Below are 72,089 nucleotides of genomic sequence, written 5' to 3'. Positions count from 1 at the left end.
AAGGAGGTAGAATGCAAAGATGCCAGAAAGGAAGATGTCAGGAGGCAAAACCTATCTTCTCAGGGTTTGTGGCCCAAAAGGGCCTGATAATTCAACTGACACGAGAGGAAAAGGGCACAGATTTATCTTATTTAAGTTTCTTGGGACACAGGAATTCCTTCTGAGAAAACCAAAGACTCAGAGTATACATGACAGAAACATGAGCTTGAGGAGTTGTGATTGATAGCATTTACCTTTGGAATTTGGGTGCCCCAAAACCAGCTTCTCTTTTCCCCTAAAATAGAATCTCTCTTAGTTGGTAATATTACTATTCAGCTAATCACCCAAAACAGACCCCTCAACAGCTGCTCTTTCTCCCTTCCTACTACAAATATGATAGATTTTGCCTCCTGCCAATATTTATGAAAATTTTCCCTACCCTCTATCCCTCTATGCCAGCTTGCACAGCTAAAATGAAAACCCTCATCACTCTTTGCAATACTTCCTGGAGATTTAGACAGGAAGGACCCTTCCTTTGGGTACTGTGCTATAGGGGACATGCTTCTCACAAACACAAAAACTTGTTGAAGGACACAGTGACTGTCATACAGGATGTGGTGTTCAGCATTGGCAAAAGTCAACCGGCAATGCCAAACATCCACTCACATGACTAACACTGTTCAAGCCCCAGGGAAACACTGCTCTTTATCTCCTCTCCACATCTCTTTTGCCAAAACAAAAGGCAGTATCTGAATGTCACTAAACATGACAGTTGTGTCATCACCTATCTAAGAGAAAAACACAGCTTCTTTCACATTGCTGAGGAATTTATGTGAGAAGGTACTTAGGTGAAAGGGTAGACGGATAAGTAGCTGTTGTGGGCTGAAATGTGTCCCCTTCTAAAATTTATATGGTGAACAGCTCGCCCCTGGTGCCTAGAATTTGCTATATTTTGAGATAAAGTCTTTAAAGGCATAATTAAATTAAAATGGGGTTATGGGTGGGCCCCAATCCAATACAACTGTTGTCCTTATAAGAAGAGGAAATTTGGACACACACACACACACACACACACACACACACACACACACATGCGTGATCATGTGAAGACACAGGTAGAAAATAGCCACCTAAAAGCGAACTAGAGTGGCCTTAGAAGAAACTAACAGTGACTATACCTTAATCTTGGATTTCTATCCTCCAAAACTATAAGAAAATAATTTCTGTTCTTTTAGCTACGCAGGCTGTGGTACTTTATTATGGCAATTCTAGCAAGCCAAAATACTTACCATGGTTCTTCCTCTCAGAAGCATAACAACATAATGGTTCCCAGTAGTGCCATTTTCTTGCTTCTTCTTGTATTGATTTATGTTCTAATCTATGGTTCCTATAGCCCCTTTAGGTTCTGGCCCTGGACCTATATTTTAAAGGGCTCTGTCTTTGTCTTCCCTTGCCTGTGCCCTTCCTCACAGACCTCATAGTATAGATGGCTTAAACTTGCCTACCTGAAACCTGTACATCCTTCCACCTCAAAATTCCCTGTTGTCCAAATAGCTCTGAGCCCATTAGCAGGGACTGAGCTGGCCTCCTTCCTGAATCCTTCCTCACAAACATGGATGGAGTCACAGTTATGCACACTCCTAAGCCCGAAAGATGGCCCAGAGCACTGCCTGTGGTGACATGACCAGGGCTATAGATATAGACTATAGATATATTACCAGGGCTATAGGTATGCCTATGTGTGAATGTGCCAGGCCCATGTGGTCCAGGAGGGAGCTGGGAGGTAGTAAGAGAAGTGGGGGAAGTGTGGGGTTGGAGGCTGCAGCTGAGGCCAGCCTTATTTGGTTCTCTGCTTGGTTCTCTGAGAAGCCCAGGAGTTCTTAAACTTGCTCTTCCAGGTCCTTAAGAGGATACACTAATCAAGATCAGGTTGCGTTTCATTTTATGGTTTGTTAATATGATTGATAGCCTTTATATATTTAGATCTATGATGCATAGGTCTTCATATCTTGCTTCAAACCCCACAAATATTAGGAGTGACTTGGTGGCTCTGGAGGGACTCACAGATTAGAGCAATATTTGCCACTGTTGCACACAAAGACGGAAAACATATTTTTTACTACTCTTAAATTAGTCTCTCTATATATGTAGCAAACCACTATACTTGTCATACAGGATGTGGTGCACAGCATTGATGATAGTCAACCTGCACTCCCCAATGTGGTAGCCACTGGACATAAATAGCTATTGAGGACTTAAAATGTGGCTAGTCTGATTTAAGATACATTCTAAGTATAAAACATACTGTATTTTAAGAATTTAGCATAAAAAGAGAATGTAAACTACCTCAATAAGTTTTATATATTAACCACATTTTGAAATAATAATATTTTCGATATATTAGGCTAAATGAAGTATATTGCTAAAATTAAATTTACCTGGTTCTCTTTACTTTTGTAAATTTATTTTTCAATCTCAGTGGCATAGAGTGTTATATTAATCTCAAATGTAGAACATAATGATTACACATTTTTATAACTTATGATGTGATTCACCCATAAGTCTAGTACCTACCTGACACCATACATACCCTGTTTCCCTGAAAATAAGACAGTGTCTTATATTAATTTTTTCTCCCAAAGTTGAGCTAGGTCTTATTTTCAGGGGATGTCTTATTTATCCATGCGCTAGGTCTTATTTTTGAAGGATGTCTTATTTTCAGGGAAACACAGTAGTTATTACAATGCTAGAGGTCTGGTGCACAGATTCATGCGCATTGAAAGGAAATTAATTAGAAGGTGGATGGCAGGGTGGAACAGGAGCCAATCTTCCACAGTCCCTCCTCGGCCAGCTGCACCTGGGGTGGCGCTGAGACTCGAGAGTGTCTGCAAAATGAGTGGTGGTCCTTCCAGCAGGTGGGGGTCTCTTGGCCTGCGAGAATCAGGCCAAAACCATCAGTCCAACATCACCCAAGGGGTCCCACAGTGTGAGAGAGCACTCTGCAAAGTTGCTGCTGCTTAGCAGCTCTTGTGTTGAGCATTTGCCCCCTGGTGGTCAGTGTGTGTCATATCTACTGGCAGGTTGGCCGGTCAACCAGTTGCTTAGCCTTTTATATATATATAGATTATTGACTCTATTGCCAATGCTATGCTTTGTATCCCTGTGATTATTTTGTAACTGCCAATTTGTACTTCTTTAATCCTTCAACTTTTTCTCAAATCCTCCATCCACCTCCTTCCGGGTGACCATCAATTTGTTCTTTGTATCTATAAGCTTGTTTCGGTTTTATTTGTTCATGTTGTTTTTTACATTTCTCAGGTAAGTGAGATTATATGATATTTGTCTTTCTTGGTCTAACTTAGTTTAATTAGCATAATACCTTCTAGGTTAATCCATGCTGTCACAAATGGTAAAATTTCATTATTTTATGGCTAAATAATATCATGTTGTATTAAAACTTATTTATCCATTCATCTATCAATGGACACTTAGGTTGCTTCCATATCTTGTCTGTTGTAAGTATTATAATACTCCAATGAACATAAGGTTGCATCTATTCTTTTAAATCAATGTTTTGGATTTCTTCAGATAAATTCCTAACAAGTGGAACTTCTGGGTCATATAGTTCTATGTTTAGTTTTTTGAAAAACCTCCATATTGTTTTTCCATAGGGCTATATTTGGATCTCTTCTGGATTTTATTAGATAGGAAGACCACATGTCCACATTAAATTATTGTCTTTTCCTGGACCCTTCGATTTATGTAAGACAAGATAAATTAAAAGTACATACAAGTATCTGAAGAATAAAAAATAGACCTCCCCCCACTCCATTGGCCAAGTGCCATACTACATGCACTGGGAGATATAAGAATCCCTGTTTCTCAAGACTTTACAATTTAGTGTCAGGGCCAGAACTTCTACATTTATGTAAAGATAAATGTAGAAGAAAGAATGGGTGCTCTATAGCCTCGTAACACATCCGCTTTTTAATGAGATGACTTAGGTGATGTGAAGGCTAACTCTCCTGCACCTTTCTCATGTCCATTTGTTTATAGTTCCAGTAAAGACACATAAGATACCACTGTGATATCTATGTAACTATAACTGGGAAAAGCAGAGCCTGACCCAAGAAGAAGAAAAAAAGCAGTTTCATCATCTTTAGGACTGAACTTCTTAACACTTCTGCAACTTATTCCTGCTAATAATGAAAAATCCAGTCTGAGGATGGCTGAAGGCAGGAAGTACGGTGATCTTAGTGGACAGAGTGGCGGGACATGAGGTGGAGTTTAGATTCTTATGCCAGGAAGAGTCTGGCCCATCCTGAAAGTGAAGGAGAAACATAAATCTCGGAGCAGGAAAGACACAAAATATACTTCTGAATCTTGAGAGTGGCAGCTGTAGGAGGTGTGGAGAACAACTCATTAGCTCTATAACAATTCAACTATTATCTTAAATGAGCTGTTGTGGCCTGGCCTGGCTTGGGGATCTGCACTATTTGCAACATCGTTGCAGTGTATGGGGTCATGAACCTCTGGGTTCTTGTTAAAAAATACAGAAACCTCCCAAGTATTGAGAAGGACAAACAAAGCAACATTGCCTTGTTTCTGAAGAGAACAAAAGGTCAATCAGAAGTCTTGCCCTAAAGTCAGGGTTATCTAGGTTCATTTTCATGTGCTATCCTCCAATGGTGAAACTAGCATGGGACAGTCATTCATTCTGGAGCTGTGCCGCCTGCAACATGTATTGACTGAAGGCTATGTGCCAGGCCTTATGCTAAGTTCTTTATTCATGTTATTTGATTTATCCTTTACGATCCTCTAAAGTAGGTATTACCACCCCTACCCCCACCTCATTTTCAGATGTGGAAATTGAAGCTCAGAGGGTTAGCTGATTTTATCAGAAACACACAGCACGTAAGAAGAACCAGAGGTAGAACACAGATCTGGCTGAGCCCAAAGCCAGGGCATTCGACCACTGCCCTGTGTGCTCTATGGATAAATCCATCCTTAACCCATTTTTATTTGGTCTCCACTTTTAGAAACAAGTCCTATTTAATTCAATGACTGGCTCAGATAATACTGTATTTAATCTGTGCTATTTATTCAAATAGCTCCCGCCCCTTCCATGAGAATCATGTTCAAACACTCAAATAGGACATTTTCTGCATGCTTTTCAAATATATCATTTTCCATATTCAAAATCTCACAATAGCTCTCGGCAGTAAGTTCTAGAAAGAAGATGAGTAACAGACGGGTTCTGGATGCAGCAGAGGTGAGAGGGGCATCAGCAAAACTGATAACTTGATAGACTGATGGGTACACAGGAAGAACTCGCCCACCTGCAGCACAGCCAGGACTTTGAGACCTAAAAGTGATTTCTTGACTAATGAATTTGATTCCTTTCCCTCTCTCTCTCTAGGGAATCACAAACATAAAAAAGTTGCATTTGCGAGTCCTCAGAGATTTATAATCTCTTCCTGGGTGTCTTTAAGTGACAAATATCAGAATCATCAGCAACATGTTTTCTAGGTCAGAACAACACCCCATATCCAATTAGTCTCAATTAAGGAATTCCATTCAGTCCAGTTTAGGCTCCATCAAGGCAAGTAAGGGACCTGGCAGAGGAAATGAATGGGGAAGGAGGATAGAACAATCACTGCATATTTCCTTTGATCCCTTTTTTGAGGTGTGGCCCTTTTAGCCAATCTGCATAAAGGCATGAGGCTGTGGGAGCTCCAAATAGAGATGTTTTCACAATATCCCAGCATTACAACATGTCAGTAAAAGGCAAAAAGAAACAACCAATATTCTATTGAACCATGAATGTATAGATAGAAGTGTCCCCAGATGCCTTGTTTTATCACATTTTTCATCCTGTTGAACTGTGATTTCTAACATGCATTAGAAAAACAAAACACATATTGTTCTTGTGCAGCATTCCCTAGGTGGTTCCAAGTTGATGTTTGATTACATGTTTATATACATATGTAAATATGATGCATATAAACACACACAGCACATTTACCATTTGTCAGATGCTGTCCTAAGTGCTAGAAACACATTACTCCAATGAAAGCTTAAAACCACATTCTAGCATATAAGTGGTGCCCCTACACATGAGACAACTGAGGCAGAGGCCAGTGTCAAGGGCAGTTGGGATGTAGGGAGGTAGGGTTCAAGGGTGACTCACTCTTAACCATCACACTGTACTGATGACAGCTCTTGTGGGGGGAAAAAAAAAAAAAAAAAAAAAAGACCAACTCTTTGATAAAATCTCTGCTGCAAAGAAGTTTGGCTGTCTGATTTCATCTTTTTTACTGACCAAATGAGATTACTTCTTTAACCCAAGTGATCTTGCATAGGTGACCACATAGAAAGTAGGCAAGAGGATGAATGATTCCAGAAAAACATCCTTGCCCAAATTATCTTCAATATATATCTTGGGCTGATGGCCAAAATTCCACTGTTGTAACCTCAGTTCTGTGTAGTAATACTTTTCATCCCCTTCTTTTTCTATTTTTTTTCTTTTTCTTTTTTATAAGAATACAAAAGAACAAGTGCTGCCCATTCGGCATGGCTCCTTGGTTGAGCATCAACCTATGACCCAGGAGATCACAGTTCAATTTCTTCTTAGGGCACATGCAGAAATCGGGTTATGAGCTCCATCCCGAATGTGGAGTGTGCAGGAGGCAGCCAATTAATGATTCTCTCTCATCTGTGGTGTTTTTATCTCTTTCTCCCTCTCTCTTCTCTCTAAGTCAATAAAAACATATATTTTAAAAAGAACAAATGCTATAAATGATCCCCAATCAAGAACTAAAGAATTGCCGCATGAAAAAATCAAACTACTTATGTTGATGATAAATTGCATCTGATTAATACCCAGGGGAAAGTTGCCACTCTGGTGGGAATAGCACTTCCTATAGTACTTGCTTTCCACTTTTGGATATTTCTCTTTCCTCCCTTTCCTCCCACAGATTCCACAACCAGTTGGAATTTCTAACTCCCCCTTTGCTATTTCTTCCTTTCTTTTCCCCATCATCCAGAGTCCATGTGCCCATAGATTCACAGGCCTCAGAGAGAAGCTTATTATACTGCAGTCCTCTGTATGCTCAAAGATCCAGTGGTATAGATCTTTTTGGTGTGGACAGAATCTAAGCAAAAGAGAGAAGTGACTAAGAGAGAAGCTTTTAAAATGCCTTTTCTATCACCCTAAAGTGGCAGATAATCATTTAGAGGAGTTCAAATTTCAACTCTATATTTTACCAACTCTGTGCCTTTAAATTATCTCAGCTCTGTGTTACATTTTCAAAATGAAAACAATAATTCCTAGCTCTTCAAATGAGAGTCAATGAGATAATCATGTCAGTGCTTAATACATGGTATTTCTAGGAACACCAACAGCTCCAAAGGATTGAATACTTGCTCAAAGGAGAGGCTTTGTTCATAGAGGCTATGCAAGAGTTTGCAGCTAGGGTCCCCTCTGCAGAGGACAAGAGAAGACAGCATACCCAGTCAGACACAGTAGGAAGGGAAGTTTACTGACAGGAAGTCCTAAGCTTCCCACTGTCTGGCTTAGTCTTTGAGAAGAGAATAACTGGCTTGAGGACATACTAATAAAAGAGAAACATGCAAATTGACCATACCTCTGCTATGCTCACAAGTCACGTCCACCAGGCAATCAGGAATGAATATGCAAATTAATCCAATGAAGATGGTGGCTAATTTGCATATCCAGGTGCAGAGCGAAGACTGAAGACAGTGTAGAAGGAAGCCATGTGCTGCAGAAGGGAGTGAAGTTATGGAAAAGCAAGCGGGACAGTGGAGAAGAGAGGGAAGCAGGCAGTAGAGAAGGCCTTTGGAAGCCCTATTCTTGCAGGAATAGGCCCAGGAGAAGCCCTATTCTTGCAGGAATCTTCCTGCAATGGGCCTGTAGTCATACATAAGATTTCATCTGGTGAGGAATCTGCTTTCCCTCCGAACTAGAAAGAGCAACCTAAAATTGGGTCAGATACCTATATTTCATAAATAAAGGACTATGTCCTGTGAATGCTTCCTTTCCCAGTGAGCTAGTGGCTGAGCCAAGACCAGCACTTATGTTTCTGATTCCATCGGGTCCCCAGTCTTCATCAAGACCCTGTGAAAGTGGGGGTTGGGTGAAAATGGAGTCATGACAAGCTGTATCCATCTGCTTTCCCTCGTCAGCAGCAACTTCCCCAGGCAACTTGCAAGGTGAAGCTAAAGGTTACATAGGCAGCATAACAGAAAATACAAGCTTTAGAAAGAAGGGAGAGAGTAGGTGGCAGCAGGTGCAGAGAAATTAAGGATACTGCAGAGCCCTGACACGTGATGATTATGTAGGTGTCTGCTTTCTCTCTGCTACGGAACACTATGAGAATTCATTAATAGATGGTGTGTGCAAATGGCAATGGAAAAGAGAACTATTTTTGCCTAACAGACTTAAGCGATTGAGAGGCAAGGGGCTTTTGCTTTCCAGTCTGAATTTAAAACATATATTAAGAGCAAATATGTTAGTACCTCTGTTCTTCATAAAGGGGGCGGGGGGAGCTCAAAGATGGTATCAGAGCAAATATCCCTAAGTACAGTTAGTTTCCAAGAATGATGTTCTTCATATTTAGCCCCACATTCCTCATCAACTTCAATCCTAGAAGATAAGTTTTATATTTTAAGACTAGAGATAGTTCATTCAAAGTCTCTTTATGTTTAGAATAATGGGTTTTTATTCTTAGATTATCTGACTTGGACTCAGGGGGACAGACAATATTAGATTCATTTTATCTAGGGTGTGTTTCTTTCAGTGTTTTGAATTTTGCTACCTTTATTTTAAACATGTTTTATTTAGTCCATTATTTTTTAACTATAGGCCTGGTGCACAAAATTCATGCATGGGAGGGGGGGGCCCTCAGCCCAGCCTGCACACTCTTGCAATCCGGCTCCTAACTGCTCACCTGCTTGCCTGTCTAGTTGCCCCTAACTGCTCTGCCCTGCCAGCCTAATCACCCTAATTGCTCTCCCTGAAAACCTGATCACCCTTAACTGCCTCTGCCTTGGCCCCACCACTATAGCTTTGTCCAGAAGGACATCCAGAAGATGTCCAGTCTAATTAATATATTACCCTTTTATTAGTATAGATGGTCAAAAATAAAAATTTATATTTCAGATCCTGGCTTTATAAGAGACATTAGATTGGGAAGTTTAGGGCACATACTCCTAAGTAGCAACGAATCAACTGCAGTCAAGAGTAGCTGCCTAACTCTGTAATTTGTGCCTGTGGAGGCAGCAATGGAAGCCAAAGGTGTGAGGAGAGAGAGATTCAGGCATTACTTTTGCAGCTTCCTCCCCACCAGGTTACTGTGGATTTGCCACTTCTCAAACGGAAACCCATAGCTCCTGTGGGGCAACCCAAGCAGCTCCCCTCTGTGGGTTCCCGCCCCGGGTCCCACTCTTTCTAGCACCAGAGTTTTACACCATCCTGTGTGGTTTCCTTGGGCTCTTGGCCATACTTAATTGAACTCTCCTGAAATACCCGGTGGGCTGCAGAGCCTCTTTTCCACCAGGATCCTGAATGATAGTTGTGTGAGCACCTGGTTCCATACTTAGAGGCTCAGCAGATGGGGATGATGTCCACAGACGCTGTGATCAGGGTCAGCTTTCGACAGTGCATTGGGTGGCCCTGTTTCCTGCTCTGCAGGGGAAATAACCTATAAAAAGGTGATTCTATATCACTACAAAGTGGCTTGGAAGTGAAATGCATGAATGAATTCAGTCAAAGACCCACTAAATAAAACCTACTTTCATCAGGCTCGACATGACCTCATAAGCTGAAACAGAACCTGGAAAAATCAGCAGCCCTGGTACCATGGATCAGGTTGGCTTCCTGGGGATAGAATCAGCCCAGGCTTCTGGGGGAGAAACTTGTCTTCTAACAATCGTTTACTGCCCTTATGGTGGTTCTCAATGTGCTGGTCTCAGCATTGCCTGGGAACAAGTAAGAAATGCAGGCTCCCTGCCCCCCACCTCAGGCCTGCAGAACCAGGAAATCGGAGTTGGAGCCCAGCAATCTGTATTTTAGGAGGGCCTCCAAGAGATTCTGATGCACACTGAAGTTTCAGAACCACTGGACCTGGGTAGTTACTAAGAGTAAACAAAACCAACAGGCAGGAGTCTAGGTAAGCTGGTGGCCCAGCCAGCAGTAAAGAATTGAAGAGCAGGTGAATTCAAAAACAAGGAGGCTTGCTTGGGGAACTCTGTCAATAGGGAATGGAATCAGTTCAGAGCAGGATCCATCTCCCACATGCAATCCAAGAACCATAGAGGCGGCACCCCGGTATCACAGGGGTTGAGGGCACAGTGAGTTAGAAAGCAGAATCCTGGACTGAAAATAAATGCAAGGCCCTTGTGAGAAGCGGGGCTCTCGGCAGCCTGGTTCTGCCTTCAGCCTGAAATAGCCCGAAGCCCCATTATCCACACTGGACTCAAGATCAGGACTAGGGAAGTGTGGGGAGTGACTCAATGCCTTGGATTTGAGTGCCTGCCCAAAGCTTTCTAGATCCCTCTTGCCTCAGAGCCACAGTGCAGCTGTTTTGTGTGTGTGTGTGTGTGTGGTTGTTTTTTTTGTTTGTGTGTGTGTGTTTTTTCTGGTGACAACAGGAAGTTTTGGCTGTGGGAAGGGGATGAGTGCAGTGATCTCCAGGCAGGACCGGACCGCCACCCCTCCATGCCAGCCACATGCTGGCCAGCAGGCTTTCTGACTCAGAGCATCACTTTCACACTAACCGATGCATGTATTGCTGTGGTTTTCAGGCCTCAGCGTGTGGCAGGATACTTTGTTAAGGTATTATTCTGTGTTCTCTGCATGTTCTCCGTGCTTTCTTCCTAGTAGTTAGCCTGGCATGGCCTCATTGTTGCAGGGCTGAGAACAAAAGCAACGTCGGTCTGACATCTGGGAAAGCTGACGGGCAGGGGGAGAGAGAGCAGAGAAGATGGGAAGTAGGCACAGTGGACATGGGCTGTGGCTTGGTAAGCAATGAGATGGGAGGAAGAGAATGTGGCAGAGTGAGGGAACCCACAGCAGTGCCTCATCTAGCAGAGCCAGGAGGTGGTAGGACCCTGAGGGGAAGGCCCAACATGCACAGAGTGACCACTGCACCTGCAGGCTTGGGGTTCTCTGCCTCTCGAGAGAGTTCTTTACCCCCCAAATATGGACAGGAAGCAAAGCTCTGGACCTGAAGGATGCTTTATTCCAGGGCTGTAGGAGACCCATAGAAACCAGAAGCTTCTCCTGGGCAGAAAAATCACCTGTTGAAAAGTACCCTTCTGAGTGAGTAGTAGCTGCGGGAGGAGCTCAGACATCCACACCATAATAGATACAGGACTCCACTCAGAAACATTGGAAAAGGTAAAGCAAAGTCCAGGAGGGTCTTTTCCTTGCAAATAAGCATAATAGAAATTTTGTTTAAAAAAATAGGCAATCCTAGTTTTTTTTTTTTTCATCTTTAAAGTCCAGCATCTCCTGTCCCTAGGAGCAGCCCTGAGAAAAATTTTTCTGTCACTCCCTGAACCCATGATTCCTCTCCTTGCCCTTTATGAAAAAAATTTATAGCTGGGGAAAATTAAAGCTGATCCATCAATTTCACATGGCATACAAACCATTAATCAATGACTCAATATCCAGGTGCATCATGCTGCTACCCTGTCCGCATTAGAAATGTTTCCTCAAAGTGAGTTTAGTGTGTACTCTTGCAAATGTAACTACTAAGTGGGGCAGTATTGGGGTGAGTCAGTTGTGAACGTGCCACTTTGCTTGCCAGATGTGAATCCATACCTCCCTCCCTCCGTGGACACTTCATATACAATGCAGTCACATCCGGCTTTGTGGTTGTAGCATCTTTATGTAATAGTATTTGTTTCCATAGAAGAGATCATAATAATACACTGTCACCCCAGAGGTTACCTCTAAGGCTTGTCAGGATCCACGAGCCTTCAGCCTAAATGGGAGAAACACTAACAATATCTAACAGTAGTTGGCACACTCGAGCCAGATGGTCAAATCTGGGCCACCACCTGCTTGTACACATTCAGGCTTTTTTGTTTTGTTTTATTTTTTGAGCCAAAAATGGCTTTTTACCTTTTTTTAAGTGTTGAGAAAATATTTTAAAGAAATATTTTGTAAACATTAAAATTATTTGAAAATAAAATGCCAGTGTCCATAAAAACTATTATTAGTACCTACCCACCTTCATTTGCTTCTGTGTTATTGTCTCTGGTAGTCTTCTCAGTATAACAGATCTGAGAAGTTGGGGCAGAGATCACAGGCTTGCACTAGTGAAACCAAAAATATTTACTCTATGGCTCTTTCCAAGAAATGTTTTTGTTTGTTTGCTGTTATTGTGTTTTGGGTGTTTGTTTTTTTGTTGTTGTTGTTGTTGTTGTTTTTACCAATTCCTGATCTACAAGTTTGGAGTTTTCATGTTTTAAAGTTTCTGAATGAGGACAACATAACAATGGGAAGTCTAACAAAGACCTTTGGAGAGTTTGACCTTTTATTTATAGGACGCACAGCAGGGTTTATGTGTCTGAGGTCAGTATGTAAATAGGTAAGAAAAAAAGAGATTCTTGTTTTTTGGAGTGTTAATATTTGGTGCGTTTCCAATAGTATAGTGGTTACCAAAGGGAAAAGGGAGTGGGGAGGTAGAAAGGGGTAAAGGGGGTCAAATATATGGTGATGGAAAGAGACTTGACTTTAGGTAGTGAACATACAATGCAAAGTATAGATGATATATCATAGAATTTTACATTTAAAACCTTTATATTCTTGTTAACCAATGTCACCCCCAATAGATTTAATAAAAATTTTTAAATATTTGGTGTGCTTTCTTTTTTTTTTTTTTTTTTAATATGTGACATATTTCTTACCTAACTGGTATCATAACATAACATACAGGTATTTATAGACTCCATAAGGAAAACCTTGTATTCTAGTAATTCAATTAAATGAATAGTTTTCATGTCAACAAATATCCCTTGAAAACATGTTTAAATGGCTGTATGTATGAGAAGAAGCATCTTAAGTTCTCTATTCAGTAAGACAATTTCTATAAAAGACTAACCAGGATAATTATTTTGTCCACTGAACATCTCTTCCTTGGAGTAGAAACCACAAATGGGCAGCTGCAGAGGTCAGGCAGGTAATGTAAATGCGAGAAGGAGGTCAGCTCAAAAAATAATGCACTCTCTCACATTCTCTTGGAATGTATAAGCTTCTCAGTACATATTTCATTTCTTTACTTTTTATGAAGATATATAAAAAATTCATGTTTCTCAGTTATAAGAAAAGCAACAGCACAAGAAAGATGATAAATGGCAACTGAAAATCAAACTCAGTAACAGTTAAGATAATAGGTAGTGATACAGATTGTGACATATTGATTCTATATTTCTCACCCTAAAGCATAGATGTCATGTGGCAATATCCAGCATTTCTAGATTATGCGGCATTATCAAGAGTATTATCAAAAGAGTTGGACATGTTCAGTTTTGTAATTTCTGTGTTTTAAATATAAATAGCAATATTAAGATATTTCCTCTAATTAATTCCCTTTTAATGTCCACAAATTTCATGCACTGGGCCACTAGTTTATTATAAATTGAGCTGAGTTATAATACTAAACAGTTAAAAAAAAGTTGGCTTCAGGGATTTCAAAAACTGGCAGTGTAGTGGGACAACTATCTATCTATCTATATATATATAAAAAGTCAGGGTCCCTAATATCTAAAACAACTGAAGGGACAACCGAACACCATGCTGCATGTGCAGCAGGCTTGGGTGCGTGGACCTGGTGAGCGGGCTGAACTGCTGACCTCTCAGAAAAAGAGAGGTGGGGCTGATCAGCAGCTGCCATGGCTGTTGGCAAGGCCTGAAGAGAAAAGCAGGGTCTGATCCCCAGGATAATATGCTAATTAGACCAGGTTGACAGCCTCTATGGCAGCTGTTGATCAGTCTTTGCCTCTCACTCTTTTCGGGTTTCACCAGCAGCTCTCTCTCTCTCTCTCTCTCTCTCTCTCTCTCTCTCTCTCTCTCTCTCTTTCCAAGAGGTTAGCAGTTCAGCTGGCTTGCCAGCAGCCTGGGGGGGGGGGGGCTGCTGCTGATCAGCCCCATCTCTCTGATCAGGCCCAGAGATAGGCCTGGAGACCCTGACTAACATGGAAACTGACCAATCAGAACCAAATCTGGGTGAACTGTGAGGTACCAATGGCTGCCTAGAAGGCGAAGCTTTTGATGCTGACTGGCATAGAAACTAACCAATCAGAACCGAATCTGGGTGAACTGAGAAGGCAGTACCTAAGGTGGGGGCTCAGAAGGTGTTTTAAGAACAACAGCTGATTGCCATAAGGTATAAGAAAGTGGTTCAATTTTTTAATGACCAGTTTGGCAGTATAGTGCATATGACTGGTTATCAGTCCAGATATAGGGATTATGTATTTTTGTCTGCCAAGAGCATTTTCTCCTGCTGAAAAAGGTTTTCCCCACCCCCATTTAAGCAATCCTATCCTATATAATCTATATTAATAAAAGGGTTATATGCTAATTAGACGAGGTTGATAGGACATCTTCCGAACATCTGACTTCCTTCTGGACAAAGTCATGGTGGTGGGGGCCAAGGTAGAGGTAGTTAAGGGTTGATCAGGCTGGTATGGGAGGACAGTTGGGGGCAAGATCCAGGCCGGCAAGGGAGGGCAGTTGGTGGTGAGATCAGGCTGACAGGGGAGGGCAGTTGGGAGTGAGATCAGGCCAGTAGGGAGGGCAGTTGGGGGTGAGATCAGGCCAGTAGAGAGGGCAGTTATGGGTGATTAGGCAGGCAGGCAGAGGGATTAGGGGCAATCAGGCAGGCAGGCAGAAGTAATTAGGGATGATCAGCCAGGCAGGCAGGTGAGAGATTAGGAGCCAGGTGTCCCAGATTTCGAGAGGGATGTCAGACTGCCTGTGGAATTGGACCTGAACTGACAATTGAACATCCCCCAAGGGATCCCTGATTGGAGAGGGTATAGGCTGGGCTGAGGGACCTCCCCCAACCCCGTGCATGAATTTCATGTACTGGGCCACCAGTATGCAATAAGAATACTGACTACTAACTATATTGAATTGCCCATTTTAAGCACTCTTTAAGCCTTTAAATTTATTAAGATTAGGGAAATGGATAGCACTACAATTCTTCTGAATTTCTCTAGAGTCCATGGAAAGAGATTGGATAAAAAAAAATAATAATAAAGGGAGGGTTCAAAACAGCTCAAAATAATAAAACTTAGATTATTGGGTCATCAATGTTAATTTCACATTTTCTATTTTTTCTGTCTAAGGATTACTGGTTTGATGTTCCTCTTCCCTCATACATTGTAAACTCCATGAGAACAGGAGCTATGCTTTTTAGTCAACACTTTTTGTGTGATACCTAGCATACTATGGCTTATAATAGGTGCACAATAAAATTGTGTGACTATTTAAAGAGGTAAAGGCAGGTAATGAACATTTCAAGGTAGGATGTGTATCTATTTGGTATTATTAATAGTTACTGTTTATCAAGCAACTCCTAAGAGAATTTCATTTTACACATTAAAAAAAAATTTATGTCTCAAATAAATGAAGTAAGAGTTGTAGATAAGGATTATGCTTTTATTTAAATTGTGATTTCAAAGCTCATGGTGAGGTTTCTATTATTCCTCACATGTTCAATTTTAGGGACTCAGAGTCTTTTAAGGGAGCTGTGAATCTCCTCATAGTGACTCAATCACAGAGGAAAGCCAGAGTGCCTACAACATCTTCTTGAGTCCATTGGAAATCCTTGTAAGAAGATCCCTAGCATTTGGATCCATCTATGTATGAAGACACCTTTTCTTGTAGGGAGTTTCTCCTTTCCAGTCATAGGGTCATACCTGGAAGTAGGGAGACCTATCCACACGTGTCCTACTAGAGACTAAGGGCAAGCTGCCTTTACCTCAGAAGGCCTTAGTGGTTCAGCCAACCAAACTCTGAGGACATCAACGCTAATTTTCTCTGTAGGAATTCTTACTGAGAGAACTTATTCTGCCCAAGGATTATTTCTGTAATAGCCATAGTGACCTTGAGAGTGTTTTTGGATTCAACTTCAAAAAAAAACCTTTAAAAGTCAATGTGACACAGAAGGAACTTGGTTAGTTCTGTCACACTTTATTATGTATTCATATATTCATGCATTCATTCAACAAACAGGTGTATAGCCTTGACTACCTGTAAGACACTGTGTCAGGAGCTCCATTTCTATATAATAATTTTATCTCTCCAATCACTATAATAAATCTAGGAAGGTTGAAACATGCCACTTTGCAGTAAACACTCAGGTTGTTTTCATCTTTGGAAACCTTGAATTCTGCTTGACTGTAAGAAGCAGTTTCTTTCTTGTAGAAACATTTGGACAAAGCTTAGTCATACACACACTTATACCTTAAACTTGAATGTGACTCATCACTATCCAAATTTATCTGTATCATATGAAGTCACACTAGTTCAAAAACATCCTCACGATATCCAAAATACAATCTAGTATTTGAAATGTAATATATTGTCTCTGCTTTCTGGGGTTTCTTAGATCCTTACTTCTCATTACATTAAAATGTTGCTTCTCTCTTGCCCTGCTCATCAGAATGCAGGCACTGATACAAAGAAAAGAAAATGCCAACCTCCAGCAGATTTTAAATGAGGTATTTTTACTGGAGCCACTTTAAACAAAAACCAATTTCCCTTGACCTTTTGCCCAGCTGTCCTCCTGAGAGGGCAACTTGGACTCCAGCTGATGATTCATTACAGATTCAAGTCCAGGTGTAGAACACACTCAAGCAAGGGATCAAAGCTCATTATAGTTATACCTGCAAAGGAAAGTTACTGCAGTGCAAGGTCTATTAGAAAGTTTATGATTTGCCCATAAAAATTAGCTTTGGGCTAAAATATGGCATTTGAGTTTCTAGAAAACTCAGTTAGGTACTCCTAAATTAAATGACTGTTAATTGGCAGAGAATTGAATTTTGATGTTTTAAAACTTCTTGCCAAAAGCTTAAGAGACATGTGAATGTTTGAAAATATAGTGTGGTAATTAAAGTAAGAAATCTGAAAGTCAAAAATTCATATCTGGCTTCTTGCCATCACTCCCCTCCCGCCTCCCTAACTTTGGGAGACGCTTCTTAAATACCTCTTTCTGCCCTAATGTTTCTCTAACAGAAAAACAGCAATATTTACCTTTTCCTAGAAAGTGTCAGGGAGCCAAATGAATAACTCCAATCCTCTTTCCACGTTCAATAATGCACTCTTCTAAGGAAGGAGGCCAGCACAGCCTCCCATCTCCCAGGTCCTCACCGGTCACTGAGCACAGGCACACCCAACCCTTGGGGAAACAGGAAGCCGCCATGCTACTCCCAGTCTGTCTGGAGAGAGAGGATGTTTTCCTTTTGCGAATTCCCAGCAAAGAGGGGTTTGGGCCACCAAGGGAATAAAGAATTTAAGGGCTTTACCAACCCAAGTGTGGAATTTAACTCCCCCTTTCTAGATGCGTGGACTGTTTTCTGGCTTGTGAAGCCAGGATTGCTGTTTGTGAGGAATGAACAAGCTAGCAGATGTGAGGTGCACAGGGCAAGCAGGCAGTCAATGGCAGGTGCCACAGGGAGCACCCAGTGAAGAGTCCATGTCAGTAACAGTCCACTTGCCAGACTTGCAGGTCATCCTCGCCCTTGGGGAGGCCTCCCAACGCAAGAAAATCAAGTTCATGCAGGCCGTGGACTTTCCCCTTATGCAGAGAAGCAAAAGGAGTGGCTTGGTTTGGGGAAATATACTCAGACATAGCTTTGGGGAAGATGCACCAGGAATGAAGGATATTTTTCATATCCTGGGAAGATAATATCAAGATTTCTCAACCAGCAGCATGACTTTCCTTTTCCTAAATTATTTGTTTTAATAGTGATTTCTAACACAATTTTGTTTACTTAATGGGCATACAATCTGCAATTCTTGGTTTCTTATTAATACTCTAAGGAACAATAATAGTCAAAGTTTAGAAAGCTTATTAAGACTTATACTCAAATGAGGTTGCATGCATTAAAGAGCCTTAGTAAAGACTATGCAGCATCGATCCCATTCATCATCTTGGCTTTTGCAGAGGGTCCATTAGGGCACAGCTTGTTGTCAATGCAAATTAGTCCCCAATGTGCAGCTCTCTTCCATCTTAAAACGAGATGGCAGGAAACTGAAGCTGAAATAGTCTAGAAATTGCTGAATAATTATAGCCTTTTTTCTTCTTTCCATGTTTTATATTATTTACTTACTTAAGAGTTTTAATATTTAGTGTCATGTGTGCAAACAGCACTTTTCCAAATTGGTTAAAGGATATAATGAAAACATTTTTTCCATATAGCTCAAAATATTACTTTATTTTCTTTCCTAGAGGCCCAATGAAGATAAATAATAGACCCCAGGACAAGTTAGATATAAATCAAGTTTACTTTACTAATGAATCCTCATGGTCCAACGTGTTGTTAATCAAGAAAACTTCTAGACTACTCATGAACCCATTTTCTCATTAATTAATTATAATTTTATTCACTAATGAGCAACCAATCAAAATATTATTAAGCATTTTCTGCTATAGAGCACTAAATAAGGTTTGTTTTTCTTTCTCAGTAGATATTTTAAATTGAAGTGCAATCTATGGAATACAAAATTAGCCATTGTAAAGTGCACAATTCAGTGGCATTTAGTATATTCACTCGTTATCACCTCTACCTAATTCTAAAACATTCTCATTTCCCCTAAAGAAAACCCCTGTACATATTAAACAGTTATGCCCTATCCCTTGACCACCAAAATTTTAGTGTTTTAAGGCTACTTTTGGCCAATTAAAAGAAGAATGTTCTGTGTCTTTATCATAGAAACAATAGTAGTGACCTGGAGCATCTAGTAAATATGGAGATTCCTGAGATATATCCAATGCAGTCATTCTGGACACTCATTCCTGACTTTCAGCCTGGAGACCATTTCTCCAGACCTCTCAGCATTCTAGGAAGTTTTTCTGCCCCTAATACCTACCTTCAGCCTAATATGGTGATAGAGATATAAAGAGAAAGCCCCTTTAAGAAGTTTTCTTTCATCACTCCTGTGCTCAAAAACACATGGACCAGGGTTCCTAGAATGGGGAAAGTATGGTGGAGATAAGGCCAACTTGAGAAGAGCAGTGAACTGTCATTAAGGAACATTGTTAGCACAACTTGACCTCATAGGGAGGGAGCCAGCTTTATTCCCTTCTCTCTTCTCAGTTTCCCTCAGGGGCTCCCCATTAACTAGATCCAGGCAGAAGCCAACAGATGAGGAAACATATTCATGTAATTTATGCTGTGGACCTCGTGGGGCACAGAGTAGATACAAAAGGGTAGAGGGTGGGTCTGAAGGAATAACTGATGACATTCAACACTCTGTCCTCTATGACAAGCTACAAGAGAAGGCAGCCTAAGATTGGAGCTATCACCATAGAAGTCAGAAGACAAAGTACCGAAGTGACATGATAAGCAACCATGGAGTCTGCCCTATCACAGGACTTTCTGCTCTGTGAGACAAGTTTCCATATAGGGCAAGCCAGTGTAATTCATAGTGTAACATTGAGAAATTGTAACCCAGCCCTCCATTCCATTGACATTGTTTCCATAAATATACTGACTCTGACTAATATGAAGCTTGTAGACAAATGGCATGTTTGTATAAGAATCTTAGGAACTAACTTCAGAAGATACAGACTCTGACCTTCAGTCATCTCAGTTTTGGGAGATTTGCTAAACTTCAAATGTGTAACCAGGATGACACAGAACCAGGATACCAAAGACCAGAATGATGCACAATAGACCATCACTTGACCAGTTTTGAGGTCCTTATCAGAGTGGGCTGTGCTGGTCTGCATGTGGAGAACTTTTCAACCCCTTCCCCTTTATTTCTTTGTTCAGCTTTCCCTCCACCTCCTTATAAAAATGTCTGCTTGCACTGAGATGCTGAGAAGGACTTTGTGGAAAGAGTCCCCCATCTTCTTAGGTGTCTGGCACTTTAATAAGCCACTTTCCTTTTTCACCAGCATTTGTCTCATGAGTTTGGCTCTCATGGAAGCAGGGAGCCAAACTTTGGTTCCAGTTCCAATAGGAGCTGTAACCTGCAGCAGAAACTATCTTGACTCACTTCTTTTTCAAACTACAAGTGATAACATATTAGTTGGTTGTGAAACCAGTTTAGTAGGTTAAAACCAACACATTAAAAATAAATGGAAAAAAATCACAGAAATTAGAATAGAACATATGAGAGCATCATAGAATAAAAAAAAATAAGTATCTTTTATGAAACTTTTAATCATGTGTGTACACCTACACAAGTACACTTATACAAGACATGTTCATTTATTTCTGTGAGTCATAGTGAAGAAAAAAAATGAAAGTCACTGTGCTAACTAACAAAGAATGCTCCCCCTCAGAAACTTCTTTACTGGGGGCTATTATGCATTCAGGGAATCTTCCTAGTATTGAAGGCCTGCAGGACATCTCAATAGTACAACAGTCTTCATGGTCACAGTTTCTACAGTTCTCTATCTGTGGAAAAAAAGGCCACATGATTCAAGAGACTATAGTTCTCTCTATAATAATAAAATCTTTCTCAATTATTTTTATTCTTTAATATCCAATGTATTTTCAAAGTTGTGCCCCTTTCTATGCAAACAAATGTCCCACTCCTAAAAGAGCAGATACTAAAGGATGCTTATTTCCAAGTTAACAGTAACTGATTTATCCTGTTTCTAAAATTCTAAGAGGACTTTTGAGTGTTATCATCAGGCATATCACAGGCCCTTGTAAAATTCCTTCTGCCATCCCAGTTTGCTGTATTAGCAGGAATTTACTCTGACAGTTCCAGCAAATACAAGCGGCCCCCTGATATCTGGCAGTAAACATGATAAGTAGAATTTTGAGCTCATTTTTGAAAGATTATATTTGAGGGGCTTTCCCACCTTTCTTCACCTTATTGTTAGTTAATAATACTTTCATCTGGTGACTTAAAGTCTTTAAAATTAAGGAGTTTAGAGAAGTTATATAAGTGTTAATGCCCTTAGGAATGCTTTCAACAGCAAATGAATTCAAGTTCTTTGGTCACAAACAAGGAAAAGAGATTCTGGTTAACCCAAGTAAAACTGAAACTTATTGGAAGGGTATGCAGAAGTTCACAGGATCAAGTCTAAACAATTGGATCATTGGAAGAATATGAAATTTAAAATTTAAAATGAATGAAGGCATTTAATTCCCTCAGCTAACAAATTGTCCTTAGGAAGGCAGTTGTGGTTCCATTTTGAGGGTGGTAGCTAAAAGTGACCTCTAGAATTCAGGCTCTTTTTATATTTCAACTCTGCCATCTTTAGTACAACATGTTTTTATTCAATTATCCTGTGACTTTGTGGTTACAGATAGGTGATGTAGATACAAGCAAGTTGTCCTCACTTAGTGACTTTCAAGAAAAGAAGAAAAAAGTTTAGCCCTACCGGTATGGCTCAATTGAGTGTCAACCTATGAAGCAGGAGTTCACAATTTAATTCCTGGTCAGAGCTCACCCAGGTTGTGAGCTCAACACCCAGTGGGGGAAGGGGGAGGGAGGGGGCATGCAGGAGGCAGCTGATCAATGATTCTCTCTCATTACTAATGTTTCTATCTCTCCTCCCTTCCTCGCTGAAATCAATAAAAATATTTTTTTTAAGAAGAAGGAGGAGGAGGAGGAGGAAAAGGAGGAAAAAGAGGAAGAGGAGAAGAAGAAGAAAAAAGGTTTAAAATCAAGGGCCCTTCTCACAAATCTCTGTATTTTTAACCAGGATGAAAATCTGTTCTAGAATTCCTCCCACCACAACAGATTTCCTACATCTTTTCTGTTGAAAGTTGATTATATATCAGACATTAGACCAAATACTAGCAAATGGGGAAACAAATTACCATGACTGGCTAAGACTTAAGAGATATGATGCCCTGGAGATCACCACCTGCCTTGAGATTTAAAAAATCTACATGAAATCAGAATTCTGTTAGCTTGCAATGAGGAAATGGTTGTTGGACAAGTATCTTTCACAATACCTTTCTCCTCTCATTCTGCTGGCCAAACTGGACTGCCTCATCAGAGAGGGCTAAATTACTTTTGTAGTACTAGCTCATTCAGAAGGCTCTTGGGAAAACAGACCACCATGTGTTTTCTCCACACTGGGTAAAATTTTAAAAGCTGAGGAAGTAGAGACAAATGACCCGACACTCTTAAATGTTAGCTTCAAAAAAGAAGCTTTAGCTAGTATTTATGCCAAATGCCTATTAGAGTGAGACCGATACTGTACAAACCTCTAAGCCATCAGGCACATGAGTCAATTAGAACAAATAGCTGAGGACATCTCAGATTTTTAAAATTTTTCTGCACATCTATATTCTACAAAAGCTTAAAAACAATTTGAGAGCCTTTGTTGTGTGTCCATGTGTACATCCATGTTAAAAATATATGTATAATAAAAACTAAATTAATCATTTGCTTGGTTGCCATAAATCTAAAAATGTTATCCACTAGATTACTTCATAATTTAGAATGAAATACCATAAATTTCTGGGGAAATTCAAAACTTCTCATTTTAAAGTGAAAATCTTGTTTAAATGATCTTATTCAAACAAGCAAGTTCCTTTTTTTGGGGGGGAGGGAATTAAATCTAATTTTTTAACTGAATGCCAATATAATTAGTGTCCCACTAAAATGTTCAAATTACCAGTTTTTTAGTGTAAATACAACTATCCAGCAGTCATTCCTGCCAAAAACTCAGAGAAGTTGCTAAATGATAAACTATTAACATAATTCATTTAATGTTTGAATTTGCCTGGGACTAAGATGTTCAAATGTATAGACCCTAGAGTGGTAAGGACCAATAGAATTGATTGCTTACTTTAGGGGGCACTGTGCAAGACATCTTCTAGACACGTTCTCAATTTTCACAAATCCGGAAAGCAGGCATTACTTTCAAATTTTACATATAACTTCTTAAAAATATTAAGTAGTATTTCATAGTTCCCAACATAATATTTTTTAACTGTCAACTATTTTGAAGTCATTATTATAAAGGTATTAGGTTTAACCACACATTTTACATTTGCTGAAGTTTGTGAAGGTTAGAGTTATGATTTGCTTTATTTAGAATATTCAAGTTCTTTGGTCACAAACAAGGAAAAGAGATTCTGGTTAACCCAAGTAAAACTGAAACTTATTGGAAGGGTATGCAGAAGTTCACAGGATCAAGTCTGAACAACTGGATCATTGGAAGAATATGAAATTTTAAAAAATTCCAAGCATCTAAGTAGCAGGAACTAATGGGCCAGTTTCTTCAGGAAAACAACCTAGAGATGATCAACTCTGGTCAGTTCCTGTTGGTATGGTTCACAGTTTGAATTTTTGTGAGACTGAATTTGTTTGGCCCATCTTGGATCACAAGCCTTCCTATTTTTAAGGGAAGGGCAGGGATTTTGATTATTAACACAAAATAGGGGAAGAGAAGTTCCTTAAGGGAAAAAGAAGGTGATATTTTCAGAAGATGGAGGAAAGGAGGCTGGGCTGGCAAAAAAACACAAAATGTCCACAATAATATATGACAGAGCTAGAGTTTAACCCTCAAACTACTCCAAATATTTTGTTTGTAACCATCTTCCTATATTTGTTTCAATCACTCATTAGTAAAATAATCTCAGTGGAGCAAAATGAGATAAATATATGATAATGATCACATAGGAGTTGGCACTGCTATGTACAATTTCAGTGGTAATACCAGCCCTCACGGCAAGGTCTTCAGGGATCCAATGGCAGGACTTGCTGATGGCTTTGGCATCTTGATCGTTGGTCTCCATTGTTCCATGGCCTACTTGTTAGGAAGCTCTGTTAGCAGCCAGACTGGTCTAGTTAAGCAACCTGGGATTCCTGAGTAGTTTCAGTTGTCAGTTCAATTACAGAAGTGTGTACTTCCTATTTCCAGCAGGCTGACCTCAGAAAGTTGCCATTATTGCTTCTCTTAATGTCATCCAGCAGTTTCATTGTGGTTTACTGTTTCAGTATCAGCTCTGGGAAACAAATGTCAACTTATAGTTTTTAAATTTTCAAGTTTTTTTCTAAAGAAAAGATTTATTTTTCCATAAAATTTCCATGGTTTTATGAATGCATAAAGAGACAGCTTAGGTTATAAAAATCTTGCTTTTTAAGTTAAAAGTGTGTTTCACATTATAAAGTAGCCACCTGAAAGTCCCTTTGATATGTTTAAATTCTCACCACTCAATATCTTTATTCTTTGAAGTTGTAATGCATATTGTTTTGAGATGCCTGCAGGCTTTATTGGCACTATGAAACTAGGCTTCTTCTCTTAAAATAGTATATGTGTTTTAGTCCAACTCGGTCCTGGTGAGTAAAATCAAGCAACTAAGTGTTAGTAAAACAACGGAAGGAAGGGAAGAAGGGAGGGAAGAAGAAAGGACAAAGACTTGAAAAAAAAAGAAAAAAAGTAAAGAAATAATGTAACAACAATTCTCACTACTACCCTTTTCTCTGAAAGTACAACCAGTAGTTTTAAAAATTGTTTTCTTTAAGTAGAAAAGATGAAATCAAATTTTGACAATCAAAATCAAAAGGAAAAAACAACAACAACTGGCCAGATCACAGAATAGTTTAAAAAAATCTGAAGTTCATTAGGAGTACTTGTAGGGAATGGCAAATAATGTGGGACTCAGATTCAAGTGTGTGTTTAGATATTAACTACAAAGCAATAACTGCGTGATCTTACGTAAGCAACTTAATGTCTATAACCTTTAAGCCTTCATTTATAAATTAAGGCTGGTTGAAGGATGGAAAGTAAGTGAAGTATTACGCACACAATACCCATTCAATAATGATATCTTTATCTTACAAAGCCATTAATTTATCATCCTCATTACTTATTAAGTAAAAAATGAGAGTATTTGTACATAGCTTCCTGCCATAAACTGGAATTTAAGTAAACTCATGAATGTAATAAATAACTCAATAATCTATATTTTTTTATTAGTGTTTGAGTCCAAAGGACAAGAGTGGACTCTATTTTTTAAGAGACTATTTCTACCTGGTCTTTATTATAACAACTATCCACATGATTAAATAATAATAATAATAATAATAATAAGCAAAGACTCCATTTTTTTTTTGTTAGAAAAAGAATGACTTAGTTCTTTAAAATAAAAACAAACCGAAGTAATAGTAATTATATCATTTACTGGGCATCTAACTCAGCGGGTATAGAATAAGGTTTGTGATTCTGTTTCTAACAAGCTTCCAATAGGTGCTGATGCTACTGGTCCATGAACCACTCTTTGAGTAGCTGCCTCTGAAAGGGTTCTGGGCATAACAGTGTATCTGGTCTGAATGCTCCCATATTATAGGGGACACAAATTGGATAAAAATGTTTCATAAACTCAGTCCCCATCCCACCTACCAACCCAATCTTGTTTTTCATGTTTCTAAGCTAAAGCTCATTTCCTTCCTGCTGACTTGCTCTCTAAAGTCCACCTCCTTCTTTTAAATTGCTACTTATCCTCTGAAGTTTATCTCCAAAGCTAGGTCTTCTGGGAGTAGACCTGCCCAGTGATGGAGGTGGCCAGGTCCCTAAATAAGCCTCTGTAGACTGAATGGGACATTTCTGCTCCCACTGGCTCCTCTGCCCATCCTTATTTGACTCAGCTGCTCAGTACCCATCGAAGGGCCCTTGATGCCCTAATTCATTTGGCTCAGTGGATAGAGCATCGGCCAGCAGACTGAAGGGTCCCAGATTCAGTTCTGGTCAAGGGCATGTACCTTGGTTGTGGGCACATCCCCAGATCGATGTTTCTCTCTCATCGATGGTTCTAACTCTCTATCCCTTCCTCTCTGTAAAAACTTAATAAAATATATTTTAAAACAAAGAAACAAAGGGCCCTTGAGGGAACTTTGTCTCTGGCAGAATGTCCTTTTAGGATATTCTTTTCATCAGACACTTCCCCAGATTCTTCAGATCTTTAGGACACCAGTCCACCCGGACAAGAGGGGTCAATGGCTTTTTTGCCCTGGAACTTTAACAAGATCTTTTGAGTTCCTTGAGGGGCAAATACTATAAAATAAAATAAAAAAACACAAGGTGATACACAAATACCGAAATAACACAGTAGCATTTAATAATAAGAGTTGTTTTCTTTCTAAAAAACATTTCTGTGCCACTGATCCTCCTTTCCATCTGGCAAGGGCAAATGCAAATGCTGTGCCAGGAAGGTAAAATAAGTGAGGGAAGGCGGTCAGTTAGGGTCAGCGTCCTGACAAGCTCATGGCTCATCTGAGCAGGGCAGTATCCAGCCACAGTCCCACATTGGAATGACACCCAGGGCTGCCAGATCGCTCGGATGCCAGAAACTCAGATTTTTACATGAAATCTCCCACATCCACAAATCCAATTTTTGGTTGTTGCTGTTGTTTAAATACTGTGAAAGCCAAACCAAACAATCTAAGAGCCAAATGCAGCTGGTTGGGGAAAGACAGAGTGGAACATATGATTTTTTTGCATTAGATTTAAAGTAACTCTGCGTTTAAGATAGTTTTCACTTGTAGGCTGTTGAAATCAATCAGGGCCAACTATATGCTTACCAGTCCCTGACATCGTCTTTGCTCAGCAACGGCTTCTCTCTTCAGCTGAAATGTGGCGATAATGTTGAGCTTGCTCAAGGTGTTCTGAGTCCCCATATATATAAACTTACATACATAGCCAGGAACACCCAGAAGCATCTGGAAAGTCTGATTCTGGAGTACTGTTTTTCCTGGGCTTCTTTTCAGAAAATAGCTGCCATGAAACATGAGGATTCAAGAGAGCTGGGTGAGCACATGTGGCTCTGACCAATGTCTGTATGGAGAGAGCAGCATCTGATTCTGATTCGAAGGTGCAGCAACTTCTCAAGGCGGGCAGGTGATGGAAAAGGGTCTAGATTTTTAGGTTTAGAATGCCAAAAAGAAACCTATGAAACATGCCCAGGTTGAACAGCATGTGGGAAGAAGAAAGTTATATGTGTGTCAGCAAAACATTCCATATCATGGTATCCTGCAAATCAAATTCTACATATCTATAATATCATAAAAATATTATACTTATGATGCCAGTGCATTGTCTTTATTGCTCCCATTTCTTCATTTTCCCTTCTCATTTTATCTTCTTTTTTTTTTCTCCCCAGATGGGAGAACAAGCACCAAGATATCTGAAATAATACTCAGTGTCTCATGTTTTTATACACCTTGGAATCCTCCTTGCAACTCAATAGAATTTCAATTAATATTTGTCGATTGAACAAATAGATGAATATATTATTTTAAATCACAGAAACTAGGACAATGACCTTTTTTCTCTCTGTCCTATGTACTAGACGACAAATCAGAGGTGCCCACTTATTGCTCAGTTAACAGTGAATAACAATGAATAAACAAGAGGCTTAATAGCTTCTTCTGAGGACTAATATGAGCAATGTAAAATTTCCACTATAACAAGTATTATGAGAACATACACTAGAAGGATCTGATCTAGTCAGAGGCATCAGTAAAGGCTGCCTTGGGGAAGAGATAAAGAATTTATGGGACTGTTTATTAGGGCATAAAAGTGTAGAAAGAACATTCTGCACCAGGAGTCAGCAAAATATGACCAATGGTTCAAATCCAGCTCATCACATGCTTTTATAAATAAAATTTGATTGGTTCACAGCCACACCCATTTATTTACAAATTGTTTAAGACTGCCTTGGCACTAAAATGGCAAATTCAAGCAGTTGGTTGGAACATATGCCATATGGTTTTCAAAGTCTAAAATATTTATCACTTTATCATTTAAAGAAAAATATTTTATTGGCCTGTATTCTAAGCAGAAGAAACAGGATATGCAAAAAGCTCTGTGCCAGAAAGAGAACAAAATGGGGACTACTTAAGGAGGCTTATATAATCAAAGTGGGGAGACATGGTAAACATGATGAGAGATGAAGGTAGAGGGACAGGCAAGCCCAAACCATTGAGATTTTTTTTAAGTAGTTTTAGCTTTATCCTAGAAGAAATCTGAATTTTAGGCTTGATGAATACAAGATGGAGGTGGCAGAGTTGACATGGTTAGTTCATAGGAGAAGACCACTGAAGCCACACTATGAAGAATGGATTGAAGGAAGACAAAATGGGATTCAAATGCACACTTAGGAGACTGTTGAAGGAGACCAACATTTGGAGGTAGGAAAAGTACTTTAAGAACCAAAATTTCAAAGACTTAACCATAATAAAGGAGAATCCCATGCTCATGTCACAGTACAGTGTGGGCTGACAGTTGAACATCAGTGTTCTTGCCTTTCCAAACAGCATTTGTGGGAAGAGGGCCAGGTTGTGGTGGAAGGTTTATATGGGCCAAGCCTGCAAGGGACACACATCCCTTCCAGTTACATTCTTGGACAAAACTTAGTCACATAACCACATCTAATTGCCATGGAAAGTGGTCTAACTATGTGCCCAGAAAGAAGAGAAAAGCCTGGATATTGATGAGCATCTTAATCTCTGAAAAAGCTGAGTCCATGCTGTGCAAATAAGAAACAATGAGCAACACTATCTCAATGAGTTTCCCAGGGACTGTCAGTGGATGAATGGCAATGGAGCCTTACAATGATACTTCTCCCTCCCAGGTCAGTGCAGTGTATCAGGCCAACCAGTCAGTCACAGTGGAGTTTTATCCACAGCCCCACCCTCTCCCTGTCATCATTTCAATGCCCCAAGCCCACACTGGGAGAGGCTCCTGTTTTTCCAAGTCAGATCAGATAAACCCACTCTCAGCAGAAACTCTGGGGTCAAGAGGAAGCCACTGACATCAAGGAATAGTCTTTGCAAGGGACAATAATGGCTTCTGGCCTAGGCCTTTATTGACTATGAAAAAGGATCAATATTGCTGTTGATTTCAAAAAGCAACTATCCACAGTAGAGTTGCTTCATTACAACATGGTTCATTGATACTTGGATGTACCTATTCTGAGGTCAATCATATATATTAGTATATAGTATAAGTATATAGTATATAGTATATAATATATAGTGTATATATATATATATATATATATATATATATTTTTTAAACTGCAGATCACTGTCCATTAATGGGTCACAGATCAACTTACTGAATTACAGCCATCATTTAAAAAAAATTTTAAATAGAGATTTTAAAAAAAAAACATCAGAGAAGCCTGGCCAGTGTGGCTTAGTGATTGAGTATCAACCTATGAACCAGGAGGTCATGGTTCAATTTCCAGTCAGGGCATATACCCGAGTTGTGGGGACATGCAGCCAATTAATGGAAGTTGAGGCAGCTAATCTCATATTTAATATTTCTTTTTTTTAATATATTTTATTGATTTTTTTTTTACAGAGAGGAAGGGAGAGGGATAGAGAGTTAGAAACATCAGTGAAAGAGAAACATTGATCAGCTGTCTCCTGCACACCCTTCACTGGAGTTGTGTCCACAATCAAAGTACATAACCTTGACCAGAATCAAACCTGGGACCCTTCAGTCTGCAGGCCTATGTTCTATCCACTGAGCCAAACTAAATGCCAGTCTTAAAGTAGAGTTTCCAGATAGTTTTCTTATCCATAATCTATGATTGATCTGCTCTAATTTTTTTGTTTGCTAAGATCAATGTTGTATTTTTGAAGATGAACACTTTGTGGCATTCACTTATTTGCTCAGTACATAACTAATAACCACATGTAGTGAAATATAGCTCCCAAAACTAAAAAGCAAAACAAAAGAAACTGAGAAGAAAATCAATTGGGGGGAAAAATTAACAATAGGACACAAACCAGTTGACAAAAAGAACCCATCACCAAATTCTATTTCCACTGACAGAAATTTAAAAGCCAGACCTGCTATTTCTATATCTGAGTAATAGTTTCTAAATAATACCCAGATGACAGTCAATTTGGTTTTGGGGAAACAAAACAAATACCAATCCAGTTAAACAACTTTGTTCCTGCACTTTATCCATTGTTCATTTTAAGTGACTTTAACACACACACACACACACACACACACACACACACACACACTCAGCTTACAGGTATCTATAAATGATTAAAGCTAAGCAACCAGAGACTTGATCTTGCCAGTCATTGCTGGGATCCAATTCACTTGAACCCCCCAACATCACAAGAATCATCAAAATGTTTGTTCAGTAATTAGAATAAATACTAAGTAGTAGCTAGTTAACCAATATGTTATCAGGAAACATTATCACTGTTGTTTTATTATTACTCTACCAAGATAGAGGAAAAAAGTGTGGATCTTACTGTTTGAAGCATCCTGTTTGCAAAGGCATGGCTGAAGTGAGCCTGTATATATTTTTCAAGTATGTGATTGCCTCAGGCAATACTACACTGAAGTGTTTTAGGGCTGGAAGGAATGTGCAGGCCCTATAATTTGAACTTTTCATCTTACTGATGAGAAAAAATGTGGTGAAGTGACCTGTTGGGGTTCAACCCAAATTTTCGTCCATCAATCAAGTGTACATTTGCTATTGTATGAAGTGAAGCCCTGAGTTTTATAGGGTCTTCGATTCTAATTTTCTGGGAGATGGAAAGAAAGAAATCTAAGCAGCTGCGACTCTGCCTCTCATCAGGCCTGCTGTTTGGGGGGCAGACTGAGCAGACATCTCACTTCATGCCGCAGACTTTCCATTTCACAAGCAAGGCAGCTCGGCAGGTGACCCAAACAGATGGCCCCTCATACTTCATTTCCTCGCTCAGCCAAGGGCAATCTGAATCTCCATTCCTGCACTGTCAGGAGAAGCTGTCCTTGCCTCCTATGTATTGTTTCCATACAGGAATGTGCTTTCATTTATTCATGAAGCATTCACAACGTACTGAGCACATGCAGTGTGGAAGGCATAGTGCTAGGCCCTTCAGCAAGAACAATCGTAGCAAAGGGCAGGATAGAATAAGTGACACCCTAAAGGCACTTACCTAATGTTAAAATTAAATTACATGTATTGAATCCACATGTTATGTAGGCCTTGCAACTACATTCAAAGACTTTGTAGATTCACACAAAAATAACCACCAGCCAACTGAACTTTCACCAGCTTCTCCCATATTTTCTAGTCACAAAGATGTCACTGGAAGCAACTGGAAAGAATTTAGAAACCTAGCTTGGTGCCCCCTTTTACTATTTACTAGCTGAATGACCTTGAGAAAATTTCCTAATTTCCCTGACCACGAATTGCTCTTCCCTTCAGCAAGCCTGATAGAATCTATCTTATAGCTTTGTTAGAAGGACTAAGTGGCTAAAAAGCAAGTGACATCCTCTCTCTGGGCTCACTGTCTTTGCTAATAAAATTAGGATAGTTTAACTATATAAATTACACTAAAGATAGTAGTTATAAAGATAATAGAATCCATTTCATGCAATTGCTGTGAAAATTAAATAAGAAAATAACACATTCAATACTAAATACATTCATGTTGTTCAATGATCATATCATATGAACTATAAAATGTTTGATAAAAGTAAAATACTATTAACTGTTATAGTTAAGCTCAGTAAAAATAATAATAATAATAATAATAATAATAATAATAATAAAGAGTATTGGACCACAATGATTCCAAAGTGGTACCTTTATATCTCAAGCTTTTAGGCTCAATGCTATTTTGGAAGTTCAAATAAATGGTTCTGCTTTGGCTGTACTGCCATATTCCTCACAAGCTAAACAGATGTTTTAGAAACCCTCCTCTCATCTTCTCTTTCTTTTTAGATCACTTCTCAAAGCATAATTCTTTTAAGGACAAGCTCTAAATATTTATGTTAGTCCTGTGTGTATATAGAAAAAGAAGGGGAAATGACGCCAAAGGTTCCCATGTTCGTATATGCTTATTCTCATACTCTTTAAACAGTCTGAATAATATTTCCCATCCTTGAAATGTCACGTCCTCAAGATTAGTTAGGGAATCTGGAAACTAAAGGATTATCTAGGTAGAGTGGAATTACCTACCAAAATTTCACATTACAAAAAGAAGATTCAATACTGTCTTTTTGGGGTTTGAATGAACCCACTGTTTATGGGTGCTGAAAAGTTTCTGCTCCATTGGAAATTGAACATCTCTAGACTCATTTTTTAAATGGTTCAATTCAGGTAAAAAAAAAAATCCATTGATTATTTTATTTCATTCATTCAAGTTACTATTTTCAAAACAACCAGGTGTTTTGTTGTTAGAATTTACTAAGTTTCTTGCATGTGGAAACAAAATTTAATATCTCATTTGGTGGGAGAAAATGAATCTGACTAAAATATGAGCCTTTTTCAAATCCAGACTTGTTCAGTCCATAGTAAGCAAGAGTGTGTGTGAAGCATAGGCATTTAGCTTAAATCTGCATGAAGAAAGTGACTATCCATTCTTTTAAAGTATTGGTGTTATAATTTTGAAATTTAATAAAAGATAGAGGGGAGAAGAGGAGGAAGTGGAGAATAATCATCTTGTTGCAAAGTATGGAAAGACGCAAATGAGAATCAGGTGAAATTTTCAGCGAAAGTAATCATAATATACACTTCTAAAATATGCATATTTAGAAGACAATTACCTAGGGTTTCCCATTTCTTAGGGGAAAGTTATATTCTGACTTAGCTGTCCTGGAAATACTTACGGCTGCTGTATAATATTGATGAGCCTGAGTTTGGAGCTGCTCGCACTGTACATCTCTGTATGAATAATAGGACACACATAAATGATTAAAACAAGGCAGCCAGAAACCCGATCTTGCCAGTCCTCTCTGGGATCAAATTCATTTACCAGCCCACCAAGGTCACTGACCTCGATTACCCAGAGCCCAGCTACTAACATGATTCATTGATCCATGCTCTCATTTCACTCATTTAATTGGGAGTGGTGGAAGTGAAAATATTTTCAGTGAATTGATGTGTAAATAGCCTATACTTAGCCTGCTGTATCCTTTAAAACAGTTATTAATGGTAATGAGAAGCATCAATATATATCACAACAAAGAGGAGTAAACAAAGAAATCATAGCTTTTCTTATTTATTTTCCTCACATTAAATAACTCGGTATCCCAAGTTTAGTCCTCTCTCTACAATTCGTCATACTATTCTAACTCAAAAGGTATGTAGATATGTGAGTTGAAAGAATAAACTAGCAAATGTAAAGATTTAGTTGGGTTTCTGTAGAGAAAATACTTATGAAATTATTTAAAATATGTTTCTTTTTATAGTCATCAATAGATGCTGAGTAAAAACATGGAGTTAGAAATAAATGTGCTGTAATGCACCTCTACTAGTATATAGTATTTCCTCCATACACAATCTACCATATTTAGCAAGTAAAAAGCCAGAATGCTCTATTAAATTTAAATTTTCAGTTAAACAACAAGTAATTATTTTAATATACTATACTTATTTCCATGTGGTATTTGGGACATATTTATACTACGAAATTATTCATTATTTATCTGAAATTCAAATTTAACTAGGCATCCTAAATTTTACCTGGCAATCATAATATTAATACTATAGACACAAATAACCTCCAGTGCATAGATAATAGTAAAATGAATGACAGGTTTTAAGTATTCACCAACTTTCTTTTGAATATAATTTAGATTTTAAATTTATATCATTTGATTTTTAATCATGACTTCGCTTGACAACTGGCTAGCATAATTCCTGAAAATTTAACAATCAGCTTTTGCACATCTCTGACATTATACTTGCTTATAATAGTTCCACAACAGAGAGCTAGACTATTAACTCTAGTGTACCTCAGTTCATAATATTACTATGATTTAAAAATGGCTTTTAAACACAGCCTTGTTAAATTTCACATGAAGTAAACTGCAGTGCACTGAACTCTCCCAACTCTTCTGTCACCGCCAACTCCCACCGCTGGGGAAATTTCTGTGTAGCTAGGAAGAATACAATTTTAGACTTCCTCCTTTCCATTTTTAGGGATTTTTGTGATAGCCAGTCTTCTTTAGAAATGGGTGGTTTTAATGAAAAAGCTCTAACTTCAAAGCTTCTGTCTTTTTTTTATTTACTTTTTTATTTTTTTGTGGGATTGGAGGAAAAAGACCTAAAGAGAAGGTCCTTTTGTTTTTGTGTTTAGCTGTGCACATTCATCAGATATTGGCAATGTAAAGATAAGCCTAGAATTTTGTTTCGGATCAAGGTAAAAATTCCACTCTGATCCGCAAAGTATTGAGATTAAGAATGTGTAGACTTGCAGTAGAGAGAAAATAAGGTTAAGATGAGCTCTAGAGGACAGGCAGGCTACTGAGGAGGCCCACTTATCAGGGCACATTCCTGGGTGTGCAGGAGGCAGCCAATCAATGACTCTCATTATTGATGTTTCTATCTCTCTCTCCCTCTCCATTCCGCTCTGAAATCAATAAAAATATATTTTAAAAATTAAATAAGTAGCCGAAACTGGTTTGGCTCAGTGGATAGAGCGTCGGCCTGTGGACTGAAGGGTCCTGGGTTCAATTGCAGTCAAGGGCATGTACCTTGGTTGCGGGCACATCCCCAGTAGGGGATGTGCAAGAGGCAACTGATTGATGTTTCTCTCTCATCGATGTTTCTAACTCTCTCTTTCTCTCTGTAAAAAATCAATAAAATATATTTTTAAAAATAAATAAGTAAATAAATAAAACAGGTGTCCTTCCCTTTATTCAAACATTATGCTTAAAAGGGATTTTCAAAATCAATTTTATTTTTCATATATGAGGCATTCTTATTTTATGACAAAAAATCTTAAAATAATGGTGTGAATTATCACTCCATATTCATTTCTTTTTATTAGACCTGGTGTCCCTCAGCCCAGCTTGCACCCTCTCCAATATGGAACCCCTCAGGGGATGTCTGAACTTTTGGGGAAGTTATCCGGACATTTTTCACAACCCCACACTCTGAAAAGGAAGGAAGAAAGGAAGGGAAGGAGGAAGGGAGGGAGGTAGGGAAGACAGAAGGCAGGGAGGGAGGGAAGGAGGGATAGAAGGAAGGAGGAAAAACAAAAAAGGGCTCTGTGAGATAAATTGAAATGCTGGGTAAATGTGAAGCAATTAGGAAAATAGTTCTCTTTTCCTTTGAAATTACACAGATGAATTCCAGGGGTTCATAAATTCCTGAGAAGTTTTTTAATGAGAGTGTGTTTGTACAATTATAATCTGAAAAGTAGATGTTACCAGTTATGTTAATAGGTTTTCTTTGATGGTGAACTAGTCATTGAAAACAATTTAAAAAATATATATAAGGTGCCGTGTAACCCAGTATTTTTCCAGCTAAAACTCCTTTAGAATTAAAGATTTTTTTTTCTGCTTTAGAAGTTCTATGTTACTCAAGTCTAGGGAATAAAAAGCAAAAGTCTTAATTCTTTGGTAAACATCTTTAAAAATTTAATTTTCTCAATGCAGTACATTCTTAGTAGCTTAGTGGTATTATCCTTTGGAAACAGAGAAATATTTCCCAACAATTCCCTTTTAGGAACTTATCTCGTATGAAAAATCACACAAATATATAAAGATGTGTGTTCAAGGATGTACACTGCAAATAAAAACAAAAACAAAAACAGAAAAATTGAGGGGAGAGGAGCACTCAACGATAGGCTGTTGGACTAGAGAACTTTTATGTGCTGCAATATGATATTGTTTAAAAGAATAAGGCAGAACTGTTTTTACTGAAAGCAAAATATGTTAAAGCATTAAAAAAAAAAAAAAAAAAAAAAAAAAAAAAAAGTAGTTCAAGCAGTAGATGCCAAGCCTATCACCTTAACTCTGATTCCTGATCAAAATGAAGAGATGGCAAATGGAACCTCTGATGGATGCATAAGCCAGGAAACCAAGGGGAAGCAAGGGCACACTCCAGGAGGGTCTGTTTACAAGATATGGGAAGGTGTGGGACAACCACAAGAAGACTGAGGTGCCCCTGGGCTAGTCATACCAGGTGTTGTAACCTATGAGCATAAAGGAATAAGAGGAGGGAACTGAATTCAGTGGGGGAGTGTGGAAAAGGTCACCTTCAGAGGACCTTTGGCCTCTGGTGGTTTGATACAGCCAGCCCAAGACCACCCTGCATGGAGGAAGCAAGGAAATACAGAAACTGACCTCCTTGTGCTCCTTCCCTCTGTAGGGGCTTCCTGTAGGAAGCGGATGTAGGGTAAAGCCTCCGACTGACCTGCTGGCAAAGTCGCAAACAAGTCCCAGCTTGGAGGGCACAGTCCTTGAAGCATAATTAAACTTGATCTTTTAACTGCTCCCTAGATCTTTCCTGGGTAGCTAGTGGGCTGTGGGAGGGGCAGCAAGTATTGCCAAAATATTATAAGTGAAACTTACAAGAACATTGTAAATTACCTTGTTAGTCCCTGACTATAAAGAAAACATCAGCTTTGCAATCTCCATCTGTTCTGTGGCCTCAGCCAGGCACAGAAGATCCACCTAGACCCAGCTTTTTCTCTTGTCTGTATTTTTTCTCTATCCTTCACCGCCCTCCCTCAGGCTGGCCGAATCCTTGGCTGTGCTGGCGCAGCACAGCCTCCCAGTGGGCCAACCCAGCTGGAAGCCAGAGAACAAGTGAGCCTGTGACAGTCATGTGTCAGGTCTGCCTCCAGGGCAGAGAAGCGTGCAGTGGGTGAGGAGTGCAGGGTACAGGGTTGGGGTGGGAATAGAAGGTATCTGGCACAGTAAACAGAGCACACACTATTCCATATAATTGCATTTATCCCACTTCTTACTGACAATTACCACACTAAAAAAATACCTAATCACTATGGAAAATTGTCCACTTTATTTTAGTTAGCTTCAGATATAATGAGGCCAAATAATAATAATAATAATAATAATAATAATAGTAAATCAAACTTTCTCAACAAACACATTAGTGAAGCATTCTTTAGGCACATTCTGAAAAAATCTGAAAATAAAATATTTGTGAAGATCATTCATTCATTGCCTTTTGGATGTGACTATAGGCAGAGAGGATAATGTAGCTAGGGAAGGACCATGATGAAAGTTTTTAAAATGCATTTGAATGCCCTGTGTTACCATAGTTTGGAAAGTGAGTACTTATTTGGTTTGGTTTTTCAATTGGATTGGATGGATGGGAAAAAGAATACTACAGCTGATTACCTGCAATGGAACAGCACTGCCATTTCTTGATTCTGAAACATACTGTAAGTCTGTAGATTTGAAAATGTATCATCACCCACAAGTTGGTCACCATACATAGATATTATTCAACAAATATTTATGGATCACTCACTTGGTGCCTGGCCTTACTCTTGGGGCTATTGATAGCACAATCTATAAGACAAGCTTTGTCACTGTCTGATGGAAAGCTTTGTTCAGAAAAATCTTGCACAGAAGTCCATTATATTTACATAAAAGATAAAAGATGAATAATGAGAAGAGCAGAGATGCTCAAGTTTCATTAGGTCTGGGAGCCTGGAGCCCTGTGCTTCCCATTCCTTCTGTCCTTTGGAATGCAGTTCGTTAGTATGAAATCACTGTCCTTATAAGCTTCACACAGTATTATCACCTCAGAGTTAGGGGATTGCAATGTCTACTGGAAATATTAAACTCTAGTAAATCTCACAGATGTTTACTCATATTTCACATTTTTAGTGATTTATTTACATTATTAAGTTTTAAGGTACTCTAGTTTTATCGTCCATCCACCCATTCAATAAATGAGTGCCTTCCATATGGAAAGAGCTGAGCATACAGTAGTGAAAAGACAAGAGTCCTTGCCACAATGATAGGTTTTAAACCCCTAATTATACAATCAATTATTTAATGGCTTTTCAGAGTGTGGGGTTGTGAAGACTTCCTTTAAGAAGTGGCATTTCTGCCTTGGCCAACAGGAGGTCCTGGTTCAATTTCGAGTCAGGACACATAACCAGGTTGTGGGCTTTATCCCCAGTGGAGGCATGCAGGAGGCAGTGGACCAATGATTCTCTCTCATATTGATGTTTCCATCTCTCTCTCCTTCTTCCTTCCCCTTTGAAATCAATAAAAAATATTTTAAAAAAAGATGTGACATTCCTGCAGATCACTGCTTGATTTGTAGGAATTAATTAGTCCATGGATTGCAAGCTCAAATTCCTTCAAGGCAGCAGGCAGGTAACACAGGTATGCAGCTGGCAGAGACAAGGCTGTTGGAAACATTAAGGCCCTAGGCAGACTGGAGGAAGTTGACTGGCCTTAAGGTATTCAAATTCACACTTTAATCATCTCTGGGCCAGCCAAAGTCTGCAGCCAAAGACAGCAGAAGGCCTGGCAGACTGTTCCTGCTCCAATGATTCAGTCAGTGGGAAGAGCAGGTGCAATGGCCCTGAGGCAGGACGGGGCCTTCTGTTCTAATGAACTGAAAGAAAGCATGTATTGTGGAGTTGGCTCAAGGAGAGCCGACTGGGTAGTCACTGGGGAGACAGTGACTCCAATGGACTGGGAGAGAAGTCAGACACTCAAGACTTCATGGGCACGTGAGGGCTTGAGCCTTTATCCCATGTATCCTTGGATACATTGAAGATTTTTAAGCAGGGAAGTGAATTCATTTGACTTGCATTTTTAAAAGCCCTCTTGCAAGGAATGAAAGTAGTCGGTTAGGAAGGTGTTGTGATAGTTTCCCATCTCTCCTATAATTTTTCATCTACATTATTTAAATAACTCTGTTTGTCTTCATGAAATCTTATGCCTGTATTCCTCACTCTAGATGAACAAACTGAATGCTTCCTTCTTAGTCCTGATTATGACAATGAAATTGCAGGTGTCTGAGCCCTGGAATGGAAAATCTGAAGTAAAAACTCAACAGCTCATACACAGAATCTTCTATCTGCCAGCTGATATGACTTTGGTGCAATTACTGAAACCAAGATGAGCAAGACAGCCCCTATTCTCAAGAAATTCACATGACTGGAGAGAGAGATACTTAAGCCAACAAATAATAAGTGGTGTGGTGTCAAATCTAAGTATTATAGTAGCATGAAAACATGAGCCAAACCTGCCAGAGGTGGAAAATCAGGTGAGGCTTTACCTGCAAATCCAAAAACTTGTTATACTGCTGATTTGGTTTAGTATTTTAAAAATCAATTCTTTAGAGATGATCTCAAGCTTAGTTTTGACAATTAACAAATAAATGTATAAGATTAGATTGCTTGTGTATATAAATAACTTTCATTGATAGTGTGTCCTTTCTTGGTGGCATTATTTTGGTTCTTAAGTAACCAAGAAGTTAAGTCCTATGAGTCAGCAAGTCTCCATAATGTTTATTGAAAGGTGAAAACTTGGTTAGGAAAAAATTGAGGAAGCCAGACACATTTGCTTCTCCTTTAAAAAAAAATAGAAATGACAAGCTTTCACAACTTTTGTACACAGTTCAACATGATATATTTGTGTTTTGTTGTTATTGTACAAGACAGATTGGATGAGCGTTCTGATGTTAAAATTAACTCAGCTTTTTTTTTTAACTTATTTTTTTCATTGGTATAGTTAGGCTCAAAATTAATTTCCTCCTTTTTTCTCTCCTTATGACTGTGTAGAAAACATGTTCATATGACATTAATGCCACAAGTAAAATATTAGGAGTAAACACCATTTCCTTCATGAAAATCACCTTTCTGGACATAATAATCATTTCTCTTTATGATGTCCCTAAATCTAGATTCAAAACTCTCTACACTTACATTAAGATTCTATTTTATGGGTATTTCATGTTTGTAATTGACACAAAGTCTTGTGATGTTGGAAAATCAACTTTCATGCCAAGATTTGTGCTCATGTTCAGGGAAAGGGCTCTACCCTACAATCTCTAGGGTACTTTGCATACTGAACTGATGGCACGGATGTTTTTCTAACACAAGCATTTGCATTCAGACTCCCATGAATAACATGAAGTGCAGCTGTGGGATGGCAGATCTGTCCAGAAGTCAAACAAGGTTGCTATCATCATGCTGACTGATTCATTTTCACCATGTTGCCTCGATGTCTCAGACACAAGCCCCAACATCTGCCACACTGCCTTTTCCCTCCAAGTGACAAAAATAAAAGAAAATGGCAGTTGTCATCAGCCCACTTTTTACCCTGATTTATTCAGTCCTTAGCAACCAGAGAATCTACACTGGGACACATTGCAATGATTGTCATAACTTGAAAACAAATCTCTAATCTTTTCCAGAAAGATGTGTCAATCCTTAGAGTATAAAAAGCATTAAAATCTGGAATTGAGAGGCAAAATATATCACATCCAACTAAAAATTCTTTGAGCCAGACCAGTGATAATGTATGGAGTTATAAGTGATAATAATAACAGTGACTACTGTATGCAATGTGTTAATACTTTTAAGTACATTATTCCATTTAATTCTTGCAACTATAAATAGTAATATAAGGAGACTGTGTTGTTTTCATTTCAATATATTTTTTCTTCACATATACTAAAAGCTTAAGAGACTTAATGAAATGTGGGGCTTAGTACAGTGTCTATCAGATAACAAACACTCAATATATTCATTTATTCAAAAAAGTATTCATGAATAAGTGTCAAAGTTGTCTTTCAACTGGTATTTCTTCTGATGTGGCTCTTTAGATGTCTTTAAAGCAAAAAAAGCAAATTTGGAGAAGCACTGCTAAGATGAAATTTCTACTTCCTACCCTCAGAGGCCTACACATTTAATACAACAAAACATCGTTAGGAAAGTAAACCATGGAAAGCAGATGTAGTAGATAGAGTGGGAAGAAGCAGAGCCATGGCCTGATTCACACACCTACCTCCTTCTCATGAGTCCTAGCTAGCAGCTGGCAGTCAGGTATCAGATAGTGGGACGAGAACATGTTCCCCCAACAAGATCTAGATAGATGCTAGGATCACATTCCAGTGGACCAGGATGGGGACCCTGAAGGCACCCAGCCAGTGTTTGTGGGTGGCTATGGAAGGTGTGACTCAGGGCATCCAGGTGTTAGGAGCTCACCACAAACACCAACCTAGAGAGGGCTGAGGCTGCCAGGGTATTCCCTGCTCAGAAAAGACTAAGATCAGTGTTTCTCTGAACCTGGACATCTAACTGGTAAAGTTAAATCCCTTAATTTGACACCAAGGACTCTAATATCTAGCAAAACTTAATTTCAGATGTGTGCTCTACATCAACACCAAAAGGCCCATTCCATTTATGGTCCAGAAAGTGCATTGCACTTTCACGGGGCCATTCACTTACTCTCACTATTCTGGGTGCCCCATCTCCACCCACCCTCCATTACTTGCCCAAGCCTCTGCCTCCTTAAGAGCTCAGTGCCAGAGAATACCCCCTGACCCACCAACCTGCAAGTCAGACATGATTGAATGGTCCTCAGAAATCTCACAGTACTTCCTTTGTATTTCACATTTACCAGTTCATACCATACTTTGAATTACTGTTTGTACCTGAGGCTTAATCTCCTTTATTAGGGTAAAGGTCCCTTGGAGAGTGATCAAGTCTCCTACTGTTTTGTACTAACCACAGTACCTGGGCTCAGTGCCTTAAATGAAGCGATTATCCAATAAATGCCTATTGGGTTGGTCACTGTCTATGTAACTGCCTTGCCTATTCTACTGAGAGTGAATTAACAACCATAATTCAATGGTTCATATATATATGTTCAAGTTATTGCCAAAGAATAACTAAAGCGGAGAAAGCAGATTACTGTACTATAAAGTATAAATGGTGACATGCATATGTTTAAATTAATGAAAACTATATCCTAGTAATATTGCCTCACTAAAAGGTAATAAAAACCTATGTATTATTAATCATAGCACAGAATTTCTGAAAATCTCAAAGGAATAAGAGGAATGAGGTGAATAAAGGTGCTTGGAGACAGTAATTACAGGCTGCTTCTGAGAGCTGTTGAGCTAAGAGACAAGAAAGACGGATCTCCTTCTGTAGTGGAAATATGTCCATATTATCCTATCATGAAATGCATTGTTTCATGACTATAGTCATCCTTGCTTTACTGCGAGCAAAGAGTGAGAAATTATGAAGAGGCCTGCTGTGTACTTCACCCCTCTCCTGGGACCCCACAGGAGCCATGAGGGGAACTGCTCCTTCCCTCTAGCTAGTCATTTCCTTAAGGCTAGGCTGCTCTGCCACACTGCCTACTTTCAAAGGAGAGAAACACAAACTAAGCCATAGGGATGTTTGGAAGCAGACCAACGGGAATTCACTGTATCACCAGCCTAGCTAACTATGAGGTCTCTCTAGTTAGTTTCATTTAACTGGTTTTTGTTATCTGGCCTCAGTACCTTGTATGACTATGCAAAACTGATTTCCGTTCTGGAAATGAACATTTAGTTCTCATCTGCTGCATTGGTAAAATGCCCACGGTGTTTGCCCTCGGCAGTGTGGGTGCCCTTGAGAGTATATATCCTGCTGCACAAGTGATGCTATTATAGCTAAGCTCCCACAGCTACCGAACAACAGAGCCCAGAAAAAGAAGCCTTCACCTGCTGCTAGAGAGAGCACAGAGAAGCGCTGGAGCTTTTCAAGCACCTTCAGGTGCTCACCTTCTATGACAACCAACTGCTCTGAAAGAGGTTGCCTTGGGAAGGACCTGGGGCAGGTGGCCCTGGCTGATGATGAGATATAGCAGGGCCCTGAAGGAGGAGTAAACATATCATTACTTTCTATTAGGGAACCTTTGCTCATTGAATAAAGGCCAGGGATTCAGAGCATAAATGAAAACACAGGCAACTTAAATGAGGTATCTAAAGTATCACTTTAATTAAATTAACTAAATCGAATCCCGTGTACTTTCATTCTAAAACTCTATTCCCATTAACTCCAATTACTTCCCTTTGTGTCTTTGGCTTCAAATGGATGTCAGCAATGACCACATTCAATTTCTGCCTTCTTCTCACCCCCCAGCTTTCATGGTAAAGGTGCAGCAACCAAATGTTCAGAGCCTTTAGCTCAAAAGAAGAGCAGACACTAGCTAAGACACCATCGAGATGCATGCACTTAACAAGATTGGGTTTCTTTTGTTCTTTTTGCCCAGTTGGTTTTCTTGCACCCTCCTGTCCAGAAGGTTTATATATGTTTATTCCTCATATTTTGCAAAAGGTTAGCAACTTAGCTCTCATAAATTCTTTATATTCATTTTTCTCCATCTTCCAACTCATAAAACTCAGACCATCAGATCCGATGGGAGCGACATCAGACAGAAAGGGCACATCACAGCCCTCCTCTCAGCTGGCCAGGCAGGTGTGCCGTGAACCTGCCTCCCATCAAATGCAACCTGGTGGAATCATCATCTCAGGTAGTCACTGTTCTTAAAAGCCACGCCAGCATTATTCTTGCCCGCTATCATGCTCACAAATGTTACTAACCTTGCTTATGAAAGGAGATAAACATATGAGGCAAAATGGAAATTTCATAGCTTTGACTGGCTCTGTGGACATAGATTTGCTCCAGAGTAAAGTCCCAAAAACCAACTGAATGTAACCTAACTGGAAAAACATCACAGGTCGTTTTGTTACACTCTTTGGACTTTATAGGCACTAGATTCTCCAAAGCTTTGAGGTTAGAAATTTTATGGACAAATTGAAAATACAAGCTTTCTATAGCAATTTTGCTGACTGAATTTCCTGATGAATTCTGCTTCAAAGCAATATAAAAATACAAATTTGGGATCTGATACTGCTTCACGATTGTGTCATGGAAGATTGTTGAGGTGCTGAATCCTGAAATTCTATTCCTTTCATTTAAATTATGAAATACAGTCAAATTTCCAGAAAAATCTCAAGCTGAGAAAATACCTACATAAACCATTCAACCTTACGGTGTTGTCAAACCAAGTTTTCTTGATGGTGTTAGTGGTTGATTTTAATAGAACTGACTTTCATGTCACATCATAAAGCTAGTAATGATTCTCAACATTGACTACATTTGGAATCACCTGGAAGCTTTAAAGAGTATCATGCTCAGGCATTGCCCTAGACCAGTGCTCGGCAAACCGCGTACACGAGCCACATGAAGCTCTTTAGTCCCTTGATTGTTCTAACGCCACTTCTTCAAAATAGACTTGCCCAGGCCGAAAACCAACTTCTGCACATGGGCCACGAAGTTTCAATCACACTGTAGTTGCGCGCCCACACGTGGTATTTTGTGGAAGAGCCACACTCATGGGCCAAAGAGCCGCATGTGGCTCACGAGCCTCGGTTTGCCAACCACTTCCCTAGACCAATTGAATCATAGTCTTTCCTGGGATGGAGCCTGGGTGTTGGAATATTTAAAAGCTCCCTTGATGACTCTAATATGCAGTGAGAGTGAAAAACCACCAAGCTGTAGCCTGAAATGCAATTTTAAGAGGTGTTATGTGTGGAAACATAAAAAAGTATAATTAACTGAACTAAACTCCTAATTAACAACACTGACCTCTATCCTAGGCACTTCAAATGAATTCCTACGTATCCAAGTCTCCTAATTGCCATTTTGGGGGCAAAAAGAAAGCAAAAGCATTTTATATGCGTGCACTGTGTGATTGTAGCACAGTAGGCCTTAGCGCAAAGGGATCTCTTAGGAGCACTTTTCTGAAGAATGTGCGATTTGATGATAGGGAAGTCTGGCAGGTGGCCCCAGTGGCAGAGGAGGAGGGAGAGGGAGAGAGGGGTGCATTTTTGGGTTTATGTTCCATAAAAGTTCTTCATTAAATCACAGGAAGAAACAAGCCTCCCTTTAGCCTGGCAGGAGTAAGTCTTTAAAGAGATAAGTGAGGCCTTCTATACCAAAAAGAGACTATTATCTTTTTCCAGTATCCTCCTTTTGTTGCCCACAAAGCTCAATGTATCAGTGAGAATTAGGACACTGGTGAAGTGACTGAGGCCTTCCCTTGACATTGGCTGACTCTACTTTTGGAATCTCTACTGTAGCCGGTAGGGTTCATGGTCCTAAATAAGGTCCTCATCTGCTTCCAGGAAAGAATTGAATCAAACCCACGGGATTTAGCTGAGGAGCTACTGTTACTTTATGTTTCCAGGAAATTCTTTTTAGAATTAATCTGACACATCACTACACTATTAAAACTGATTTTAAGAATGATAGGTTAGATGAAGGTCAAGTAACATTAGTGATTGTATATACGTAACTTCTCATTATTATGGCATTTATTTTTTTATTATTTATTTATTTATTTATTTATTTATTTATTTATTTATTTATATTTTTTGTAGCTTCTCAAGATAGGAAATGGGTCCTACTTAGGCCCAAGGTTCAGAAAGCAATGGCTCTTACTCTCCAGGCCATGTCAAAACCTCCTATTAAATTTGAATATGCATTTTAAAGACATACACACCACAGGTCAAGTAGTAGATAGTCCTCAGACCCCAGAGATGGAAGATGAACACAGGGACCCTGTTTGTGCATTTGGAGCACAAGGACAATAACTACAGACAGTATTGGTTACCTCTGACGATGGTCTCCTGGAAATGAATAGGATCATTTTAGGACTTTATTAATTAACTAGGGGCCCAGGGCACGAATTCATGCACCTTGAAAGGAACTGTGGGCTGCCAGGCAGCAGTGGGCACAGGGATGGGTCTCGGCCCATCCTCCACGCCCCTGCCCAGCCCCTCCCACTATGACCACTGGTCCCCTGTCTACTGACAGCCCCACTCTAGCTGCTGCTCCCACACGCTGATAGCATGGGCCCCACTCATACCCACTGATGGTGCAGAATGATTGGAGCCAGTACTGTCAGCAGGTGTGAGTGAGGCCTGCGCCAGCAGCAGGTGTGAGTGCCAGGTGGAAAGAAATTTCAGTAATCATCAGTGGCTTGCCCCAATGACAGAGACTGATGCCCTGCCTTGGTCTGGAACTCCCACTCACCCACTCCACCATCCCACCACAGCCAATTCCCACCATGTTCTGCACACACACCCTGGTGGTCAGTGCATGTCATAGTGACCAGTTGTTTAGTTGTTCGATTGTTTGGGTTGTTCCACAATTTGGTCTATTTGAATATTAGTCTTTTATTATCAATATATAGGATGAGAACAATATGAATATGCTTCTGAGATGTTACAGCCCAGCTTCAGTCTCTAAAGGAAATCGTAAGAAAATCATTATCTTTCACTGAGGAATGTCTATGAGGCCCTCCCATCACCACTGCAAATTCCTTTCCCCATGCTCCAACTCCCACCTTCCCCCAATCAAGTATTCTCTGTCAACTACCTTGGCTATAGGAGAGGGACATATAGCAATATCCAGTGTGATTAACGTTTTGATCCTTAACTTTTAATTAATCTACGTATTGGTCACAAACACATTGTTTAGAGATCTTGCAATTTGCATTTTAAAACCTATGTCTAATATAAACCAGTTTAACTTAATGGAGAGTATTATTATTGCTTTTATTGTTGTTATCAATATTATTTTTTTTATGGAGAAAAGAGGAATACAGTTTTGAGTGGCTTTAATATAAGGACACTTATGTAAATATTTGTGAATTGATTGCTTGTCAAATTAGAGATCTGACTAAATGTTTCACATGGCATCCAACAGGACATGCTATAGACCAGGAGACTTCAGATAAAGGACATTATTGTGTAAAAGGTCAGAATAGTCAAGAAAAAAATAGTGGTGGTGAAGAAAATATTTATGAAAGAAACAGTTCTGTGTGAGGTAGAGAGGCATAAATAGGACACTAAGGGAGTTCCATAAACAAAGAAGCCTGCCTTTCATAATGAAAAAGTAATAGAATGGGGTCCATGAGAACTACTCAAGGGTCACTGACAGGACAAGAGGAAGGCCACTCCCCTTGGCCCATCCCTGGTCTGAGGGAACTAGATTTGGATAGGCAGATAAATGGATCAAGATAGTAGTAGAGTTAGAGATAGAGATGTGAGAAGAGGAGAGAGAGAGAGAGAGAGAGAGAGAGAGAGAGAGAGAGAGAGAGAGAGAGAGAGAGAGAGAGAGAGAGGCGGGGGAGAATGGTAGATGAAGCTTTCTAGAGAGAGACAGAAAAATTTACTGAGCTCTTGCTATGGACACTGTCAATTACATGATACAGGCTACTTGCACTTTAAGATAAGCACAAAAATGTTATGTAATTTGCCCAAAACCCTACTGAGCTGAAATTCTGAAATTCTAATAAGCTAGGCAATCTGGCTCCAGAGATTGCATACTTAACTGCTCTAGTTTAGAGCTAAAAAAGAAAAAAGAAAAAAGAAAAAAAAAAAGATGGCTCATAAAGTAGAATGCCCTATTTTATATGCATCTTATTGTACCACAGCCATCAAATTCATAATTATACCTAGGCAACAAATAAATGGAAACAGTTTAAAAGTAGAGATAGCTCTGGCTGGTGTGGCTCAGTTATGCATCGTCCTGTGTGCAAAAGGTTGCCAGTTCAATTCCCAGTCAGGGCACAAGCCCGGGTTTCTGGCTTGATCCCCAGTAGGGGGTGTGCAGGAGGCAGCTGATGGATGTTCCACTCTCACATTGATGTTCCTCTCTCTCTCTCTCTCTCCTTCTCTCTAAAATATAAAAATCACTATGAAAGTCTTTAACATAATTTAAAAAATAGAGATAGATTAGTTTGCAAATGTGCAGATTAGAGGAATCTGGCAGCTATTAATTCAACAAAACAAAATAAAACATGACCAAAAGGCTGCTTTCCACATCATAATAATTGATCATGAGAGAACAGATATCAAAACTTGAAGTGACAATGCTTTGTTTACTCAGCCATCTACAAGAGAGTTAAAGCTGGCACTGATCTATTTATGAGTGTTTGCTAATTAATTTTACAACAAATGGATGCTAACAGAATTTGCTCTTTCACTCTAAACAAGTTATTCACAGGGGTTGATTTATGATTTTTTCCCCTTATTTCATTATAGAAGTTTTCAGACAGACAGCAAAGTTGAAGGAATTTTCCAGTGAAAGCTGGATATACTCAGCCCCTAGATTTTTTATGCCCTTTACAGCATATTCTTTAGGAACAGCTTTCTTGATTGATCTCAGCTTCGTCTCTGAATCATCTCAAAGTGCCCAGCATGATGGTTGCTATTAGTTGAGTCATTTGGGTGAGTACTGATCATTCACTGTGCCTCAGGCAGGAATAAGTGATGAACAACTAATCAAGAGCAGAACCCAAAGAAGCAAAACAAAGAGGTCTTTCATGTTGTGCTTGTTGTTACTGGTAAACTCTCTGTGCAAACTTATGATCAACAGTCACCTGGTGATAAAGGTTTTGAAAAAATATCAAAGCTATAATATTTCCATTTTAAGCTAAAATTTCTGAGAGTTCTTTTTATCCCTTATTTTCACTCTTTCTCTTGCTTTTCACCCATAGTGGATAATGAAATGAGATGGAACTCACATGGTGCGTGAAGGGGCATTTACTCTCACATGCACTGGCCAAATAACACTAAGTGCACTTGAACTTCTTTTCCAACAATACTCAACCCTGAGGCAGCCATTTGAACATGAAGGCCACACTTACAGGCATCTTAACCTTTCTCTCTTTAGAAAACAAGTATCATCAACTGAGATCACTGGAAATACTGCAAGGACGACACACACTTAAATAAATCACAGCTGTGAGAGCTATTGTCTGCCTTTCAATGTGATTATTGGCTGGGTGTAGCTAAGGGTTGTTATGGGTTGAATTGTTTCCCACTGAAAAGATGTGTTGAAGTCCTCACCCCCGGAACCTCAGAATGTGTCTTATTTGGAAATAGGGTCTCTGAGGATTTAAATACATTATGATGAGGCCATTAGAGTGAGCCTTATAAATTCGATGTAACGTGTGTCCTTATAAAAAAAAAAAGGGTGGGGGGGAGTTGTACATAAAGACAGACACACATGTAAGGAGAACAACATGTGAAGATGAAGGTAGAAGCTAGGAGAGAGGCATGGAACAAATTCTCTCTCACAGTCCTCAGGTGGAACCAACCCCTTAATCTCATACTTTTAACCTCCAGAACTGTGAGACAATAAATTTCTCTTTTTTAAACCACCCTATTTGTAGTATTTTTTTTATTTTATTGCAGCCCTAGCAAATTGATACAGGGGTGTTGGCAGGAGCTCAGAGACCATGGCTTTGAAAATATAACAAACAAATAAATAAATAAAATGAAGATATATGCAAGGCTGAAAGCAGTGATGAGGAAACTCCATACTATTTCCCACAGTGGCTGCACCAAAATGCATTTCTACAAACAGTGCATGAGGGTTCCCTTTTCTTCACATTCTCCTCAGCACTTGTTTTTTGTTGATTTATTGATGATAGCCATTTTGACAGGTATGAGGTGATATTTCATTGTGTTTTAATTTGCATTTCTCTAATGACTAGTGGCACTCAGCATCTTTTCATAGGTCCATTGGCCATTTGTATGTCCTCTGAGAAGTGTCTATTCAGATCTTTTGTCTATTTTTTTAATTGGATTGTTTGGCGGATTGTTTTTGTTTTTTGTTGGAGGGGGGGCCAGTTTGGTATAGTCACATTATTGCAAAACTTCCTGGTGTAGGACTGGCTTTGAGGCATGTATTCGTCAATCCCCTTTCTCTCTCTCTCTCCCTCTCTCTCTCTCTCTTTCACAACACACACACACACACACACACACCACATAATCTGTGAGAGCTCCTCTGGCTTCTATGCAAAGGCTGCCCTGGAGTTATATGGTGTGAGTAGTGGGAGAGAAACAAGTTTTTACATATGAAGACTGGATTATCACCCCATTCTTTATAGAAAATATTACAAAATCTTTATCTTTGGTAGAAGTAATTGAAAACTATGCAGCCAAAAATTATTGGGAAAAGAATATTATAGAAGTGTGTCAGGCTAATAAAAACACTGTGCTGTTCTTATGGATTGTGTAATACATATGGCATTAATAGCTTTTTAAGATTTATAATTCTTAGTATTTTTTTTTTCTCATTATAGATATTCACTTTTATACCTAGCTTGGTATTTCTTATTTGTATATTTTTCTTAAATAAGACCTATGCCAGTTGTATAAGCACTCAAAATTCTTGCAAAGAAACTAAATATTTTAACTCCTAGTCTGACAATCTTTGCAGCCTCTCAGATCTACCCAGCCCATTAATGTGGTGTCAGAATCAAAAGCTACCATGGAGAATCTGATCAGTGGTAATTTCCACTAAGAATAGGTCTCTCTCTCTTTTTTTTTTTTTTTTTTTTTTTTTTTGTCTAATGACTTATCCATGTTGAGCATTTTGATGCCAAGACAAAAAATTGAGCAATTCCCCTTTCCCCACCCCAAACCTCTACCCCAGTAGTTTTCCTTTACACATGCATCTCTTCATTTCCTGATTCTGGTCTGGGCTTGAAGCAAAGGTGCTTGAATCCTGGCAGAAAAGTTGTTATTACAATAGTTTTGATTTAATAGGAGCAGGAAATACCAACAACCTTATGTGAACTATTCCCCAATGAAGATCCAACCTGAATGCATAAATGTGGGGCCCTTGCATAATTCAGGTGAGGCTCAGATGAGATAGGGACATCTGGAAACACCTTTCCTCCTAATCTTTAGAGGCCACTGGGTAGATATGGATTCTGCACTATGAAATGCTGAAATAAGGAACTAGAATAACGTGTTGTTTTGTTTTTTTAATGTAGGGGTGTCGAACTCAATCAGAGAAGGGGCCAAAATCTAAAATCCAGCCTAAATCGCGGGCCGAATGGTTTACTGAACAGTCATAAACTGTCATTGTGATGGAAACGCAGCGGAGTGCAGTGATGACAGCGTGGTGTGGGCCACATTGCAAGGCCTGGTGGGACGGATTTGGCCCGCGGGCCTTGTGTTTGACACATGTGTTTTAATGCAAGCCCCTGAGAAATAACAAATAACATTTCTATTGGGAATATTATTTCAAATACTAACTTTAATTGTCAAGCAGAGAAAAAAATATATAAGATTACCAACAAAAGCAGAAATTTAGTCTGTTGAGAAAAAGAATTATTAGATTTACTGACCAATCTTTGCAAAATTAAGCATTTTCATTTTAATACTCCAAGGTAAAACAAAATAAGAGTTCCTTTCCCCAGTGCATTAAATGGAAGAAGTAAAGGAGGGGGGGGGGGGAGAGAGAAGAGAGACAGAGAGAGAAGAGAGAGAGAGAGAGAGAGAGAGAGAGATGCAAATTGCCTGATCCTCCCACAAAGACCATAAGCCAATTCAGAAAATCCATAAAGCACATACATTTCAAAACATTATACATCTTTCTTTTTATTAAACATATTACTAAGAAAGTGATGTTACCAATATCTACACTATAAAGTTTGAAACTTCATCCTACTCTTCAATATTACCTTAAATCCTTGTCTCATGTGTTTATGATAATTTTCTCTTCCTTCACCTTGGACACTTTTGCCATTTTCTTTTAGTGTGCATTATTTACATAATTGTTTTGTAGTCCTGTTTACTATGCTAGTAATAGCATTCAAATGGAACACACATTTTAGAATTGGGTTGGCCTTGTTGTGACCTGCCTGATGAATCACTCTTGGTCTACCGGCCTGTGGTTTTCCAGCACTGACACAACCCTATTTTTCCCCATTAATTGGAGAAGCCTGTTTATGCAGATTCAAATACATGTCTGGGCTGGGCTGTTTGAACTACTTTGGGAAAGAGCACTAACAAAAGGCATCTGGGTAGCTAGCTCTCTCCGTGAAGTCTAGATGGGAGGGAAGCATGTGGCATGAGATTTTCAAAACAATTCCCTCTGCAGGAGGGTTGTATGGTTGGTTCTAAGCATAATCCCATGACTTCTATTTGCTTGGCTCCCCAACATTTCGGTGTGGATGCATCTACTATGAGGATGGACACAAAACAAAAATAGTGGCACTGGGCAGAAGGATGCTTGGAGGCTCTAAAAGACACCACTATTTTACATCTCCCACAAAGTCCTTCACTCAGAGTAAGAACTCAGTTCTGTGGTTCTGCGTCTGTCCACAGATGGTTAAATGAATGAACACACTAAGAAAGGACCAGAAATGGGACATGTAGCTAAACTTTATGGGAAATGAGACCCAGCCAATCTCAGAGATTTACTTAGACAAGAACCTGCTAATCTTAGTGGCATCTTGGCTTGATGTGTGCACCGGTACTGATGGAGCCCCACCAAGCAACTCATGTCATGCCCATTCTTCATTGTACTACTGCTAAATTAATATGGATATTCTCCTGAAATCTCTATTATCTATTTTATAGATGATTCTTATACCTGGCCACTGTTGCTCCCCCTACCCACTCTCTACCTTTTATCCTAAATTAAAAAAAATTAGGGAGGAGCCTTAAAACCAGTTTTCCTCTTCATTAGAAATGCTTATGAAAATGAGACCAGGAAATGAGGGCAGGGAAATGGTAAAGAGAAGAGGTTGAAAAGCAAATATGATGTGGCCGTGGCTTTCAGGTTGTCATACAGCAACTTTTCTCTAGAAGCCAGGTTAATTGAGAATAGAAGAGGTAAAGTATATATACAAGTCATTTACCTTCTTCACTAAACCAAAAATTTACCTATCAGTATAGCTCAATTTCACCATAATCCCAATCCTACTATAATTAACACGCTAAAGCTAGTGATAGAGGGTAGGGGGAAATGGAATACAAGCACTAACAAATGAACCTCTGTATTATCTATACTAATAAAATAGAAAGATGCAAATTGACCATACCTCCGTGATGCCCACCAGCCAATCAGGAGTGAGTATGCAAATTAACCCAACAAAGCTGGCAGGTTAATTTGCGTATGGAGGCACCAAGCAGCCAAGCCACATCCTCCGGCTCCCAGGACCATTGCCAGCCCAGGAGGCCAGGGTGGCTGCACTGCTTGACAGCAGACATCAGGGCCTGCTTGGTTGTAGCCACAGCAACGCCTGAGCAGACAAGCGGGCCCACAGGCAGCACCCAATAGAGCATGCTTTCCCATCACCATGGTGTGGAGCAGGCTGGCCCCGCAGAAAGTAGAGAACCATGGGAAGCAGGCCTACGCTGTCAGTAGGACATTCCCTGAAGGCTCCCAGATTGTAGAGGGTGCATGTACTCCCCCCACCCCATGCACGAATTTCATGCACCAGGCCTCTAGTAAATGAATAACAAAATCACACTGCAAGTGTTGGGAAAGAAATGAGTTAACTCAAGTAACTTTTAAAGATAGTATTTTCTCTGTATACTAAAATACAATAGACAATAAGAACTGTACACAAATATATACTCAAGTAAACCGTATCTCTCATGGGTATGGGTTAACAATTCTAAAACTATTATATGTGTATATTAGGATTGAACAAGAAGTAAATCTACTATGAAAGCAAGATTTCTCAGTAAAAAAAAAAAAAAAGAGAGAGAGAGAGAGTTACACACTAGGAAAGGAGAAGGCTAGGTAAAATTTATCATTTGGTATTGGACTAGAAACAGAGGTATCAGTATGAATTCATGGATTTGAATGTGTGTGTATGCACATGTGTGCACGCACGCAAAGATAGGCTACTTTTAGAAGTGATGACCTAGAGCCTGCTCCCCTTTCACCCCCCCTGTTTTGAAGTGCTGATCTAGGATCCTTAGAAAGAGAGGGAAAATATGTTTTGTCAGTGTTTGTAAGGGCAGTAGATATTAGACTTACACTGAGATACCAGGTTTACCATCTTATTCCAAATGGGGCCAGTGAGGACATTACTGTCCCAAAGCACAGAATTGGAGCTGAGCTGCATAATGGGGGAGGGAAGTAAGAAAATTCCAGTTATATCTAAGGACCTCTGTTCCCAAGATGTCTCAATACAGGAACCATGTTCTAGGTATTGCAAACTCCACTTCCTCCACTTCAACTCTCATAAAATAGACACAAATCCAGAGACTACTGTTTAATTTTGGAATATACTCTTGATCTATACAATTTGTTTAAAGGCAGAAGTTCTTTTAAAATTTGTGGAAGAGCAAACCTAAACATGTAGATCATTTTTAAGCCATTTTTAAAATTAACAACATATGATCAAAATGGAAAGCACAACAATTCAAAAGCAGCTCTGAGGGATTATTCACACAGACTCAAGAAACTGACAAACAACCAAGTTACTTTCTCCAGAGAACTTTCCCATCAATTAGTCACTTGCACGACTTCTACTAGACATTAGTCAAAGAGAGTGGATGCCACATAGAATGAATCAGTCCCCGTTGAGGGAAGTCTCTGAGGGGTACTGACAAGCAATCTATTTCTGTTTCCAAGGAAGGATTTTTTTATGCTTGAGTTTAAGGAGAGAAGATGAGCATAACACTTCACTTCTAAACAAGACTTGCATCAGATCAGCAGGTACCCAAAGGCTTGTGTTGATAGAGAGTGTGAAAGCGGCTGCTTTCTATCATGTGAGCACTGTGATGTTTCTGACATAGGATTTTCTTATTTCTCTTTTACCACTGACTGTATTGCCTTGCCACTGTCTGTGAAAATCTCATGCCCTACAAAATCATCCTCTCTTTTTCTGACCACCAGTCCCAAGAGATCAAAAAGGTTTAAATCAGACTTCAGTGTGTATTTGCTTTCTTTGCCTAATTAAGCTGAAAAGTTTACAAGAGCAAATTAATGGAAATTCAAAACATGTAATTATCCACAAACTGTAGAGTCAAAGGCCTAGCCAGGAGCTAAAATGATTGGGCATAGCCCTGTTTTCCATCTCAAAGGTATGGACCTAGGAAGGGCATCACTACTACCGTCCCTTCAGTGCAGATGGGAATTCAGGTTTTTAAAATGTATTGAATAATTTATCTAATTTAATAAGCTGGCATTAACTGAATATTGGATAATTGCTAAACCTAAATGCTAGGATTTATTTATCCAACAAATCCTCCATATGATTGTTTAATATGCATGAGGGAAATCGAGACAAGTAATAAGGTTTATAACTATAAAAATTGGAAGAGAACATATAAACAAAATGACCAAATAATCTCACATCACAAAGTGTGAGAAGGGTGCGGAAATAGTTTAAAGGAGAGAGCTTTTAACCTTGGGGGTGTCAGAGTCCTAAAAAGAGAAAGTCTTGCAGAAACTGACATCTGAGGTGATTCTAAAGAAGAAACCAGAAGTCACCAGACAGCCTTTCGAGTAAGGGAAAGTGGAAGGGGTTGAGGGGACTGGGCTTTCTTGGAAGCAAAGAAAACAGCTGGTACAAATGAAGGCACAAAATAGTACGGTACGTTATCCTATAAAGCGCAAAGTCAGTATTATCAGAGAAGTAGATGGGCAAGGTGATAGGAGGAAGCAGGTCCTGGCACAACAGGAACAGATACCGCTGGAGGTCATCAGCTGCCCAGGCCACCTGTATTATACCTACTGTCACAAGAGCCATGGTCAAAATTGCATTTTGGATAGATGTTTCTGTGTGCAAACAAAATGAGAGAAACTTTAGTGACAGCATGAAGTTTATACAGTCTGGTTAGAAATGTTTCTCCCCAATACTGTTTTAATCAGTTAAGTCATATTTAAGAGCAGGAGCCTTTTTTTTCTTCTGGTCCTTCAAACCCCATGCCAACTGTCAATAATGTCAGCAACAATGGCACAGAATATGTGGGTGGGGGGTGGGGGTAGATGGTTAAGACTGTCACCACCATCCTTTTTCACCTGCTCCTTCAGCTAATCCACATAAACAATGCATCTAAGTAAAGGCACTGTATTTGCTCTAAATGGCAGCTTCAAGACAAGACGAGGTGCCTCATTCCAGCCAGCTTCCTGTGGCTCTTAGAAGCCCTTCAATATGCAAATTCTATAGCACCCACTGAATATCAGCAAAGGATTCACAGATGACCCTTTGTGTGTGTGTGTGTGTGTGTGTGTGTGTGTGTGTGTGTGTGTGTGTTTTCAGGCTTTAAAGGTCTCACAATGCCTTCTTGTGTAAGGCTCTATGGGAAACCTCTGTCAGCACCCCACTGGTGTGCAAATGGTGGGGAGAGGCCTCTGCAGGTGAGGCCTGGGGAGAGTCCATTCCTCACTGATTAGTACCATTGCTCCTGGAATTGACAACAGATGGTTTGCCATTGGCTAAATTCTCAGCTGAATTTCCCAAGAGTCTTTTCAAGCCTGAGCTACCATAAATTATATTCTATCTGAAAAGGCAAAGCCTGGAACTGCTCCATAGACATAAACAGTGTTGATGATCATCTACAAAACCAATGATTTCCTATAGTACTTTTCAAAACATAAAACTAATAGCTACTCATAAATACCTTCTGTTGTTTTTATACATTTTAAATAACTTTGGTTAGGTGTCATATAATTACTTCAGTTAACATTTTTGATACTAGAAATACCATGTGTCTATTTTTCTCCTTTCCTTTATTTTTGTTCACTTTTATTTTCACTTAGCTGTTATCAAGTGGTAGATTGTTCATAAGAAATTAAAACTAATGTTTTATTTGTGAAAAATTATCATCAGGGTAGACAGATCCTCTTCCTTTTTCTCGCCATACTTATAGGGTAGCCAGATTTACCAGAAATAACAAAGACCAAGTTAAATTAAATTTTTAGATAAACTACAAATGATATTCCAGTATAATTATATTCCATGTAATATTTAGGACATACTTATATTAAAAGTATTTTTGTTATTTATCTGAAATTCAAGTTTAACTGGGAATTCTGCATTTTACTTGGCAAGCCATACAAGAAGACTTTAATTTTATTTCATTATATTTTGGTTAGAATAGCTAGCCTGGAAAAATAAATAAGACCAGAAAAAATATAATAAGCTGCCCTCCTTATTATTTTGGGAAATATTTTGCATTTTCTGTATTTTACATAGGAATATATTGTACATTGCTTTTCAAATTAAATAATAATGTGATTATATATATATCACATTATTATTTGATATATATTTATATCAAATAATTTTTATTATTTATATATATAATTTGTTAATGTCCTTATTGCTTACTTACATGGCACATCACAAAGCTAATTTTTGCTGGTTATGTTACTCCAAGTTTTAACCCACCTAGGTCTTCACTGGGCTGATATCGCCTCTCTCTTTTAAATTAAGGGTCCCTTTGTAATCAACTGACTAATTTAATCCTATGATCTAAGTTATCACCACACATTACAAAATTCTGTGAAACAAGACCTGCTGTAGAAGATGAAATAGGAACTGAATGAATGAATGAATGAAGTTCCATTGGTTTTTTTGTAGACATTTCTTTAGATGAGCAATGTTGGCTTCAGAGCTAGCCAAAAGAAGTACAAGCAATTTTTTAAAAATATATTTTTATTGATTTCAGAGAGGAAGGGAGAGGGAGAGAGAGAAATAGAAACATCAATGATGAGAAAGAATCATTGATCCGCTGCCTCCTGCAGGCCCCACACTGGGGATAGAGCCACAACTTGGGCATGTGCCCTGACCAGGAATCGAACCATGACCTCCTGGTTCAAAGGTTGACTTTCAACCACTGAGCCATGCTGACTGGGCAAAAAATACAAGCAACTTAAATATGCCTCTAAGTCATTCCTCAACATACTCTGAAGAATCAGTACCTTTTGAGAACTATGGCCTCTTCCAAGGTGAGGTAACCATATTGGTGTTGGCACTCTGAGGGAGAGGTTTTGTCAGCCATATACATATCAAAAAGAGAGTCAGGCAGGCTCCAACTGAACCATGAACTGAGATAGTCCCAATGGCTCTTATGTCATCTAATTTCTTATTCACTAATAAGAAATTTGCTTTTACAGGAAACTGTCACTAGCACAACATAAGCTCTGGCTTTTACTTTAAAGAAAAGATGCCAGTTTCTAAGCTCATCCTTTAATTGCCTTGTACATAATAGAAGAGGTTATTAGTGTAGTGAACAAGCCAGAACAGGGATGTGGAAGCCAATGGTTCTCTATTCCGACCATGGAAAGTTCACTGAGAGCTGTGGTCTGAAGCCAACCAGAGGATGTAGGGGACTGGAGATTTTCCTTTTCCTTTGGCCCACAGCAAAGTATGTTGCCTTCTTTCTTTTGCAAAGCAACCACCAGGTACTTCTCAGAGAAATGCTACTAAGATGATTTAGTCTAGGACAAGAGTGAGTCATGGCTTGTACAACTCGATGGTGCTGCCAACCGCCTCTGCTCTCCCTCACAGTTTTTGTTTTCTTGGTATGATAATTAGTTGTTGGCATTATGAAAGTGTCTTCTGAGGAAAAAGAAATGTGGGCACCTGTTATTTCTGGAATGAGTGTTCTATGCATCCTATTGAGGTAAACTATTCAGAGTGCAAGTACTAGCCAACATGAAGTTACCTAATCCAGAGCTTCACTGCCCTCATGCTGTTTTTACCTGGGAATGTAAATTCTAGCTACTATCTTCTGCTTTCTGCTGACTTACACAGGAAACAGACTCTCTTCAGAAAGAGCATGAGTTCTAATTTTCCAAAACCTTGAAAGTTATCATCTAGTGGTTCTCAATCTCAGCTGTTCATTTGAATAACCTTATGATTTTAAAAGAAAAAGAAAAACAAAACAAAGCAAATAAGAAAACAGTGCCAGGGCCCTATCCCAGAGAAGGTTAGATAGATTCTTTGAGACTGGGGCCACCCAAGGCATTGGTATTCTTTCAAAGCTCCCCAAAATGTTTCTAATAGATGGCTAAGGTTGAGAATCACTGTTCTCATTCATCAAAACTCTTCTCAATGAAACTGAGACCCAGAGAGGCTGACAGACTGTCCCAAGGTCCCAAAGCTTGTTAGTTAGAGTGCCTTTATCTGTTTGTCTTCTTCTAGACTATGAAACCCTTGAGCACCTCAACCATGATGCTGACATTTAAGTGCACATTGCCTACTACAATGAATAGTTGATGAGGAGAGAAATCCAGGAAGAAAAGGAAAGACCAGAACCTGTTCTTCCCTTTGTCTCAGTCTCTTAAGAAAAATTGTCATTAAGATAAACAAGAAAAATTGTCATTAAGAACTTTTTAGCTCTAAAAATTGAGTTATTAAATATCAGATTTCCAAATCTAATGACCCATTTATTGCTGGAAAAATTCTGAGTCATATTGCTCCCAAAATCTCAAACCAAATGACTTTACCCTAATTGACCCAGCTGTTTGAAGCTAAGTGTTTGACCTCATTCAATACCCCATGCCTGACTAAATTCTAATTTTGTAGAGTCTCATTTATTTCACCAGTTAAACTTGGCATTCTTGAATTACTAGGCCTCTCAAAATAGCATGTTTTTATTCAGTATCAAGACTCCAGAGTGAATAAAAGAATTATGGGAAGGCTGTGCTGTGATTAAGGAGATATGGGCATAGAGCCATAGGCCTAAGAGTTGGTGAGGCCTCAGCATAGAGTTTCAGAGTGATCTGTGGCTTTGCAGGTTCTAGCCATTGCCAGCTGTACATCTTCTACCTGCCAGCCAGGTGGAAATCCAATCAATGTGGTGTGGTGTAGGGCTCATTATTGGGGCACAGATGTTGGGGGCCCTAGGACAGTGCATCAGATAGTGTTGTGTGGGTCCAAGTCCTCACCCTCACACTGACCAGCCTTCCAAATGCCCGCATCTCCAAACTGCATTCCTTTACCTGAGGGTATTTTCTGAATCCAAAGCCCACCTGCCCACCTGTGCAGCTGACTGAAAGTGCCAGAGAATGAATAACACCCCACTGTGGCCTTCAACCCAAAACTGACAGGAAGTGGGTTTTTCAGCTCCCATCCCCTCAGGTTCAGTGACTAAAGCATGTGTTGAGCTTTTCTCAGGGACTAAGGACTTGTTGCCCAACTGTTACCTGCCTTGCCAATGTACCCTTTATTAACTACCTTCCTTTCTTGCTCCTTTTCCCACTTCCTTGCTGGTGTTTCCTCAGCTTATCCCTCAAATAATGAAATCCTTGTGTCAAGGTCTGATTCTGGGGGAACCCAAAGAGGACACAGTGGCCTTGTCAATGTATTGTCATCTGCTTTTGGAAAACCATTCAATCTCTCTGTGGGTCACCCTCCTCAAATGTAAAATAATGAAAGGAATGTGAAGTCCCACTTGGTCACAACAGCTGGCAAAGCTGCTTCATGCAGCTGCCAAAGCCCTTGAATCCTGCCCCAGTCTCCTATCAGTCTCCTATCCACCTTACCCCCTCATCTCCAAGTGCTCTTCTGCCCCATACTCCTCTCTGGCCATGAAATTTCCTTTGCAACTCTTTTTTTTCTTTAATATATTTTATTGATTTTTCATGAAGAGGAAGAGAGAGGGATAGAGATTAGAAACATCAATGAGAGAGAATCATTGATCAGCTGACTCTCGCACACCCCCTACTGGGGATGTGCCCTCAACCAAGGTACATGCCCTTGCCCGGAAACAAACCCATGACCTTTCAGTCCCCAGGCCAACGCTCTATCCACTGAGCCAAACTGGTCCCGGCCCTTTGCAACTCTTACTCATTGCTATCCCTCTGCCTGGAAGATTCTTCTTCCTTCTGTTTGTTCAACTCACTCCTCTGCATCCTCACCTGAAATGTCACTTCCTAAAGGGAAGCCTTTTCTGATACCTAGTCTAGGATCATGCTCTTGTTATGTGCTGCCAGATACAGTGCTTCGTAGTACTTCCTACGTACTTCTCCAAGTCCACCTCATTCCCCAACCACCAGCAGCACTGGCCTGTATGCTCCTTCAGGACAGAAACCAAAATTATCTTGCTCCCAATTGCATCCCTATTACCCAGCCCAATGCCTGAACATAGTAGGCACTTACAAGGTCATCGTTGAATACAATGCATACTTGTTTAGTAAATATTAGAGTTGAAGAATTAGAGGCTTTTGAAATAGATGTGAAAATAAAGCCTTCCAACCAGGCTCTTGGTTCCACCTCAAATGGTTTCCACTCAAAATATGGCTTTTTTCCTCCACCCTTGTCCTGGAAGTCTCCAGAGAAGGGAGTGTATAGGTTCAATTTCTCTTCAGCTGAGAGCAGCTTTATCTTTTCATCCTAGTGTGGGTTGTTATCCTTTTAGCATGAAAATTATAAATAAAATAAAAAATCATAAAACACCAATGTTAAAAAGAAAATCCAGCCCAGTACTTATAAAAATTTGGAGATGAAACTTGGAAGAAAAAAAAAAAGTAGCAAGCATTGTATGTGAGCAATGTTCAGAAGGCACAATATTTATCAGCTATTAAAATCAATGCATACTTCCTAGGTGTGGGCCTTTCCAACATTTCCTTTGCACTCGGTGGCCTTATGAGTTTTATCGCAAAAATTCCTAGATCCTCTAGGGATGGGGCCAAGCGAAGGAAGTCACTTCCAATCTTTCTGATCAATACCTGTCCTAAATTAAAGCCCAAATTTCTTAGCTTGAGACCCAACTTTGCCTACCTTTCTCTCCAGACTCATCTTTCTCCATATTCTGCCTCTTGCTTTCCTTGAACATTTATTTGCAGGCATAGTATTGTTTCACATCTCTATGCTGTGATCCCCGCCACTACCCAACCACAGACTCCTCCCTCTCTCCCCCACCCTTCCGTCAATTTTGCTTGAGGCTCCCATTCATCTTCTGAGACTGGACGGTCTTCTCAGAACTTTCGGACTAGAAGTTCCATTTTTGGCTTCCGTGACTGGCTGAGTTTTCTCCCAGTACATTTGAGTATTAAATATTGGTTTGCTATGCCCCATCCACCTATTCCCCCCACCATTTCACAAGCGTTTTTTCCTCAATGCCAAGCACAGTGCCTGTTACAGAGCAGGCATTCAACAAATGTTTGCTTAAATATACTTGTTGAGATAAGAAATGTCCAAGCCTGTAGAGAATTTGTATGAGTTTACTTGAGCCAAAACTGATGACTATTGTTTTGGGAAGCAAGATCTCATGTGATCTGAAGACTAACAGTTTTGTAGCTTCTTTTATGAATTTGAAATTAAGGGGGGGTGGGAAGTAGGAAGAGAAAATAAAAGTGGAAGAAAAGGTTAGATTACAATATAGTTAACAAGACTGTGATCTCTTGGGGGTGATGATTCTTTGTTCAAAGCTTTGTTAACTAGATGCATAAGAAAAACAGACAGAACTTGCTTAAGGCAAAGATAAACCTTTACTAAATAGTTATATGCCTGGGGTATGACTACCGTGACTTGCCCAGTTAGGAACTTCTGAGCAGATCACCTGTGAGGTTACTGTCTACAGAGCCCCTTTTTGTCCACATGCTAAACATATGATGATTTCGTGTGCAATCTAGCCCTTGTCTGACCAACAATAGGTTAAATAAAATGCTGATAACTGATTTACTACCAAATTATAATTTAAAAAAAGGTTTTGCCATGTGCAGTTATTTATATATTACTTCATAAATTTGCACAGATTGGAAAAAGGAAATGACTTGGCTTTTAAAAAACAAGTTCCTATAATTTGCACAAGTCTCACATTTTTTAGCTCCGTGATCACAGACAACAGTACTGGTGTGAAACTCCAGGGGAGGGGCAAGTAGTCCAGGCAATGACTGCTAATAGTAACTCGCTAGTCCTCAGGCTTCTTTCTCACATATGTGAATGTGTGGCACATATGACCACACGTTGATAATTCCTAGGAAGTCTGTTTTCTATTTTAATCAAACTGAATAGGAGTAGTCCTTTGTTAAAGATGAATGAAATCTGCAGTTAAGCATTGCTGTTCATTTCCGAGGGCGGGGTTGTCCAAGAAGCCTTGCTCGGTTCCGCCCTGGCGCCTGCCGCCTGCCGCCTAGGCCAGTGTCCTCGCCAGGCCAGGAAAGGGCGGAGACCCCAACACTGGAGCCAGCGCAGGATGCACAGCCCCTGGGGACAGGAGACTGCCACACCACTGCCCTTGTGCCAGACTTCCAGCACAGCTTGAGGTCTCCCAAGGTTGGGTTCTCAAGGCTGGGACTTGTTCGGATCTCTGGCACACTCCTTACATACCCTACAAACCACAATACTGCTATTTATTGAGCTGTTGTCCTGTAATGTGCTGCATGTTTGCATAATACGTGCCCTCCTCACCCCCTGGAGTAACTGCGATAATTTTAATATGAATTTCCCATACCTGGTGAGTAGCAGTTTGGGGTTGACCTTTGAAGGTAGGGGTGTCAAAGATCGTCTGCACTCATGATCATCAATCTATTAAAACTGTGATAATATTTAGAGAATCTTCTTTTTTTTACATATGTTGGTTCATTTTATCTCCTTTTAAGAAAAATATATCCTTTTACTGATGAGAAATTGAGACAGGGAGATTAAGTGAAGGATGAAGAAATGCACCTCCAGTAACTATATAGTGGTGGTGGGGAAAAACCCATTTCCCGTCTTCTGAACTCTGCCCATTCACTTAGACACACACACACACACACACACACACACACACACACAGAGAGAGAGAGAGAGAGAGAGAGAGAGAGAGAGAGAGAGAGAGAGAGCAAAGAGAGAGAGAGGGGAGAGGGTGGGCGGAGGGAGAAACGCTTAACTTTTGAACAAAAAGATATACGAGGAAAGAGCTCGTGAGGAGCCAGACGTGTAATTTATATGACACCAGTTCTTTATAAATATTCGTGAGAAATTAATTATATGATCACTCACTGATAATTTAACTGCAAACTAGGAGTTCTGGTAGGTCCCAAAATTGGCTCACAGGAAGGATGACTGAGTTCTGCCCTGGTTTCTAGCCTACATTGCTCTAATATATAGATTACAATTATGAAAAGACAAATGTCTTTGCAATTTTTGCTCCACAAATAAAAACATCCTAACAAAAACTCCCTGCTAATACCAGGAATGTTGCTTCAAATGAAGACAATTGTTTTTTGCTCTGGGGGATGATATGTTGTCTCTAAATATCTGAAGATCTCAAATGCCCACTTAGCCTGAAGGCCTGGCTATTATTGCATTCTATTAGCAGGAGTGAGGCTGAGAAAGGTTTTGAAGATAGCCCTTGCAAAAGGTCTCATGAGACTTGACAAGGGGTAAAGTGCATAAGGATGAATAAACTCTGCAATCAAAAGTGTCACCTTAACAAGGCTAGTTCATACCACTTGCCCTAGGGTGATAGCTATTCTTCCTGGATTACTGTCACATTGATTAATGATGCCAGTTAAAAGCCAAACATGCTAAGTATTGACCTCCATGAAAGATTGCAAAACTATGCAAATCTAATAGGGGAAATTGAGAAGAGGGCATGACACTGACAAGAGTTTTCTTGTTACTCTGGTAGTTAAGGGTTTGCATTAGAATGAGGTCAGGTCATGACAATTTCTATTTTAATTTATCAATAGGCAATCACAAATGACTGCCATCATCACCAACTTCCCAGGAGCCAGTATTAGAGAAACTGCCAATCGTACTGGAATGATTTAGATTTCCCCCAAACAAGAATATAATATTATGTAGAAAAATTAGTCAATATTTAGCTTAAACATTTTCTGACAGTAGATAATTTATATCCACATAAAGTGAAATATAAATTTGCTTTTACCCAAAGATTCATCATGTGTCATTTGCTGTTATAAATCTAGTAGAGTCATTGAAAATCTGGAAATTTCAGTTTGTTGCCTACACAATAGCCTTTATGTACCATAAACTGGATCAGGGCCTTTGCCTCTGATTCCTCTCTAGAATACTTTCCCAAGTTGTCCCTCCATGGGCTCCTTCAGGCATTCACTCAGTCACATTCTCAGAGAGGCCTTCCCTGACCACTTTTTTAAAATTGAAGCCTTGCCGAAACCAGTTTGGCTCAGTGGTAGAGCATTGGTCTGTGGACTGAAAGGTCCCAGGTTCGATTCCGGTCAAGGGCATGAACCTTGGTTGCGGGCACATCCCCTGTGGGGGGTGTGCAAGAGGCAGCTGGTCGATGTTTCTCTCTCATTGATGTTTCTAGCTCTCCTTCTCTCTCCCTTCTCTCTGTAAAATATCAATAAAATAAATTTAAAAAAACAAAAAGAAGAACAGGAACTAAAATAAATAAATAAGTAAATAAATAAATAAAATTGAAGCCTTGACAAAGTGATCCAAACCATGTACAAAGGGTACCCATGGTAGGTGATAAAATACTTCCCAGGAATTGGTCTCCTAATTGATTCTGCTTTCCAGCATAAAGGATTCTTCTGTTTTTTTGGAGATCAAAGCAATTTGAATATGATCCTAAGACAAAGAACATTACCAGAGTGATGAAAACCAATATTTGGTTTCAATTTAAAGAACCATTAAGCTCATCATCTGATTTGAGTACCAGTGAGGAAAAACTACAGTCAGGAGGAGTTGAAATGTTTTATCAAAATAATTCAAATTTGCTTATTTTCAGTATTGTTCATGCTCTCAAACAAATCTACAGTTATTAATAAATTCATAGACCTAAAGTTTAAAAAAATAAGCCTTCCCTATACCAGCCTTGGAATTCCCATGAACTTTTCTCATTTTCTTTTTTTACATAATTTATTTTATTTTATACCAATTTATTTTGTTTCTTACCTATCTGCCCCCACTAAAATATAAGCATCATGAGATGGGGGAGTTTTCTTTGTCCCCCATTGCTAAAATCTCTGCTCTTAGATAAATCCATAGTTTAAAATAGTCATTTAGTAAGTGTGTGGATGGATGGATGGATGGATGGTTGAATAGATAGATGAACAGATGGGTACATTTATGCATAATGATTGAACTCATGAATTTTTTCAGTTGGCTGGAATCTGACCCAGAGAATACAGGTTCAGAAGTAAAGGACACGCTGACTTCTTAGCTCTTCTCTTTCTGCTTGTGACAGTTTTTAAATCTGCTGTATAAGCCAACACTACCGTTTCAATCCTGAAATCCTGTGTTGATAATGACACTACCTATTATAATAATTTTCTTTACTTATTCAGGATAGCATGTAGTATTAATCTTTGGAAGCAATCCTAAAAGAATGCTGTTTTACAATTTGGTTAAAAGAAGAGATTAAAGTAATTAGTAAAAATGTGTATCTAAGTGGAGGAGGAGGGTGTCTCAAGTCTTTATGTGTGGTTGCACATAGTATCTGCCTAATGGGATAGATTCTGTATGTAAGTTAACAGCTCAATTGTCAGTGGCATTTTTAAAATATATATATTTTATTGATTTTTTACAGAGAGGAAGGGAGAGAGATAAGAAAGTTAGAAACGTCGATGAGAGAGAAACATCAACAAGCTGCCTCTTGCACACCCCGTACCTGGGATGTGCCCGCAACCAATGTACATGCCCCTGACCGGAATCGAACCTGGGAACTTTCAGTCCGCAGACCGACGCTCTACCCCTGAGCCAAACTGGCTTCGGCGTCAGTGGCATTTTTTATGAATTTAAGAATTTATTTACCTGCTCTAAATGGACTAGAGGCTAGTTCCTATACCTGTTCTTTTCTAGATGTATCAGAGTCACTGTGGCCACCAATATCTTCACCCAAAGGGGGATTCCTGATTGGTCCTGTTGTATCCTACTTTGATCTCAGGGTCCTGCATGATACTCTTCCTCCTCATAAGATGTCCATGCCCCTTCACCTCTCTTGGGGGTGAGGTATAAAATGGAGCTACAGGAGTTTAGCACCTGAAGATGGTAGGTAATTCACAGGCAATGAGCAGGAAGGGAAATAGGAGGCCTTCATTCAAAGGCTCTGTGGAGTCCTCATTAGATGATAACCTGTGCCAAATCTGCTTCTTCTCAGCTCCCTGACTGTATAGATTGAAGGTTCTTCTTTAGCTCCCGGCCCCATTCCTTCTCTTCTCTCTCCAGTTTCAAAGATTCATCAGTGCTCTCCTCTCTTTTCTCCAGATCCAATTTTATTAAAAGAGTGAGATAAAACTCTGTTCCATGTACCCTAAAAGACTCTGGCCTAGGATGAATTGTTCTATTAGCCTTTGTTTTTGCTTCACTGTGGTTGGAAGAGAAAGAAATTACCACAGGGAAGAATACATCTAGAAAATACACAAATTAATATTTCAAGATGTAACCCTTTAGCGTGCTGAATGAAATCCTCCACTTCTTTGACTCTAAGACCCACTGCTTCCTTGAGACCTTTTCCCACTACTATAATAGGTACAGGCAATTCTAAAAGTGGTGATTCTAATAGGTGATTTCTCACAATCACTCTGTCCACACCACTCATTTATCTCTCTTGTTCACTCGGCCTTAGTATAATTTTTGTTTTGTTGTATTTTAATAAACTTAACTTAGTTTTTCTAACATACTATCAGCTCCTTCAAAGCAAGGAAAGTTTCTAAAGATATTTTACAAGCTACTGTGCCTTACACCAATATATATTCACCAGTAATCTACTGATGCATTGATTAAATCACAGTCTGGAAGCCTCTATGAGGTACATAGGGCCAAGAAAGGAGGAAAATAAGTGGTAGTCCAAAGCTCTGAGATAGGGGAACCCTCCTATCCTGAATACTGTCACTAGAGGTCATGACCCAAAAGGCAAGATAAGAATTATACTATCTAAAGGAACAAAGTGACAAAAGGGACATTTACATTGACAGTGGTGATGATAATGATGATGGTGGTAAATATTTGACTATTAACTATGCCCCAGGTTCTGTTCTACATCCTTTACACTATAAACTAACTTAATCCTTACAACAAATAGTCTACTTGTTCTATATTCCTGTAGAAATCATTTGCATATGATACAAAAGAATGGGTTCAAAGTGAAAGAGCAAAATAGAAAGTGAAAAAGATAAAGTTTCCCAGTTAGTGTCATTTCCCATTAACAGTCTTAATACTCACCCCAGGGGAAACAGCACATTGTGTAATATTAAAAGGGCCTTTGCATTTTGTAGTGTTCTAAAGCTCTCCATTGCCAAGGAAGAGGATTTCCACTCAATTAGATGAAGCAGAGGATAATGCAGTTTGAGTCCCAAGATATACAAGATTCTAAGAAACTGTTTGTAGGGAAAAACTAATTGAAGACAAGCAGGACTGTACTGTGATATATGTTAGCACTGGAATAGTGTCTGTTACGAGTAGTCAAGGTATTTCTCTTCCTTTGTTCCTTCATATGGCTGTCTTGATTGGTATAACTCATTTATAATAGAAATGAATTATGCATCTTCAAATTGGAAGTGGCTAGCTAAGTCTAGAGAGTTTGATTATTGAGTCTTGCATGGTCTACTGTCAGCACTGTGTTTACTTAGAATGTAAATTAAATTCCTGATCTGGGACAAGCCAGTGGAGAGGCAGCAGTATGAATTTGTTGTGGTAGGGGAAAATAAAACACTGTATTCTCAAAAAACACAATAAAGATGTAAATTTGGATAGGAAAAATGCTATCATTATTGTTGACTAGGGGCCCAGTGCATGAATTGGTGCACCTTGAAAGGAACTGCGAGCCACAAGGCTGAAATAGGCCCAGGGGCAGGTTTCAGCCCATCCTCCACATCCCCTGTCCTCTGTCTGCCAGAAGCCCCGCTCCCACCACCACTGCTCCCATGCACTGATGGTCCTGGCCCAGCTTGTACCTCCTGAAAATGCAGAGTCATTGGGGCAGTTGCCACCAGTGGGTATGAGCAGCAGCTGCTACCCTGATTGCCCCTCAGGAGCAAAGGGAAGTGGAAAAGCCCTCAGGGTCAATCAGGGCTGGCAGCTGTTGCTCACACCTGCTGATGGTGCAAAGCCAACAGGACCAGTGCCAGGTACCAGCAGTGTGTGTGAGCTGTGGCTCCAGTGCTGATAGTGGATGAAAGTTGGGCCATTGCCGGCAGTGAGTGTGAGAGGCAGCTGCCAGCCCTGATCTCCCCTCAGGAGCCAGGGGAGGTAGAGAAGCCCTCAGGGGTGACAAAGGCCAGCAGCCACCACTCACACATGCTAAAGACCCTGAGCAATCGAGGCCTACACTGGGTGCCTGCAGTGGGTGCAAGCAGTGGCTCCAGTGCTGGCAGCAGGTGCAAGTGGGGCTGGCCTGGCAGCAAGTGCAAGCACTGGGCAGGACTGTTTTTGCACAGGAGAAAGAATTTTCAGTAAGCACCAGAGGCTCGCCCCAATGACAGTGACCGGTGCCCCACCTTGGTTTGGTGCCCCCATTTACCTGCTTTACCATCCCACTGCTCAGATGCCCACCATGTTCTGCACACACCCCCTGGTGGTCAGCACACATCATAGCAATCGATTGTTTGGTTGTTACTCCGTTCGGTTTATTTGCATTTTGGCCTTTTATTATATAAGATTACTAAACGTTGTTATTTAATCTGATTATTTTCATGGCAATTCTAATTTAAGGAGTTTTAGGACTCAATCCAATGAGAAAAAGCTAAAGGAAATATTATAAAATTCTCAACTTGGTTTGGTTGTTGACTTCTTTTTAGAACCAGGGTAAATATAATTACCTCTAGGTAGTTTATTTTATTCTGTACTTGAAACATAGTAATAAAATTATGGTCAGTTTTGATGGTTAGTTTTCTGATGAGGTCTTGCCTACCGGATCATTTGGAGAAAGTCAATGTGCCCAAATCCACATAAGCCCCTGTGCCTTCACTGTCACTCATTATACCTTCACACAGTCACACTGCTTGTCACGAGAAAACCAGATGAAGGGGCATAAAGAGAGCAGCACGCAGTTGATGCTCAATAAATAGTTATATAATAGAATGAATGTTGGTTGAAATTACAGATTTGAATGCTACTTTTGGCAGCAGTTATCATAAATGTCATCCCTGTTAAGCTAAATTTGGTTCTTCCATATTGCAAAGTATATCTGAGGATGAAAAATATGATTCTGAATGGTACTAAAACTAGTCATTTACATGTGTAACAGATAAGAATTGCTCCCTGACACTTAATTATAATAAATATCACCATCGTGGGACATTCAATAACATAACCAGCCATACACACACACACACACACACACACACACACACACACACACACACACACAGGCACACAGGTACACACACACACACCTGTTGGAGATGAGGTAGAAAATGGATCTACAGGAGTAAGGTTCCAAATCCAGGGAGCACTCTAGCCCGCACTGCTCAGAAACCCAGACCTGAGAAAACCACGGCCTGTTTGAAATTGGCTCCCCAGAGCCCAGCAACTTTTTTTCTTCCTCCCTCTTTGTTGTGCAGAACTTGAAAGAAAATGCCATTATATATCCCATGAGGCAACAGAGAACTTAAAAAGAGTCTCAAAAGGCTAACTCCAGCCTCCGGACAACTTTTTGACTCCGGACAACTTTTTTGACTCATAGAGAGTTTTCGTTTTGCAGCTTCTTTAAAATGTCAGGAGCTCTGGCATCACTGGACTGACATTTCCGGGTGGCAATAATTGGTTGGAGCTGAGTAGCAGCCGCCCTTTTCAGAAGGCCCCATTCAACTCAGTCCCTGGCAGTGCCCAACTCTCCAGTCATTTCCTTTACCCTCTTGGCCCTTAACAAGTTTCAAGGTGAGAGTGTAAAGTTTATAATAGTGAGAGAAACCTCAAAAATACCAATTAATTCATCAATATGATTGTAGCATCGGCTTCTTGCATATTTGCACTCATAACTTCCTTCTCTTTCTACTTCCCATAGCAACAGGCAAATAATTGCATAGAGCTCATGAGTCAGGCACTATTTCACAATTCTTATATTACCTCATATCAATCTGCACAACAGCCTTATGAGGCAAGTATTATTTTGATTTCTGTTTCCAAAAGGGGAAAAGAAGGGTTGGAGGTTAAGTAAATTGCCCAAGACCACATTGCTAGTAAGCAGTGGAGTGAGAAACAAAACCCAAGTAGTCTGACCCCCAGTGTGCTTCCATGCTCTGCATCTACTCAGTTAAAAATGTTATTCTTCACAGCATCTGTCTATTAAAGGCACTTAGATTCCCAAAGTTGGACTGGTTTTGCCTAAGGGTTTCCCGATACACTATCCCCGTGGTCGGCAAACTGCTGCTCACAAGCCATGGGCAGCTCTTTGGCCCCTTGAGTGTGGCTCTTCCACAAAATACTACAGCCTGCGTGAGTCTATTTTGAAGAAGTGGCATTGAAAGAAGTTTAAGTTTTAAAAAATTTGGCTCTCAAAAGAAATTTCTATCGGTGTACTGTTGATATTTAGCTCTGTTGACTAATGAGTTTGCCGACCACTGCCCTGTGCTTCTTAACACTCATTGAATGGCCCTGAAATTGACTGTCAACCTTTCTGCAAAGCAAGGAGAGTATCCTTTTCACCATTATGAGGTACATTAACATTTAGCCCACATTTGTTGACTAGGATAATAAAATATATGCTTTTTAAACTTTGTATTGTTACCCTCTTGAACTAAATCATTGTCAGTCAAAATCTGGCCAATTACCTCCTACTAAAGGATCACAGTGCCTCTGGGCTCCCATCTTTCCAATGCAATGTACTCCTCTGCAAATGCAGAAACAATCGCCTTTGCTCAGAGATATTGTGAGTAGTTAATGAGTTATTTATGTATGCCTAACCCAGAGTCTGGCAAGTAGAAAGCACTCACAACATAATACCTACTGTTGTGAATGGTACTAGAATATTTCATTCAGCATCTTTTTTAAAAGTTACCTCCAGACACAAATTTGAAATTCCTACCTCCAACCTGCATGCGACTCTTTTCTCAGCTTTCCTTTGTGTTTCTCCATCTAGCATAAAGTACAGGGTGCCAGGAGCCACAGAATAAGTAGGTCTCAGCCCCAAGAGCAGAAACTATTTGAAGGTTTGGAGTGCAAGGTGAAGGAGGCGCATTGCTCTTATGTTAACAACTACTAGCATATATTATGGAATTTAACTCAAAATTTGCATGAAGTTTTCAAAAGAGAAAACAAAATTATTTAAGAAAATTCTTACATGCAGGTGGCTGTTTTGGGTTAATGCCCTAAGACCCCTTTGGAAACTAGGTTCACTGCCCTCTGAAAGGACTAACACTGGGCAGGACATTCAAAACTCTTCCCGCCTTCCACACTCTGAGTGCTCTTTCACAGTCACTGGATTCAGTGAGAACCTTCTCTATGAATGTTTTCAGATAGCAATAACAATAGCCACCCTTTACTGCTATC

General features: G+C 39.6%; 1 long non-coding RNA gene across 1 annotated transcript; it reads right to left on the bottom strand.

Moving 5' to 3' along the window:
- Positions 1 to 23,223: 23,223 nt before the first annotated feature.
- Positions 23,224 to 51,574, bottom strand: LOC118705941. The gene is made up of 3 exons (XR_006740017.1): positions 51,453 to 51,574; positions 28,388 to 28,522; positions 23,224 to 23,548 (listed from the first exon to the last, which is right to left on the bottom strand). It is a non-coding gene; the product is annotated as an uncharacterized LOC118705941 (long non-coding RNA).
- Between the last annotated feature and the right edge of the window lie 20,515 nt (positions 51,575 to 72,089).

Source organism: Pipistrellus kuhlii, unplaced genomic scaffold (genome assembly GCF_014108245.1).
Source record: "Pipistrellus kuhlii isolate mPipKuh1 unplaced genomic scaffold, mPipKuh1.p scaffold_m20_p_5, whole genome shotgun sequence".
NCBI lineage: Eukaryota > Metazoa > Chordata > Mammalia > Chiroptera > Vespertilionidae > Pipistrellus > Pipistrellus kuhlii.
The sequence above is the reverse complement of the archived record's forward strand: the minus strand, read 5'-3'. Positions and strand labels throughout refer to the sequence as shown.